Genomic DNA, 72,089 nt, shown 5'->3' with positions numbered 1-72,089 from the left:
GGTATCCTATGACTCCTTGGGGGTCTTCCCCTTTTCAGTTTGGCTACCTAAGAGTGTCTTGGACCCTATTAAAGACAGCTGGAAGGACGTCTGCAGTACTGGTCAAGAGGCCTTTCAAGGCCCCAGACACCTACAGATCCTGATACTGACCCGACCCCTTTTATCTTTCCTGTCACGTATCAGGAAAGAACCCAAAAGCAGACGGGTCAACCAGGTAAGGGAAGAATCAAGTCTTTATTGAAGTAACCGATCTCAGGGGTGGAGCAGGAGTCGACTCAGTGGCAGGTAGGCAGGCAGGCAGAAGTCCATGAAAGGCAACGTTCCAGCCAAGACTGGACCACAGTGGAGGCTTTTTAAGGGTGATGATCACGTTGATGTCAAGGGAGAGTGGCTGACTGCTTTGATGGCCAGCTGGTGTCACTGGCGAACGCTTTGATGTCAAGGGCGAGAGGCTGATTGCTTTGAAGTCAAGGGAGAGAGGCTGTGACGGGGGGGGGGGGTCAGCAGGTGTCAGGGGCGAACGCTTTGATGTCAAGGGCAAGTCAAGGGAGAAAGAGGCTGTGACAGGGGGGTCAGCAGGTGTCAGGGGCAAACGCTTTGATGTCAAGGGCGAGAGGCTGTGACAGTACCCCCCCTCCGAGGGGCACCACCGGGCGACCTACCAGACCCGTCAGGGTGCGTCCTGTGGAAGTCCCGGATGAGGTTCGCGTCCAGGACCAGGCGACGAGGGACCCAACACCTCTCCTCCGGGCCATATCCCTCCCAGTCCACGAGATACTGCAGGCCACGACCGCGGCGACGAGAGTCCAGGAGACGACGAACGGTGTAAGCCGGATGATCGTTGATCATACGAGGAGGTGGGGGCGGGGGGACCGGAGGAACTAGAGGGCTGGTAGAGACAGGTTTGAGGCAGGACACATGGAAGGAAGGGTGAACCCGGAGAGCGCGGGGCAGCTTCAGACGGACCACAGAGGGGTTAATGACTTTGACAATGGGAAAGGGACCAATATAACTGGGGGACAGTTTCTTAGCGTCCGATTTCAAGGGTAGATCCTTGGTAGAGAGCCATACCTGGTCACCGGGGGAGTAGTCCGGAGCAGGGGTGCGATGACGATCTGCCAAGCGCTGGTAATGGCCGGAGGTTCTGAGCAGTGCAGCACGGGCTCGCCGCCAGGTCCGACAGCACCGACGGACATGGGCCTGGACAGATGGAACCGGAATGTCTACCTCTTGAGAAGGAAAAAGGGGGGGCTGATAGCCATAAAGGCATTGAAAAGGGGACATCCCAGTAGCAGACGATGGCAAGGTGTTATGGGCATATTCTACCCAGGGAAGTTGTGAGGACCAAGAGGATGGGTTGGCAGACACCAGACAGCGGAGGACAGTCTCCAATGCCTGGTTGGCCCTCTCGGCCTGGCCGTTGGTCTGAGGATGGAACCCCGATGACAGGCTGACGGTGGCACCGATGGCAGAGCAGAAAGCCTTCCAGACAGCAGAAGTGAACTGGGGGCCACGGTCAGACACTATATCACGGGGAAGACTGTGGACCCGGAAAACCTCCCTGACCAGCAGATCCGCAGTCTCTCGGGCCGAAGGCAGTTTAGACAAGGGCAAAAAGTGAGCGAATTTACTGAAGCAATCAACAACAGTCAGTACAACGGTGTTACCGTCGGAGGCGGGCAGACCAGAGACAAAATCCAAGGACAGATGCGACCAGGGACGGTGTGGAACAGGCAGGGGGCGCAGCAGACCAGCACTGGCCCGAGTGGAGGGCTTATTCTGAGCACAAACAGGACAGGCAGAAACAAAAGACCCAGTATCCTCCGTCATGGAAGGCCACCAGAACCGCCTGCGGAGGAAGTACGGGTCACTCCAGGATGGCAGGTAAGTTTGGAAGAGTGAGCCCACTGCAACACGCTAGATCTAACAGCGTCTGGAACAAACAAGCGCCCGGGGGGACCGTTACCTGGGTCAGGCTGAGTCTGTTGTGCTGCCATGACCTCCCTTTCAATGTTCCAGGTGACAGCCGCAGCCGCAACCACACAGGTAGAGGGAACGATGGTGTCAGGTTGGAGCTTGGACTCAGACTCCTTCCCATGCACACGAGACAGAGCATCGGGCTTGGCATTCCTGGAGCCAGGGCTTGACACCCGACAGGGGACAGACTGAGGCAGAGCAGACTGGAGGCATAAGGCATGACAGACGGGACTCCAACTTAAAATTCTGGCTGATGACCAATCAATATGGGGACTATGCTTAACCAACCAAGGATGACCAAGTAGAATGGGAGCAAATGGAGAATTGATAACAAAAAAATCTAACTCCTCTTGATGGTTTCCCGACAACAGGAGGCGCACAGGCTCGGTCTTAGAGGTTATCCGGGCCAGGAGACGTCCATCCAGGGCATTAGCTTCAAGAGGCTGGTCCAGACTCACAGTGGCAAGACCTAACTGCTTCACAACACTTGCATCCAAAAAGCTTTCATCAGCTCCAGAGTCAATTAAAGCCAAAAGTTTAGTGGACTGACCTTTAAAACTGATGGTAGCTTGCAACTGGGTACGTGGACGAGGAGACAGAGGGCAGACAGTTGGGCTCACGAGGATCCTCCCCCTCCCTCGTGAGCCTGCTAGTTTGACGGAACGGTGAGGGCAGGAGGTGAGAAAGTGACCAGGCTGACCACAATACAAGCAGCTGTTCTGGGTTGAGCTGGAAGCGGCCGAGTTGCATCGGCTCCGAAGTTGGGGAAGAGTCACGCCTCGGGCTTTCTCGGAGGACGTCAGCCTCAGGCGAGCGAGCTCGGCCCCCAGAGTCTAGAGGTGTGGCCCGTGGTAAGTGGTTGTGACCAGGAAAGCGGCGCGTCCTCTCTCGCCTCCGCTCCCGGAGACGGTTGTCCACACGAATGGCCAGGGTAACCAATTCCTCCAACCCTCCAGGCTCGGGGTAGGAAACCAATTCGTCCTTTATGGATTCGCTGAGACCGTTGGAAAAGCCGGCCTGGAGGGACTCGTTGTTCCATCCGCTCTACGCTGATAGCGTACGGAACTCAACTGAGTAGTCAGCGACGCTGCGGGAACCCTGGCGGAGAGAGATCAGTCTTTTTGACGCATCCTTTCCCCGCACGGGATGATCAAAAACCTGGCGAAAAGCAGTGGTGAACTCAGCGTAGGATGAGGAAGTGGAGGCCCGCATCTCCCACACCGCTGTAGCCCAATCCAGGGCGCTTCCCCGGAGAAGACCCATGATGTAAGCGACTTTGGCTCCATCCGTGGAATATGACTAGGGCTGCTGGTTAAACACAATCTCACACTGCATCAAAAAAGGGCGACAAAGTCCAAAATCTCCATCATACTTATCGGGCGGGGCAACCCATGGTTCCTTAGCCGAAGTTGATGGCGCTGGGGGTGGCGGAGCTGGAGGGGCGGGTCCCGGGCTAGCAGAGGCACCAAGTTGGGTCTGGATTCCGGAGATCTTTGAGCCAAGCTCACGGAGGGCGTCAGCCATCTCCTGTAGCACCTGGCTGTGCTGGCCGAGGACCGATTCCTGGTTGGCTACAGCCTGGCAAACCGTGGCCAGGTCTGTGGTGGAATGGTTTGCTGGGTCCATAGGGGCTGGAACGTACTGTCACGTATCAGGAAAGAACCCAAAAGCAGACGGGACAACCAGGTAAGGGAAGAATCAAGTCTTTATTGAAGTAACCGATCTCAGGGGTGGAGCAGGAGTCGGCTCAGTGGCAGGTAGGCAGGCAGGCAGGCAGAAGTCCATGAAAGGCGACGTTCCAGCCAAGACTGGACCACAGTGGAGGCTTTTTAAGGGTGATGATCGCGTTGATGTCAAGGGAGAGCGGCTGACTGCTTTGATGGCCAGCTGGTGTCAGGGACGAACGCTTTGATGTCAAGGGCGAGAGGCTGATTGCTTTGAAGTCAAGGGAGAGAGGCTGTGACAGGGGGGGGGGGTCAGCAGGTGTCAGGGTCGAACGCTTTTATGTCAAGGGCGAGAGGCTGTGACATTTCCTGCTGTGCGGTCTGTATATGGACACTGCACACAAAATCTGCACTACCCTCTAAATAATTCGTATTCTGTAAATAACATCTTAAAATTCTTATTTATTTATTTTTTGTAACTACAGCTCCTGCCACCCAGTGCTGGACATCAGGGGGGCAGAAGCTGTATTTACATGAGACCATGTGGTCTCATGTTCAACTCTGAACTGACCTTATTGTACCTTACTTTTATTTTATTTTATCTTGTATATATATATATATATATATAATTATTATTATTATTATCATTGTTATTATTGTTGTTGTTTTTAACCTTTATGTTCACTATTTACTTGTTAACTTTTCCCTCTTACACCAACATACCAAGACAAACTCCTTGTATGTTCTTGTACTTGACAATATATGACTCTGATTCTGATTCCGATTTTGATTCCGATTCTGATTCCAATTCAATTCAATTCAGTTTATTGTCATTAAAAACAATGTGCAGGCACATGTTAAAAATGAAATGAGGGCTGTGGCTTCACCAAACAGTGCAAGACAGACACAGACAAACACAGCAAACACAGTATAAGATATACACACAAAAGCTAAAAATAAGTTAAAAAAGAGCAAAATATTTAAAAATATCTACAGACATTCAGTGGGTAGCCAGATTCAGGTGAGTAACAGCTTTAGAAAAGAAGCTGTTTTTGAGCCTGGTAGTGCGGGCTCTGAGGCTCCTGTAGCACCTCCCAGAGCGCAGGGGGGAGAACAGTCTATGGTTGGGGTGGGTGGGATCTCTGCTGATGCCGAGACCCCTTCGAAGGCAGCATTTGTGATAAATGTCTTTTATGGGTTGGAGCTGGGTACCGGTGATATACTGAGCTGCCTTGACGACCCGCTGCAGAGCTTTCTGGTCTACTGAGGTGCAGTTGCCGTATCACACTGAGATGCAGCTGGTCAGGATGCTCTCTATGGTGCAGTGGTAGAAATTGGTGAGAATTTTGGGGGATAGACGGGCACTCCTCAGCCTCCTCAGGAAATGCAGGCGTTGTTGGGCCTTTTTCACAAGGGTCTGGGTGTTTAATGACCAGGAAAGTTCCTCACTGATGTGGATTCCAAGGAAGTTAAAGCTGGAAACACGCTCCACTTCCACCCCATTGATGTGTATGAGGGAGTGGCTGCAGCTTCTAGACCTCCTGAAGTCCACAATCAGCTTCTTCGTCTTCTGCACATTTAGGACAAGATTGTTGGTAGTACACCATGATGTGAGGTGTTGAATCTCGTCCCTGTAGGCCGTCTCGTCATTGTTGGTGATACGGCCAATGACCGTGCCATCATCTGCAAACTTAACTATTAACATTTGAAGGGTGAGTTGGCAGGGAGTCGAGGGTAAAGAGGGAGAAAAAGAGGGGGCTCAGAACACAGCCTTGAGGGGCATCTGTGCTGAGGGTCAGGGTGGAGGAGGTGTGGTCACCTAACCTAACAGACTGAGGTTTGTTGGTCAGGAAGTCCAGGGTCCAGTTACAGAGGGAGGGGTTGAGGCCAAGGGAGAGGAGTTTGATGGTTAGTTTGGTGGGGATGATAGTGTTGAAGGCAGAGCTATAATCTATAAACAGCATCCAGTATGTGTTGTTAAGTTCAAGGTGGGTCAGAGCAAAGTGCAGGTCAGTGTCAACGGCATCCTCAGTAGACCTTTTGGGACGGTAGACAAATTGATATGGGTCGAATATGGGGGGGGGTAATGTTTTTGATGTGAGCCAGAACCAGTCTCTCAAAGCACTTCATCGCAACGGGGGTGAGTGCTATGGGTCGGTAATCATTCAGACGTGTAGATGTTGGTTTCTTGGAATGATAGAGGTGTTCTTAAAGCATGCCGGGACTATGGATTGGGACAGTGAGAGGTTAAATATAGTTGTGAAGACCTCAGCCAGCTGGTTGGTTCATTCGCGGAGGACCCGACCCGGTATGCCGTCCAGTCCGGCAGCCTTCCGTGTGTTCACTCTGTGCAGTGATTCTCTGACCTCTGCAATTGATAGAGTGAGCAACTGGTTTTCTGGGTGGCTGGGGATTTTTGTGGCTGGGTCAGTATTGTCCTTGTCTGATTCTGAGATAGGGGTGCAGGAAGTTAAAATGAAAGGATTTCCTGAATCTGCAAACCAAACTCTTTGCTGAGTTGGATTGCACTTAAGAATTTGCTCCAGGCACAGGTATGTCAGAAATGCCTTTTTAATAAAGACAACCAGCTCAGGCAGTTTTAAGCGATACACAGAGTGCTTATATTACTACCCACTTCCAGCTGCAAAGGAGATTTAGGTGAAGTTGTAGCTATAGTAGTAGTTAGGATCTCAGTTGTAGTCTTTGTAGTCTTAGTAATTATCTTTTTTTTTTGCTTTTGCTGTTGTCTACTGATTTGCAAAATGACAAATATTGAACAGAAATAGTGAGTTTATCATATGTGTAAAACTAATTTTCTGCCTGATGTTGGTTTATGACTTTCTTTTACAACATTGCCGCAAGAAAACATTTGTATATTCAGTGGTAAGAGGTACACAACGTGAACTCATGTGAATACTCACATATATTCTGCATAGTTTAATAACAAGAATATTATTTTCTCCAGGGCAAAGCCATTTTAGGAGCAATTTAATTTACAGCTCCATAAATAGCCAATAACGTCATCAAGGGAATATTTTCCTATCATTGAATCATTGCAACATCTCTGAGTATATCTCAGAGATTTACATTTACAAAGCTCTGCAACCCTGCAGATGTTGAGCTAACCAAAGGGAAACCACGTTTTAGAAAAGAGGAATTAGCTCCTCTCCTCTTTGGCTTTGAAGACAAATGTCAAGCCAGTCCGTGCATTCTACAATGTGCATGGGAAAAATAACGAAAATGTTTTTATACGTTCCTCAGAATAAAACCTCAATTGTAATTATTTTAGTTCTGTTTTACTGACAAGAAATAATGTATTTTATCTTAATACATAATGATTAGCTGGGAAAGACCATTTTGTGATTCTAAACTAAAAAGGCAACCAACCAGCTAATGCATTCATTTCAATTCAAATTTAGATAATTATTCTCCAAACATTTTGACTCTTTTTTTAGGGGGGGGTATTGTATTTAGAAATCATGTCAGGACACAGCGCTGTTGCTCGACACAATCTCTACGTTGCATTCTTTATTTAGACTCACGCAGCATCACAGGCAGACCCGATCAAACAACCCAGAGCCTGCAGGCATCACCAATTGATCCCAGCACAATATAACAGCACCAAATCAAACGCCGCACTGTCAATGTGTGCAGACATAACATCCCCCGCCCCCCCCCCCGGCAGGATTTCAAACATGAAAGGTTGACACAAAGTCCTCTAGGTGGCCAGGGCGTAAACATGTGTGAACAGGTCGCGAGGTGGCCTGAGGCTGGGCAGGCCGAGGTAGGGAGGGGGAAGGCAGGGGAAGCTGAGGCCCAGGAATGTCTGGGGCCCATGTATTTGCTGCATGAAGCCCCGGGGTGTCTCGCCATGCTGAGGGAATGGCTAAGGTTGTGTCACCAGCTGTGTGTGGCGGAGCTGACACCTTCCGTAGACGACTGGAGTGCCACCGAGTGCCATCGCTGAGGAGGTAGGTGGCTGGGCCCAGCTGACGGGTGACTTGGAGAGGAGAGGACCAGTATGAAGCCATTTTATGGCCCCTGTGGGGCCTGCGGACCCTGACCCAGTCTGACACATTGATGTCTGGCACCCTGGTTCGTTTTGACTGGTCAAACCGTTGCTTCATCCGCGTCTACTGACGAGTGACTGAGGCTCTGACCCCAGAGGGAGGTGCCTGGGGTGTGGAGGGGCGGAGCCTGTCAAGGGGCATGCACAGTTCCCGGCCTAGCATGAGAGAGGCTGGGGAGACGCCTGTGGTCGAGTGCTGTGTGGCCCGATAGTGCAGCAGAGTGTGACGGATGGCCTGCGTGAAAGAGCACCCTTGGGCCATGTGTGCTCTGAGGCCGTTCTTCAGTGACTGGTGAAAACGTTCAACGCCGCTATTGGCCTGGGGGTGGTAGTACGCAGTGCGTATATGACGGATGCCCTTGTTTTTGAGATAAGCAGTGAACTCAGCAGAGACCAGCTGAGGGCCGTTGTCAGTGGTGATGGTCTTTGGGAGGCCCCAGCGAGAGAAGAGAGTCCAGGAAGTCGAAGATGATCTGTGAGGTCACAGTGCCAGAAGTGGTGAGTTCAGGCCATTTTGAGTGTAGATCATAGGCGACCACCATGAAGCGTTGGTGGTGGGGAACTCCATGGATCTCACCACAAATGTCCAACTGCAGGTGTTCCCAGGGCTGAGAGGGCCAGGTGAGAGGTTGCAGGGGTGGGGGAGCCTGGTGGCCAGTCTTGCCACTCACAAGGCAGGCAGAATAGTCCTTCACCAGAGCCTCAATATCTCTGTCTATCCCCGGCCACCACACCAGGTCTCGGCAGCGCTGTTTCAGTTTCACAATGCCCAGGTGGCCTTCATGCGCCATATTCAAAACACGCGCACGAAGAGCAGCTGGGACCACTGTGCAAAACCCACGCGCCACGCAGGTGTCGTTCCAACAGGAGAGCTCCTGTGTGACTCGGGCGAATGCAGCCAGCTCCTCTGGGACCTTGTGAGGCCAGCCGTTCTGGATGTAGGTGCGGAGCTGGGAGAGGACAGGGTCCTGTTCGGAGGCTGCCCTCAGCTCCTGCAGAGAGACAGTGGCCTGAAGGGGTGTGTGTAGCATTTGGACAATGTCCTTTTCCACACAGTCAGTGTCCGTCTGGAGCTGGGGTGGAGACAGAGCGAGAGAGCAGGTTGGCGACAACATTGTCTCTGCCTGGGGTGAACTGCAGGCGGAAGTTGTACTGGCGGAGGCGGTCGGACCAGCGGTGCAGCCTCAGGGGTTTGTGGCCTGTCCCAGATGTGGACAGCAGCGCTGTCAGGGCCTGGTGATCTGTCCTGAGGGTGAAGGAGCGGCCATAGAGGTAGAGGTGCCACCTTTCACAAGCCCAGATACAGGCTAACGCCTCACGCTCACCCACGGAGTACCGCTGCTCGGTCAGGTTGAGGGCACGGGAGGCGAAGGCAATGGGCTTCTCCACACCGTTCTGGGTTTGAGACAGCACAGCCCCTATCGCCGTGGCTGACGCGTCACAGGTCACAAAGGTGGAGCTGGAAATGTCGAAGTGAGCCAACACTGGCGGTGAAGTCAGTTGAGTCTTGAGATCACGCACAGCATCACTGCATACCTTTGACCACACCCATGGCTCATCCTTACGCAGCAGCTGGCACAGGGGGGCTGTGGTCGCAGAGTACTGGGGAAACCTCAGGTAGTAACTTGTCATACCCAGGAAGGAGGCGACCTGGGCGGCCGAGCTGGGCTCAGGGATGGCCTGAATGGCGTCCACGTTGGATTGTAGTGGAGTTACACCGCTCGCTGACAGCCGGAACCCCACGAACTCGATAGCTGGCACAGAGAGGACACATTTCTCAGCATTGAGAGTTAGCTTGTGCTTGGACAGGGCTGCGAAGACCATGTTGAGGCGCTTGTCGTGGATTTCACTGGTGGGCCCGTGTACCACTATATCGTCCAGATAAATGGCCACGCCCAGTATGCCAGCCAGCACGGAGACCATGATTTTCTGGAAGCAGCTAGGGGCGGAGCTGAGACCGAAAGGCATCCTGGTGTAGCGAAACACCCCTGCGTGTGTCACAAAGGCTGTGAGGTTTCGGCTGCTGGGGTGGAGGGGCACCTGTAAGTACCCCTGTCTGAGGTCGAGCTTGGAGAACACCTCAGAGCCATAGAACTGAGCAGTGAGTTCTTTTGAGGTGGGCAGTGGATACTTATCAGGGACCACTGCCTTATTTACTGCACGTAGATCGACGCAGACACGCAGGCCCCCCGACTTCTTCTTAGCCACCACGAGGTTTGAGACCCAAGGTGACACGTCCACCGGTTCAATGATGCCAGCTTCCAGCAGTTGTTGCAGCTCGGCGGAGACCCCATCACGGAGAGCCAACGGGATGCGGCGCAGTGGTTGGATGACAGATTTCACAGCAGGGTTGAGGAGAGGTTGATGGGCGAAGGCGGAGAGGCAGCCCAGCCCCATAAACAGCGATGGCCACGTCTGCTGCCAAGGCGTGGCAACAGTCAGGATTGCTGCCCCCCTTGTGTCTAAGAGGGAGAACCCCAGAGCGGAGAACAGGTCCAGGCCCACCAGGTTGGCCCCACGGCATGCCACATGAAAAACTGCATTGGGCACCAGCTTGGTTCCATAGCGGACAGTCACTTGGAGAGAGCCAACCAGATCGATTTTGGAGTCACCATACCCACAGAGGACAGCTGAGGGTGCGGACAGTGGCAGTGAACCAAAAAATTGACTGTAGGTATCAACATTCAGGAGAGACACACCTGCACCGGTGTCCAACAGTAGGGGGATGCACACATCATTAATGTTGACTGTGCATGATTTGAATGACACTGGCCCAGAGCTCACCTTGTGAATGATGGCGGTTGAAGACTGGGGGGTGTGGCCCTCTGACCCAGCCGGGGAAGATCGACAGACGTTGGCAAAGTGATTTTGCTTACCGCAGCTACGGCATGTCAGGCCACGGGCAAGGCAGTTCTGAGCCCTTGAAACATGAGACCGAGATCCACAGTTACCACAGGACTGTTGAGGGCGGGGCCGAGAACGCCGTCGTTGCAGTTGCAAGACGTCCTCAGTGGAGTCGGCGCCCGCCTCGCTCTGGCTGGGTTGCGTCCCGAGGGGCAGCCGTGAGTAGAGGGAGGAGTCGTTGGCAGCTTGACTGGAGGTGGCCACTTGCTGTGTATTTAGCATAGCAGCACACTCAGCTGCTCCCTCAACCTGTAGTGCGATGGTAATTGCTCTGGACAGCAGCAGATCGTCTTTTTCCAGCAGGAGAGTCTCACGCACCTTTGCGTTGTTGGTGTGTTCGATAAGCTGGTCGCGAACCATCTCGTCCTAAAGCGCGCCAAAATTGCATGAGCTAGCTAGCCCTCGCAAATTAGCTACATACTGCTGCACAGACTCACCAGGCAGTTGGTGTCGCTGACGGAATATAAATCGCCGAAGGAGGGCACTCTGTGGAGCAGCGAAATGGGTGTTCATAAGTCCCACAGCTTCGTCAAAGCTTGTGACGTTCCCCAGAATCCCGAGCACACGATGACCCTCTACTCCCAAGCAGTGTAGCAACAGAGCCGTCTTCCTAGCCTGGCTCACGTCGTCGAGCCCTGAGGTGATGATGTAATTTTCAAAACTATGTAGCCAGCGAGTCCATGGTACCGGAGGCTCGCCAGGTAATGCCAGGAAGGGGGCAGGTGGTGGGAGAGAGATATCAGCCATCCTCGTCGCCAATATTGTATTTAGAAATCACGTCAGGACACAGCGCTGTCGCTCGACACAACCGCTAAGTTGCATTCTTTATTTAGACTCACGCAGCATCACAGGCAGACCCGATCAAACAACCCAGAGCCTGCAGGCATCACCAATCAATCCCAGCACAATATAACGGCACCAAGTCAAATGCCGCACTGTCGATGTGTGCAGACATAACAGGGGGGGTATAATCTCTGAACATGTTAGTCATCATGTTTTCCTCTGCAGGATTTGCTACACAACAGAAATAATTACTTTACTGAACAAACACTAACTAACTCATAACCAAATATAATTTTCCTAATAACATTATTATAATCCCAATACACTACCTGTTGTATGATTAGAGGAGTTTGTATGTGTATTTTTCATGACATTATTCTACTATTTTTTTTAATGTTTCAAGAATCATTTTTTCTAGAAATATGCTGCACGCTCTGTACTGGGGATCCTCGCCTTTTTGCTAAGACAAAAAGGAGAGGAACCTTGGATCCAAAAGGTCCTTTTGGGGGCCCTTTGGTGTCCCCAACCCCCAGAGCTATCAGCCACAAAACGCCTGATTAATGTAATGGAAAATTCCCATTTTATTCGGTGAGCAGAAGGGTATATGAGAAAAATAAAGATGACGTCCACACAGCCATATCAGTTGTCTGCTCTTCATGCACTCCAGGATTTCCCATTTCCACAAGAATGGGATCAAATGTTGTCTGGCAGTCACTTTAAATGTACCAGATGATAAACCATTCAAGATTTCCAGACTGAACTGGATTTCCTTTTTTTTTCTTTCTCAAGAGCAGACATTAAGCAATGGGCTTAATGTATATGTGGAAAACTTGCACTGTGTGAAAGTTTCACAGTGTCTTGGCAGCACCGTAAAGTCCCGTCTGTGAAATCCTGACTAACTCATAATCAATCTTTAAATGATACAAAAGTTACTCCTGGTGTTTAATTTCATGCTAGAAATGCTTGTGTCTTTTTTTCTTCTATTCTGTGGAATGAAAGCACAATCCTAAATGCACTCAGTGCTGCCATCAGTGACTTTGCTCCCCAATGGCCTTTTAAACATGTCTGGCAAATTGATGACATTCTTTATTTTCTGTGTTGAATGACATTTCATTTTTTTTAAACTGCATTTATATAGCACTTTTCTAGTCTACCGACCACTCAAAGTGCTTTATTGTGTATGCCTCACATTCACCCGTTCACAGTACACTGATGGCGGAGGCTGCCATGCAAAGCACCAACATGCTCATCAGGAGCAGTTAAGGGTTCCGTGTCCTGCTCAAGGACACTTCGACACGTTCTTTGGAGGATCCAAGGATTGAACCAGCAACCTTCTGATTACCTCCCTACCTCCTGAGCCATGCCGCCCACTATTTCTCTTGAGCTTTGTGTCTTTGTTGGGCTGTTACATCAAGGGGCTGTGAGGGTGTCAAAGGTCCAGATGCTGTTAGACACTACATGATGGCTTTTCATTATACTGAAAATAATGTGTAATATCTGCTGTTCACGGACATCTTACCTACCATCAGTTATCAAGTCATTTTCTGTCTTTGTAATACATTCCATAATATATACTACCTTTCACTTTTTTTAAGTTATTTGTCCCATGCCATTGTCCCATGACTGTTTTCATTTGACTTCATTTTATTAATGATTAGCATGCAGCATGCATGTAAGTAAAGGGAACTAATTATGATGAATAATCAGTATTATGTATCCTGTCTCTACCTTATGCGTGACCTACAGAAAGTACTGTTTCAAGGGTGCTAAAAGGTGTTTCAACAAAGAAAGCATAAGAATGCAGAGTAACACAAAGCCAGTGAAGATAAAATGACATGAGAGTTATCGCAGTTGCTTCAATAGTTGTTTAATGAAGAAAGAAAAAAAAGGTTTTGAACATAAACTCTGCACTCCTGTTGCAAAGTCGGGGCAAGAATCCACTGAATGATACAAGAGAAGCCGAACTGAGATTTAAGTTTTATTTTCATGTTATGTCAAAGAGGGAGGTATAACCAACATAAGATTAGACGCTTTAATGCTACAAGAATATGCTACAAAAATAAAAATGAAGAAGCCAAGAATGACCAGCCCACTCCCCGTCTGTGTCCACACCCTGGCAGCCCCAGTACACACCCACAAACCTATAACCACAATACACAGGTTTAATGTAGCATCCATTTACATTTGTTAACAAACTGATGAGTTTGCCCATAAGTAATTAGTATTAACCATTGGCAAAAACAAATTAAGTTACGTTTCTTAATAAGTGCAATGGCAACACAATTTTCACTCAGACAGCATCACGTGACAGCGAGCTGCCATGACGGAAAGTGCTTTTGGGAAATAGTTTCTGATGTGACAGTTTGACCACTAGATGGCGGTACATCGTCAAACAGGACAACTAGTAAAGCAAAAAGGAAACGTAAGGTTGATATCAATTAGTAAGAGTATAAATAGTCCTCTATAAAGATGTGCCCTCTGAAAGGAGAGAAATGACCACCTACAGCTTCTAACAATGCAATGAACACGCCTTTGGTGGTTTTGAAGCGCATGTAAATACGCACGAGAAAAGGAAAAGCTGAGGTGAGGTGAACATTAAAAGTGTGTATACTTTTGCTCAGTTTGAAGGTAGCTTCTCATGATGAGAGTCTCCCAGTCACGGCTTTCGGCTGAATGTTAGGTCAACACTTATCTTGTAAACAAACGACACAGAAAATTGCAGTCATTCTTTCAGAGACTGTTTTGACATGCCTCTGCGTTGTGCTGGTGTGTTTACATAGACGTGGTCTGACCCATTTTCTTCGTTGTTAGACAGACAGAGAGCTGAACGAGTTTCGTCTGCCTTCAGTATGTTTGGTAGTCACCCCAGCACACATGTGCGAGCGCGAGCACGCACACACGTGTCCACAACATCCAACAGCAACATAACTGAAAGGTGGGAGACTGACTAAAGACTTACGTTATTGGCTCACTACACACAGCACAGACTCCAACAGAAGAACATATTCTTGTAGCGTGTGATATGTATCGTGCAAGTCAAAAAAGTGATTTATAAATTGTATATCATAAATACAATATTTGGCATTCTGGGCCATGATTACCCCACCACAAATACATTTTCAAGTAACAGCACAACAATGAACCTATTTGGACTGTTTTTTGTTTTGTTTTTTTTAGCTAAATCTTAGTTTTAGCTTGACAACATACTGGGAGGGAGTTTGATGTTGATTATAGTATTCAAGTGTGTTAAAACTTACTCCCTTTCATGTCCAGTACTGACAAATCACGACAAACAAGCATACTTGGTCAAAATAATATTACAACGGAAAATAGGAGAACGATACAGTTAAACATACAGTTGTGCTCTTGAGAAACACTATACATGCAGTCCCCTTGCTTTCTTAATTGTAAATCTGAGACACAGTTGTGAGAAAGACAAACAATGGAAAAGTTTAAATCAAAAATGCCTGACACCAAGAAGAACAGAGAAGAACAAACCGCTTTTCTTTCACAATGCAAAGCGGTTCACAGAAAAGCAGATTTTTTTTCACATGAAGATATCGTACATGAGAATGCTACACAAGGTCAGAAGACATCAGATGAATGATATGACTCAATACCTCTCACAAAAGCACTGTATATACAGTAAGTACCATAACAGGGTTACCATTTAGTGCAAGTCTATCAATTTACACCATCTGATCACTTTAGGTGATTGGACTCAATATTTGCAGTTGTGTGCAGGATCAATAACATACAATTTTTTTTTATGTACATACAATATTTGTGTGTGCATCAATATGTGTGAATCTCTGTTTGTGTGTGTTTGTGTGTATTTCCTGGTCCCTTTTCAACCTTTTATACTTTTTTCATCAGCCTGAAGTCTGTTCTACTTTCATTTATATATTCATTTTATATTGTGTCATTTAATTATGACACAATATAAATTATCCCAACAAAGGCAAGGACGATGAACAAAAGTCATTACGTTAGTATTTGAAAATGACATATTTCAGCACAAAAATGCACCGTAACTTGAAACCCATCAACGGTGTGAAGCTACAGCACACTTACAAAACAGACAAAGGGTTTAATACTGTCAAAAATTCTCACTACCCATGACAGTAATTAGAATATCACGAGTGCTAATTAATAACTTAGAGGAAATCATTAATCATTTACCAATAATAAACAAACAAACAAACAAACAAAGCATCACTGTGTTGGTCACCTCCTTTGAAACTCTGGTCATAGCTTCTGTGACTGTCGAATCATATCATTAAGCCTGATGTCAATCAGACTGAAATACTGTTCTGTGAGAGGTCTCCTTGATGAGTCAAATCAGTCTCAAGTGGGGGCATCCAGGTAGCTTAGCGGTCTATTCTGGTGCCTACCAACACGAGGATCACTGGTTCAAATCCCTGTGTTACCTCCGGCTTGATCGGGCGCCCCTACAGACACAATCAGCCGTGTCTGCGGGTGGGAAGCCGGATGTGGGTATGTGTCCTAGTCGCTGCACTAGCGCCTCCTCTGGTCAGTTGGGGCGCCTGTTCAGGAGGAAGGGGGAACTACAGGGGGGAATAGCGTGATCATCCCACGTGCTACGTCTCCCTGGTGATACTCCTCACTGTCTGGTAAAAAAAAAGCAGCTGGTGACTCCACATGTATCGAAGGAGGCATGTGGTAGTCTGCAGCCCTCGCCAGATCGGCAGAGGGGGTGGAGCAGCGACCAGGATGGCTTGAAAGAGTGGGGTAATTGGTGGGATACAATTGACAACTGGGGAGAAAAAGGGGAAAAAAATAAATAAAAATCAGTCTCAAGTGTTGTTTTCTGAGTGAACCCTTCATTTATGAAGTTAATTGCCTTTCACCATTTCTCCTTAGTCTCATCATGTTCGATCACCTTCCGTATCCACGAGCTGAAGATGGAGACTTTTGTATATACGCCGGGCGACTGCTGTGTCCGACACGCGTGACCCCAGGATGTGACCCCGTACACCACCCAACCCCCGCCCGGGCGTTCACAAACCAGTGGCCCCCCGCTGTCGCCACGGCAGCTGTCAACACGCTGATCCAATTGGACACTACCTGCGCAGAGCATGCGGCTCGTGAAGGCTCCATGGTAACGCTGTTGGCAGTGGCGACGGGGAAGTAAGGAGAGGAAGGCCTGCTGAAGGGTCTTGGAGTATGAACGACCTGAGAGAGTAAGAAAGGGGATGTAAATCTGGATGGATTTAGATGCAAATAGTGTATGAAAAGACTTTTAAAATTGCAAGTTAAGGTGACTGACTCACTAATTTACACAGGACTCAGCGAAACTGCCTTGTTCATGGTTTCCAATAGCGAATGGGAGGCTGTATCATATCATTAAGAGTGTTCTCGTCACACACCCTCAAAAACCCATGAGCCAACCTCTCTGTCTTTCTCTATTGCTTCTGTCTCTTTCCATCACCATCTGTCATGCATGACTCTACTGGGAGATTAGGCTAGTATGCATGTGTTAAATCTTGTGTGTGTGTGTGCGTGTGTGTGTGTGTGTCTGTGTGTGTCTGTGTGCGCGCGCGCACGCACGCGTGTGTACACATGTGCATGGGGATGTGTGTTGTGTCAGAATGGCAGTCAGCCAATATGTCCAAACAGCTGTGCAATGCAGACAAGTCATTAGCCCTCAGGTTGCCTCGAAATCATGCCCCCTGAATATGTAAACTCAAACCATGAACTATGGAGGACACATAAATTCATATGCATGCCCTAACAGTAATCAGTAATTTATGCACATGGCCTAGCGGTAAAGAAAAAAAATACAGTTGTGAATTATCATAATCTACATATGGATGTGTTTTGTGCCATACCTTCATACCTCCTCTGAGTGACTGTTTCAAAATTGCTGCGGTTAATAAATGTGAAGATGTGAGTCGTTTATGATACTCACCATCTGTGCGCATGCATTTTTCATTTTAATTCCTTAATAATATTAGTTATTGTCACCATTAGTTTAGAGCATTATCAATTGCATGAAGCCTTCCATAGCTTATAATGCAAGATTATGTCAAAACAACACACTCTTATCTATACTTATGAAACACCCTACAACATACTTTTGGAAAGGTCATATACATATTGAAACATTCTCATTCATACCATTGAAGTGTGTGTGCACCCCTGAACTTTTGAGATATTCTTCTTGCACAGATAATTTAAAAACTACAACTCACGTATGACTACTGACCATACTCCAGTAGGTTTTCAGGAATCAGGGACACTTTGTCATTTTATTTCATGTACTTGCCTATATGAAATGGAACTAAATATTTTTCTCCACGGTAGTGCAACACAAAGACAAAAACACATATCCAAAAACTACAAGAACACATGTATCAAACTAGAATACATATATCCAAACTAAGAATATATATATCCAAACTAAGAACACATTTAACCAAACTAAGAACACATTTAACCAAACTAAGAACACATTTAACCAAACTAAGAATACATATCCAAACTAAGAACACATTTTCACAGGTGCTCATCCAGGCTCTGGTCATCTCCCGGCTGGACTACGGCAATTCCCTCCTTGCTGGCGCCCCGCCGTCAGCCATCAGACCTCTGGAGCTTGTTCAGAAAGCTGCAGCTCGTCTGGTGTTCAACCGCCCTAAGTTCTCCCACACAACTCCCCTTCTAATGTCCCTACACTGGCTCCCAGTAGCTGCTCGCATCCAGTTTAAGACTCTGGCGCTAGCCTACAGGGCAGTGAAAGGAACAGCTCCTTCCTATCTCCAGGCCATGGTCAAGCCCTACACCCCTGCCTGACCACTTTGCTCTGTTGCTTCGGGACGCCTGGTTGCCCCGTCGCTCAGAGGCCCTTGCCGCCGATCGACCTGGTCACGGCTCTTTTCTGTCCTGGCCCCACAGTGGTGGAATGAACTCCCCACTGATGTCAGGACAGCGGAGTCGCTGCCCATCTTTCGGCGCAGGTTGAAAACTCACCTCTTCAAGTACTACTACCCCGTTACTTGTTCTTAGCACTTATTGTATTCACTCATTAAAAAAAAAAACTCTTTCTTGCGCTTTTACTTTAGTATTGGTTTTGCTCTTAGATGCTTGTTTAGAGAGAAGATGCACTTATGACCTCTGATGACTAGTAGTTCTCCGGATTTCCTACGTTAAATGCACTTATTGTAAGTCACTTTGGATAAAACCGTCGGCTAAATGACTGTAATGTAGTGTAATGTAATTTAACTAAACTAAGAACACATTTAACCAAACTAAGAACACATATATCCCAACTAAGCAATGATGGTGTCTTTAAATTTGAAATCATGCTTGCACATTTGTAGACTGGAGCTCTTGGTCCATTTTACAAAGAGTTCTAAGTATGCAGACACTCATTTTCATGTTACTTTGAAAAAAAAATCATTTTGGGTGCAAAGTTAGATACCTTCCCACGTCGAGTCTTTGCAAAATTCTCTTTGAGATAATAATGGTCATCTGTGCCCATTCCCAAAATTGATAATAAATGGATTTTGACCCACTCCAAATTAGTTTGGTTCAGACTGGAAATGATGAAAATACCATCTACAAGTGAGAGTTTCGACTGCTTGAAAAAAATCAACGCCATCAGTTCAGAGACACAGACTCAAAAGGAGCCTGGAAAAATGGCCCTATTTAAAAGGACTTTGAACACACACGCAACGATGATTGCTTCGTTGCTCTGCAATTCCTTTTAAACACCATACACTGGACACAGTTCACAATCAATTTGCAGGTGAACTCCTTTTTAAAAGGATCTTAATGGAAAGTGGTGTTCGCTTTCTTGCGTGGATCATTAATCTACAGCTTGTGGGCAACTGTCCTCTGTTGTTCAGCGCTCCCTCTACATTGTGGATCTTTCTGACTGATCAAACGCAGATCTTCTGCTTGTTATTGCAAAACTCTTGCATCATTAAATGCAGACTAATCTTAGATTTTGAAAGGACTGTCTAGTACCAAAAAACATGGCAACTCTATTATCCATCCATCTATTATCCAAACCACTTAACCTACTCAGGGCCGAGGGGATGCTCGAGCCTATCCCAGCAGTCATTGGGCGGCAGGCGGGGAGTCACCCTGGACAGGCCGCCAGTCCATCACAGGGCCCCCCACACACACACACACACCCACACACACACGTTCACACCTAGGGACAATTCAGGACGGCCAGTTCACTTAGCCTACATGTCTTTAGACAGTGGGAGGAAACCGGAGCACCCAGAGGAAACCCACGCAGACACGGGGAGAACGTGCAAACACCCCACAGAGGACGACCTGGGATGACCCCCAAGACTACCCCGGGGCTCAAACCCAGGACCTTCTTGCTGTGAGGTGACCACACTAACCACTGTGCCACCATGCCACCTGCACCTGTATTATGACAGGCTGAATGTTGGCTCTGTTAAAGCTATCCTCTCTGTCCGCTGACCAGGGGGGTCAATCTGGCATACAGTACAATTGAGCAGTATGGATTTGTCCATGCTTTCCTCAGGCTATTCATCAATCTCTCCATGTGCTCTCTCTCTGTCTGTGATGAGTATGATGTGTGGTGTGATTTGGATGTGCCTGCTGTGTATATGAAGGCTGCAGTCTTTTCCCAGGACACTGTCAGTTGGTGATATTTCCTGGGACAATCCTGCTCTGCCACAATGTTTTGAGAGGATGAAAAGGAAAGCTGCTTTATTTGACATTGTGTTCTTACAACGAATTGTATTCTTACAATGAAATTTGTTCTCTGCATTTAACCCATCCTATTGCATAGGAGTAGTGGGCAGCTGCACCGCCTGGGGACCAACTCCAGTTCTTTCCATTGCCTTGGTCAGGGGCACAGACAGGCGTATTAACCCTAACAGGCATGTCTTTTTGATGATGGGAGGAAACCGGAGCACCTGGAGGAAACCCATGCAGACATGGGAAGAACATGCAAACTCAACACAGAAAGGACCTGGGACGGCCTGGGGTTCGAACCCAGGACCCTCTTGCTGTGAGGAAACAGTGCCAACCACTCGGCCACTGTGCCACAAATAAATGATGCTCCTCATGCTTCAGCAACTTGACTTCACTTCATATATCATTGTTCCATTGAAACAAAGGCTTGGCTTTTAGGCATCAAAATTACAAAGATTTGAATAAAATAAAACGTTTTTTTAAAAGAAAAACAGAAATTTATATTTTTAGATAATCTATTCTAACAATGTAATCTTTTAAATCAGCTTCTTTAGCCTACAGCAAAGAGCAACTCAATTGTTCCTGTACCTTTCTCTGACACACAAACATTGAATGGTAAACTGGCCACAACTTTCCAGCTGGTAGGACATAAGTTGAGAGACTAATTACGACAACTGTCACAGATTCTAATTTCAGCAAACCAAAAATTCCTCTGGACTCATTTCTGCCTCTGAAGCTGAGCCAGACTCAAGGTACACATAAAATGTGCACCAGCCTTCAAATTTATCTGGACATTTTTCGACAAAAACACCTTTACATCGCCCACGCAGAGCCTCCGTTTCAGTGAGCAATTCGGCGAGACAGAGAGGCCTAGTGTCAGCAGTAGTGAATGGTGGAGAGTTAGATTTCTGCCTCAGTCAGGCGGCACCTTCATCAGCCCGATGCTGCCTGGCATGCCTGCACTGACAAAATAAAGACAGCGGTAGCTGTGGCAGCACCACAACCACCTACGTGTCTGGCAGCCTACAGCCTCTCTTTCTGCTGTGCAGGTGAATTGATGAGGCTGTTGGATAGACTATGAATTAAAATATGGCTCGACTGAGATTCCCTCTGGGTCATTCTGATGTTCTGCTACCTGCCACTGCTAAAACAGTGGCTGCCTCATTTTTGCTCGCAGATCGGCGACATTTGAGAATAAGCCAACTGAATGTTCATTTCTCATTGAAGACTTTCATATTTCATGAAAAATATTTTACCAAGCAATAGCAATAGTTTTAATTTCAAGTAAAATGCTCACATGGCTCAAGAGGTCTCCCCAACCCAACGGTAAAATCCACATAGCAGAGCAGTTTTTTTTGTTTCTTTTTTTAAGTTTTGCTCAATAGTGTATGAGAGGGTGTTTTAGTAGTGTGTGAGGTTTCTATGATGTGTGAATATTAAATAAACTTATATAGTATGTGAGCCTATGAGAGAGGTCAAAGCTGCATACATGAATAGTTGAGTGTGAAATGCCTTCTATGGGATGCCACATAACATAGAGTGCATGCATAGGTGGTGCTAGGGCATCAGGTATGGGGAAGCTAAATTTACTAGAATTTTCACAAGACAAAATTAACTTAACCCAACAGCTAGACTGGCACTTACAAATAAGAAAGTCCTCATCTTGCTAAAATACAACTCCATGAACCTTATTCAACTGTGAGCATTTGACTAAAAATTACAATCAAATTCCCTGTTATATCTATATGTTATTATCCCTGGTGTGATCAAAGTAAGATGGTGCAGCAGGATAATTCCATTCATTCTTCACATTATTCATTTATCCTGAGGTCAATTTGCCTTTACCAGTCAGAGGTGTCTGTTTTGTTATTGTTTAAGAGGATCAGAGTCACACATCTCAGAGTAAAAAGTGTGTCTGCATGTGCCTATAAGCTGTGGCTGGTAGACAGAGGATCTCAAACCTGTATTTATTATAACCTTTTTTCCCATGGTGCCGCAAAACCGCCGCCATGGGCTATGGGTCGCAAATTGTGGTCACTCACTCACTCACTCACTCACTCACTCACTCACTCACTCACTCACTCACTCACTCACTCACTCACTCACTCACTCACTCTTTCACTCTCACTCACTCGCTTTCTCATTCACTCACTCTCTCACTCACTCTCGCTCACTCACTCACTCTCATTCAATCAAGCATTGCCCCACAGGGATTAATAAAGTATCTCAAATCAAAATCAAATCAATCACTCACCCACTCACTCACTAATTCACTAACTTGCTCACTCACGGATGACCTGAGAGGGATGTTTAGTAGGACATGCTTGCAACTCGCATCAGGTGCGCCGTGAGTAATAATCATAGCTTTTTCCACCTCAACGACTAAGGTATTACAAGTATCTAGCAGTACACCAGATTGCATCAGATACGAAACAAAACAAACATGAAATGAACAGCTATGAGAGTGTAAGTGTGTATTATTGTACGCTAAGATAGTCTACCTTGGTTGGTATTGAAATAGAATGAGCAATAATAAAATTCATAACAAAAATTTTAAAACATTGTGAATTTTGAAAAAGACGACATGACAATCTTATGGGACATGCCAGTACAGACAGAATGTGAGATAAAGGCCAACTGACCAGACATCGTCATCAAGAACAAAAAAGAAAAAAGCTGCCTACTCATCGACATGTCCATCCCGACTGAAAGGAGCACCTCAGTAAAAGTAACTGAAGAACTGTCGAAATATAAAGACCTTGAAATCGAGACTGAACGAATGTGGGGAATGAAAACCACAACAATACCAGTAGTGATAGGAGCCCTGAGTCTTGTAATAAAAGGGATGGAGAAATACACCCAATGGATCGCGGTCAACATCGGAATACAAGAACTACAGAAGATTGCACTACTTGCAACATCTCATATCCTAAGAAAGGCACTATCCATCAAATAAGACTTCTACCTCATTCTAACCCTCGGCCCAAAGAATGGGCCCGGTTATTATGCTGTATTATGGCATGAAGTTAAAGGAAATTTGTATTATAATAATAATAATAATAACAACAACAATAATATCCCTGCTTCTGGAACTCCATCCTGCGTCTTTCCCTGATATAAGTTGGGTTAGTAGTAGTGAGTTTTAATGTTTGACAGTAGTTACTGCCCCAAAAAAAATCATGATTTTGTTGAAGGTTCCTTTTTTTTCAGAGATATTTTGGGGGAAGCTAAACTTCTAGCCTCCTAACAGTGCTGGCTATGAGTGCACACATACGTAAACACATCCACACACACACATCCTTACCTGTGTCGCCCCAGCCAGTGATGTGACAGTTGCTGGCCTGTTTGAGCACTCTTTCTTTCCTCAGAGGCAGACAGGCGGGAAGAACATGGCGGCTGAATGACACACATTCTCCCCGCTTCTGGCCAATTGCCCCCGGTGCCAGACGAACTAAGGCCAGGTCAAAATCATTGCTATGGGTGAGGTAGCTCGGATGGAGGACAATTTGTTCGATGCCATACTCCTCTTCATGTTCCTCAGGGACCAGGGAGTGATAGTCACCCACCCGAACTTTATACTGCTTAGTGCTGTTGCCATACCTGGATGGAAGACAAAGGGAAGAATGAAAGAGTGGCCTTTAGACAAAAAGGGACACACAGGTATTGTGTGGTATGTATGTACGGCTACATACTACGGCTAAAACATAGTCGTGACTCTGAGGAAGATTACAATGGAAATTAAGTGTGTGTGATGTTAGTCTGAGCACTTCGCAGTCATGCCTGTGGCATTTTAAATGCTCGAACAAACACAGTCCCAGTCATCAACAGCTAATTAATCAACTATAAAACAGTTATCAATCATCCCTCTCTCTTTCCTCCTTCCAGCCCCACTTTCATATCTTAGAGGCTTTACTTCTCAGGTCATGACAACACATGACTGTCTTGACTGTGTGGTTGCAGTGCCTATACTGAGATCCGAAGGAGTTGAATCAAGTGCAACTGGACTTGGTATATATCCGTGAAGACGTTTCGCCTCTCATCCAAGCGGCTTCCTCAGTTCGTGCCTTTCTGACTAGACCAAGCTAGTCTGACTGGCTAGTGATGAGACTCAGAATTTATCCTCTTTGGAGTCGTTGTCAGAGCTATAGATGTACATGGCTCTTTGTGTTCCGATGTTTAGATGTTTACCAACAGAGCCATAGATAGTTAGCGACGGGCGTTGCTTAACATCTAAACATCGGAACACAAAGAGCCATGGACATCAATAGCTCTGACAACGACTCCAAAGAGGATAAATTCTGAGTCTCATCACCAGCCAGTCAGACTAGCTTGGTCTAGTCAGAAAGGCACGAACTGAAGAAGCCTCTTGGATGAGAGGCGAAACGTCTTCACGGATATATACCAAGTCCAGTTGCACTTGATTCAACTCCTTTGGATAACCATGACCTGGATGAATGAGAATATTCACAGATATACTGAGATCATTTCATATATTTTACACACACAAAGGTACAGAATTTGGAAAGAATAACAAACAATGCCAATAACACAGTGTCAAAATGAGTTGTATTGTTGTAATAATTATCTGTTATCATGTGTCAATTTAAATGTGTCTGGCTCAAATAGAAGTGGAGTGGAGCAAGGCCAAGACAGAGCGAGAGAGAGAGAGAGAGAGAGAGAGAGAGAGAGAGAGAGAGAGAGAGAGAGAGAGAGAGAGAGAGAGAGGGGAGGAAGAGAAGATGAAGAAGGAGGGAGAGGGTGGGAAGGAGAGAGGAGAGAAAGAGAGAGGCCTTTTGGTTGAGCCAAGCCATCGTGTCTGGTTACAACCAAAAGGGTGTTTCCGGAAAGCGATTCCCGACTTGGAAAAGCTGCTGATTTCCTGGAGGGTGGGAGACACACGAAGACGCTGCTGACCAACCAATCATATGCACACACACTCTCACACATTCACACACTCACACATGCGCGTGCGCGCACACACACACACACACACACACACACACACACACACACACACACACACACACACACACATTCACACACTGGCACACACACACACACACACAAACACGGACACACTGGCACACAATCGCATGCACACGCACACACACACATTCACAGATTCACACAATTGCATGCACACACACACAAACAGAATCACACGTACACAAACACACATTCACACAATTGCAAGCATGCACACACACTCTCACACATTCACACACTTGCACACACACATTCACACACACAAACACACACACAAACACACACACACATCTCCTACTCACTCACTCTGGGCAGCAATGATTATGTGAAATGTTGACAGAGCAAAGTGGATCAAAGACAAACATGTGTGACCCAGAGACTGAAGGCATTAGCTCACGATTAGAATAGATCTTGACTGTGATTATCCAAATTGACTTTCACACATTGTTGTTGCTAAAAGCAGTTGAAAACTTGCCGGAGTGTTATATTACAGTTGGCAACCAACCACCTGCCCCCCAACTCCTACCCCACCTGGGCTGTACAGCCACTTGGTATAAATAGGATTAATAGGTTGTCTGTAACAGCTGAGCCAGGGTTGAGAACTATGCATTTTACTAATGGTTTGGTTAGGGATGAGATAATATGGTAGTAGATTAGGCCGGGTCGTCAGGTCTTTAGGGTTACAGATAAAATGTGTGTGTTTGTGTGTAAATATTTCACAGTTGGGCCGAGCGGAATAACCCGCCGTTCTTGCAACTCGCTCGTCATGTGGCTGGGAGGTTCATATCCCAAACTCGCCGTAACCGGTCACGGTCAGAGCGTTCACGGGGTAAGGCATTCATTAGGCCACCATTACCCGAGGCATAGTGGGTGTAGATCAGTGTAGTGTTCGGGGACACGAGAGAGTTCAGCCGACACGAGTTTCAAGGAACCTGGTGTTACGACTATCTCTCCTTCCTGTGGAAACGTGAGCCAAGGGAGTTATTCAACAAGAGTTCCGGCCATATGCCATTGGGTTAATCGGGTGGGATAAGGGGGAAAAACTAGAAATAAATTTATAAAAAAAAATATATATATTTCGCATTCTATTTTTCAACCCTTTTTGAATGATAGGCTTTGAATCATACAACTTCCGTTTGACAGGCAACAAAAACTAGTTGAGCCTAGCACAATCCGCTATTACATATCAGGAGACTTCTCTGCTTCTTTGATACCAAACTTCTACAAAATTCTGAAAATATATTTCTATTTCGGGGTGTCCGGGTAGCCTAGCGGTCTATTCTGTTGCCTAGCAACATGGGGATCGCCAGTTCGAAACCCCTTGTTACCTCCAGCTTGGTCAGGCATTTCTACAGACATTATTGTGACTTGCCAGGTACAATTGGGGAGAAAGGGGGGAGTGTGTGTGTGTATATATATATTTCTTTTTTTCCCCTTCAATTTTTATATACTTTTAAATTTGAAAGTGTATGCATAGCAGTGGATGTGTGTCATTTCAGAGAAGAGAATGGCATTTCAACAATGCACTTCAGGGCTTTCTTCAGCAGTACAGTACAACAGTAGGAGGGCTAGCACTGAATATTTTACAACCTGACATTGGGGAGGATTCTGAAATTTATCTCTCCACTGTGGAAATACCATTACTGTTGACAGGTTAAACTAATGAACATTTACCGGTCCGACACCTGAGATTGTGTGTGTGTGTGTGTGTGTGTGTGGGTGCATTTGTGCATGTCTGTGTGTGAATGCATAGTCTTTATTCAAGTGCTATTGGCAGAAATGTGTGTGTGTGTGTGTGTGTGTGTGTGTGTGTGTGTGTGTGTGTGTGTGTGTGTGTGTGTGTGTGTAATGTGATCTATACACAGGACTTTAAATGGCTTATTTTTAATGCAAACCTTGAAACACCAGGTAACAAAACCCATATACGTATATATTCATCATACATGTAAACCACATAGTTGTTGGTCTTACAATCATTGGCTTTTCTTAAACCCCTGTCACCACCCCCCAACACACATCTCCATCTCGGATTTCTGACATATTCCTGTCTTCAACACAGTTTATATGGGGTGAAGAATGTGGGTTTAGCGGCGCCACAATGGCAGCGCCTGCGGACAGAAGTAGACGGCTGAGATTAAACAGTTGTGGCTGTCTGCTGTTCACACACCACCTGCACAGTGATCACAGCCAAGCCTGCAATTACTGCTGACATTATTGACGTTACCTGGCCAATATCAGCATGATGAGTGAGAGTTTTGTGGCTGTTGGGGGAGGGGGGAGGATGCATTTAATGAGGTTTCAGGTACAGAAAGGATTATTGGTGCTCTGTGCTAAAGCTTTTCATTCTTAAGTGGGAACATGTCACTTGCACATCATACACATGTTCATCTTACAATTTAAAAGCGGGGCATAAAATGTGATGCAAAAGCAAAAAAAAACAAAAAACCCACATATGCACAGGTGTAAAAGCTTAATGTCGGGGTGTCCGGGTAGCGTAGCGGTCTATTCCATTGCCTACCAACACGGGGATCACCAGTTCAAATCCCCGTGCTACCTCTGGCTTGGTCGGGCGTCCCTACAGACACAATTGGCCATTTCTGCGGGTGGGAAGCAAGATGTGGGTATGTGTCCTGGTCGCTGCACTAGCGGCTCCTCTGGTCGGTCGGGGTGCCTGTTCATGGGGGAGGGGGAACTGGGGGGAATAGCGTGATCCTCCCACACGCTACGTCCCCCTGGCGAAATTCCTCACTGTCAGGTGAAAGGAAGCAGCTGGAGACTCCATATGTATCGGAGGAGGCATGTGGTCGTCTGCAGCCCTCCCCGGATCGGCAGAGGGGGTGGAGCAGCGACCAGGATGGCTCGGAAGAGTGGGGTAATTAGCCAAATACAATTGGGGAAAGAAAGGGGGACACCCCTCCCCCCCAAAAAAAAGCTTAGCGTAAAGCAGTCAGATTTTTCTGCATGTCATACCTTTTGAAACAATGTGCAGAAGTGAGGACCCAGCAGGTATGGATGAGTGTGGCTCCACACACCAACCGTCCGTCTCCACGAGAGCCCCGCAAACGAATGGCAGCTTGCCAGGGCCAACCTCCCCTACGTCAACGAACCAAAAATAAGACAAACACATCCACAAATTCAAACACAGAATGCAAACCGTATACACAACAGCGTGTAAACAGTCCAGGCAAGAAAGATGGCATCCGGAGAAGACATAAACATACACAGCCACAGGGATGGGTTCTGTTCTCTATCTGGTGCTCAAGACATAGCATATATGGCAGTGTTGAAAACTAGTAATAACTGCTAATGTTAAAGTCATTTTGCTATACAAGGAGGAAACATGCTGTCATCTGAAGGACACACACCAATCACACATGTACAAAACCCCAAGCACAAATTAATAAGGATGATATAAAATAAAGAACAAAGAGTGTAGATCCCCCCCCCTTTGTCTCCCCAATTGTATCTGTCCAATTACCCCACTCTTCTGAGCCATCCTGGTCGCTGCTCCACCCCCTCTGCCAATGCGATGAGGGCTGCAGACTACCGCGTCTCCTCCGATACAACTTCTTTTCACCTGACAGTGAGGAGTTTCATCAGGGGGACATAGCGCATGGGAGGATCACACTATTCACCCCAGTCCCCCCCCCTCGAACAGGCACCCTGACTGACCAGAGGAGGCACTAGTGCAGCGACCAGGACACATACCCACATCCGGCTTCCCTCCCGCAGACACAGCCAATTGTGTCTGTAGGGACACCCAACCAAGCCGGAGGTAACACGGGGATTCGAACTGGGAATCCCTGTGATGGTAGGCAATGGAATAGACTCCCAAGCTACCTGGATGTCACAATGAGTGTAGATTTTATCATACAAATAACCACATTGACCTCTTTCACCCTCACATTTTTCCCCTTCCTCATTTTTTCTCATTCCTGAGAAAAACCCAAGTCTGTCTGCCTGTACTGGCAGAGTATTACTTTTTCTCTCTATATAAATTATTTAAGATGATAGTGAACTCTCAAATCCATGCAGACACATATGCTGGAACTTATACTGCTTCCCAAAATGTTGGTGCCAGAGACTATTTTTCAGTTGTTCTCTGATTTACCGATGTGACTCATCTGTGCATTCTTGTTTTTCCTTCATCCTCCCTCTACAAGTCATTCCTTCTCCCTCCGCAGCCCCTTCTACCCCTACCTCCGTGAGTTCTCCCCTCCAATGATTCTGCGCTGGCGAGTGTGTAGGAGCCGCACACCGCAAACCGAGTCCACAGGATCTGACGGAGACGAGAGAGAGCCGGTGATGTGTCTGTGTGTGTGAGAGTCTGTGTTGCGGGGGAGGTCGCTGATAGCAAAACCATACGTTTTGGCTCATATTTAGGTATCACTACATGATCAGGCTGATTGAAATAATAAATGAAAGCTCACTCTCACAGGGCATTGTGTGATGTTATCCACTCAGTCAAACACACTCCTACACGGGTGCGACATATGGCTGGCTGCTCTGCTATACTATGACAAGGAGGAGTAACAGAAGACTGAAGGTATATAGGTGCTCACAGGAAGTGCAAAATGTGTGTGACTCTAATATCTGCCCAGCTGTGCAATAGACAGGGTGAAGCCATAACACAGTTCTTTTCCATCTGGACACATCTGATCGTCCTCCTCCTTTCTTCTCACAGAACTACAAAGCTCCTCACCTCCCGTCTTTTCTGCGGCCATTCGTTTCTCATTAGCCATCAAGTATGTATGACACAATGGATGCGTTTGTTGAAAACGCTGCAGTTCCACACACACACACACACACACACACACACACACACACACACACACACACACACACACACACACACGTGCGCACAGACATGCACACACGCACACACACACGCACTCACGCACACACACACACACATGCACGCACACACACAAAAGTGATAATGAATGAGGTTGTTTATGGTGTGTTTGTTCTTAATGGAACTGACGCCATTCTTCAAAGCCCAGTTGGATAGAGAAGCTAGTTTCATTTTTTCTTTCTTTCTTTCTTTTTTTTTTTTGATTTTCCCTCCTTTTTCTCCTCAATTGTACCTGGCTAATCACCCTGCTCTCTGGGCCGTCCCAGTCGCTGCTCCACCCCCTCTGCCGATCCGGGGAGGGCTGCAGACTACCACATGCCTCCTCCGATACATGTGGAGTCTCCAACCGCTTCTTTTCACCTGACAGTGAGGAGTTTCATCAGGGGGACGTAGCATGTGGGAGGATAACGCAATTCCCCCCAGTTCCCCCCCGCCCCAAACAGGCACCCCGACCAACCAGAGAAGCCGCTAGTGCGGTGACCAGGACACACACCCACATCCGGCTTCCCACCCGCAGACACGGCCAATTGTGTCTGTAGGGACGCCCGACCAAGCTGGAAGTAAGCGGAATAGACTGCTACGCTACCCGGATGCCTGTGAGAAGCTAGTTTTTTAGGGTATTTATTTTAAGGCGATTAGTCTAGTCTGGCATTGGTTAACGTTATGTTACTTAAATTGAGTCCTCGTTTCAGATGAATGTTTTTAAACTGAGTATGCTAAACACTGAAAACTTAGCATGGAAACCCAGTTAGAAACAATTGCCAATTTAATGCATGTTGAAGTATACGTTTGTATGACTGACCTTTGATTTCTTTGGAGCTAAGCTGTGGTTGGCCATAGTCACAGATGACCCCTGCGTCCTCACTGTGTCGACAGTTGTGTGACCCGGGTGGCTGTTTGATACAGTCGGCTAATGAACGCTCCTCTCCGCTGCACTTCACGTTGTCCACATGGATGGGCCCTGTCCCTTCCCCAAAGTACGCCATGACTCGGGCCTTGGCCTCTCCGCTGCAGAGCACAGACGAAGACAAACAGGTCTTTAGCATTACTGAATTTCGGGGACCTCCTCTTTCACTGACATACAGCTAGAATACAAAATGGTTAAAAATGTGAAAAATGCACTTCAAACTAAGATTTATCTTTGGCAGCATTGTTGACATACCGATGTTTGAACTGTAGCATTGTTGCAGAAATATTTGTGTGCCGTAAAATATTTGCTCATGATTTGAAAGAAGAAAAAGAAAAGAAGAAAGCCACTCTATTTTGTCATTGTATTCTTACATTGAATTTGTTCTCTGCATTTAAGCCATCCTATTGTATAGGAGCAGTAGGCAACTGCAGCACCCGGGGACCAACTCCAGTTCTTCTTTCCATTGCCTTGCTCAGGGGCACAGGCAGGAGTATTAACCCTAACATGCATGTCTTTTTGATGGTGGGAGGAAACCAGAGCACCCAGAGGAAACCCACGCAGACACGGTGAGAACATGCAAACTCCACACAAAAGGACCTGGGATGGCCTGGGGTTCGAACCCAGGACCTTTTTGCTGTGAGGCACCAATGTGTACCGTGCCGCCCCAAAAAACACGTTTGGTCTCATTACATGTTCATTAGTGGTGGTTGCATTGCTTTGGGGACGAATACTGAAATAGAAATTGATTGATAGTTTAGAAATTATATTTAGTGTACAGAAATAGCCTTTCATTTGTTTCAATGTATTGCAGCTGGAGACAGACAAATAGCTGTTGTAGCTTTGTGTGTGTGTGTGTGTGTCTACATATGTATATAGTGACAATTTGTGAGTGGACATGTTAAGGATTAACATTCTCCGGCCATGACACAAGCTGGGACAAACCTTTTCCCATCTGATAACAAAGTATCTGTGACACCGTCATACCAGCCCCTCTGACTCAGATTAGCAACCCACTACCACAGGCCTGTGTGTGTGTGTGTGTGTGTGTGTGTGTGTGTTTTAAATGGCCGTTGCTCTCATTTCTCATTTTAATAGGAATAATAAAAATTTGCCTGAGACGATCTCATATTGTGTCTCCAGGGTATAGTGGGTGGCAGCGCTTATATTCCTCCTGTCTCCACTGGGAGTCTCTTGTCTCTTATTGAGACAACTAGCATTGTCTCTTAAGTCTCCAATAGCTCCCCATGCAGTGCTTGGTGCGCCAAAGGTGAATCTCCAAGGGCCAAATTCAGAAGTGCAACCGCCCACGCTGGGGCATAGGGAGTCATTTGAAACGAGTGTAGGGAGTATCATCAAGCCTGCCTGGGGTGCATCTGTCAAAAAATGACAACATGGGCTATTCGTTCAATGCATAACTGCTCAGGTCAGCAGAGAAAGCCATTTCCTTGGTTTCTCAAAATGATCACTTCTTGTACTGACATTACATCTTTATTTAACAGGAATGGATATTCCATGCAAAGGATTTCCCTTCATTTGAAAGCACATGAATGGTAATACAGTATCTTAACGTTACCCAAGGTATTTGTCAAAATCAGGCTCAACACAGGACATCAGTGAGAAATTATTATCTGTTTTTCTAAAATGTTCTTAGAGGTGGGTGTGTCCAGGTGGTGTGGCGGTCTATTCTGTTTCCTACCAACACGGGGATTGCCGGTTCGAATCCCCGTGTTACCTCCAGCTTGGTTGGGCATCCCTACAGACACAATTGGCCGTATCTGCGGGTGGGAAGCCGGATGTGGCTATTTGTCTTGTTCACTGCACTAGCGCCCCCTCTCGTTGGTCGGGTGCCTGTTCGGGGGGGAAGAGGGAACTGGGGGGGATAGCGTGATCCTCCCATGCGCTACATCCCACTGGCAAAACTTCTCACTGTTAGGTGAAAAGAAGCGGCTGATGACTCCAAGTGTGGTAGTCTGGAGCCCTCCCCAGCTCAGCAGAGGGGGTAGAGCGCTGACCGGGACGGCTCGGAAGAGTGGGGTAATTGGCCGAGTGCAATTGGGGAGAAAAGGGGAGGAAAAATCCAAAAAAAAAAGTTCTTTGAGGTGTTAGTGATCATGCAGTTAACCTCTGCTGCAGAGGAGAGCGAGACAAAAAAGTGAAGTCCTCAAGAAGCTTCAGGCCTCATGTGGTCTACTGCTGCATTAAGCTCCATGTTGGCCATGTTACGCTATTCAGCCCATCAAACACTTCCTGTACTCCTGCCTACGTGCATGTAAGCATGTCTGTGTGTGTGTTTGCATTTGTGTCTTTGTGTCAACTGGTGCTTGTGTTCTCGTGTTGTGATTGTGGTCTTGCTTCAGAATGATTACTGCCATGGATCCAGTCGTTAAAAAAGCTTCAACTATGCTACTTTATTGGGTTTCACGGGGTTCCCTTCCCCTCATTAACTCAGAACTTCTTTTATTGCCATGTGTATTACATGCACTAGGAACTTAGCTTGGCAGTAGTACTAGGTAATAGTAGTAGACTGTTGTTGCAGAGAATAAAATAAAATTGAATAAACTCTGGGCCAATCCAACAACTTTGATTTCCCACAAATCACGGCAAGACATGACTCCTCCTGGATCTGTCTACTACTACATTCAATGGTAAGAGACCCAAGGAAATTTCCCACCGACTTTAAAAAGAAACATTTCATAATTTGAGCGTATCAGAATGTTAATGTACTTGTATGAGTGTGTACACATGTCCCTCTTTCAGCAAGTCTTTCTGTTCTTGTGGATGATGCATATGTGTAGATGTGTGTGCATGTGTTATGCATGTGTGTTTTATCACCACCAGCGCAACCTCTAACCCTCAGCTTTCCACAATGTGTGTAATGGTGTTTCACCGCACCCTGCAGGAGATAAGAGTGATGACCCCTACACGGCTGTAACATGTGTCCAACACACTCTCTCTCACGCTTATGCTCTCCAGATGTGATTTTCGTTGGCAGACAGATATACCAGAGAGAAAATGGGATGAGGAGGGGTTGAGTAACTCTTGCAGAGAGCTGGCAGGGGGTGAAAGGGGAAAGAAAAAAAAAAACAACTGAACTTTCCCTTGCTGCTTCAATCAAATTACACTGGAAATATATGCTTTTATCTACGTCGATTTCACCAGACTTGAGCAGCCCTCGGCGGTGTTAGTTGGTGTCGAGTCTTCTGCAGTGTTATGTTACATCGCACCTTTTACATCCATGTAAAGTTCATTCACAGCGGCACTACACTGCGCTGCTGGTGGACAGTTATGACAGGGTGCATCTATGTTGTAATTGATGCACGATGATGTTCTCCATTTTATTGTGTATTTTATGCTTCCTCATTCAGCTTGCTTTCAGCAGCACTCAATACATTTTGTTCAGGTCACATAATTCCCATTGTTTGATCTACACTAGCTTCCTTGTCCAATGTCGAATTACTAACACAGTTCCCGGACTGCAAGTCGCACCGGAGTACAAGTCGCACTCAGCAAAAAAAACAAAAAAACAAAAAACAAAAACGTGTTGTTGCAAAGGGGAAAAAAACCCATATATAAGTCGCTTTGGTGTACAAATTGCATTTATATGGTGGTACAGTAGTGATGTGTGGGTCAGGGTTTTTTAATACTTGTATCCTCCCAACCCATTATGAGAGCCAATCTGCACCGCCCGATCCGCTAAAATATGCGTTAATTAACCACCCGAACCTGACCCAACCCTGCAAACCTCCAAATTTAGCCTAGGCTACAACAAAGTGGGCAGTGTTGCACTATTTCATTTTTTGGGCTGTTTGCCCAGCATAATACACTAACTGCAGGCATAGCCTATTGCATCGAAGCCTAACAGCGTCTGGGTCTAGGCTGCTAAAAAAACAGACACATTTTTCTAAACAGTGTTCTTTATTGTTGAATAGCAGCAAAACAAGTTACCCTTCATTCAAGACATGAACTTTGTATCTCTCTTTCTCTTCTGTTCACACACGCACGCATGCGCACACACACACGCAAGCAGATTTGGTCAGAAAGAAAAGGTGTGTGTGTGTGTGTTTCTAAATTTATTTCTGATTTTTCCCTTTTTCTCCCAATTTGGTGGCCAATTGATCCCCATTTTAGTTCAAACATCCACCCTCGTACTGCATTGTGTTCGCCAACTGCATCTCTCCGGCCGGCAGTCTCGAAGGAGACACCTCGCCACTTCCGTGACAAGGCGAATCCAAGCCGAACCACTGCTTTTTCCCACACACAGAGACGCAGTCATGTGATATGTCTGTGAATGCTCTCATTCATCCAGGTCATGGTTATCCAAAGGAGTTGAATCAAGTGCAACTGAACTTGGTATATATCCGTGAAGACGTTTCGCCTCTCATCCAAGAGGCTTCCTCAGTTCGTGCCTTTCTGACTAGACCATCTATAGCTCTGAAAACGACTCCAAAGAGGATAAATTTTGAGTCTCATCACCAGCCAGTCAGACTAGCTTGGTCTAGTCAGAAAGGCATGAAATGAGGAAGCCTCTTGGATGAGAGGCGAAACGTCTTCACGGATATATACCAAGTCCAGCTGCACTTGATTCAACTCCTTTGGACATTCATGTGACGAAGACAAGCCGACTTCGCCTCCCTCCCGAAGACAGCGTTGCCAATTATTGCTGCTTTATCGAGTCCGGCCATAGTCGGATCTGACGAGACCGAGGCGCAAACCCCGGTCCCCAGTGGGCAACTGCATCAACATAAAGCCAATGCTTAGACCGCTACACCACCGCGGACAGGGTGTGTGTGTGTGTGTGTGTGTGTGTGTGTGTGTGTGTTTGAGAGAAAACGAGCGTAACAGAGAGGGGAAGAGAAGGTGGACTAGTAAAGCACAGGCTAGCCTATTGCACACAGTGTTTCTGTTACTCTGAACACTGCTTTGTCACTTTTTGACCCGCCCGCCCGAACCCCTGATATTTTCTAGTAAGCTTATCCGAACCCACCCGACCCGCGCATCACTATTGTACGGTAGTTTAAATTGAGTCACAAGACTAAACAGTGCCATCTACTGGCCTTATTTGAAATGCAGCGTATTCTTCCAACAAAATTACATTGTATAAATTGCTTTGGACTATAAGTCGTAGGACCAACCAGATGAGTGAAAAAACAGTGATTTATAGTCCAGGAAATACGGTATTTGTAATATATGCTGAATTGCTAAACGTGCGGTCACCACACACATAAGACATCTATCTGTCTTATTGTCTGTCATCCTTTGCCATGAGATTAAAAATTATTTGTCCATCCCTCTATTATCCAAGCCGCTTATCCTACTTAGGGCCAAGGGATGCTGCGGCCTACCCCAGTAGTCATTGGGCAGCAGGTGGGGAGACACCCTGGGCAGGCCACCAGTCCATTACAGGGCGCGCGCACACACACACACACACACACACACACACACACACACACACACACACACACACACACACACACACACACACACACACATACATACACATACACACATAGGGACAATTTAGTCTGGCCAATTCACCTGACCTACATGTCTTTGGACTGTGGGAGGAAACCGGAACACCCAGAGGCAACCCACGCAGACACGGGGAGAACATGCAAACTCCACACAGATAACGACCTGGGATGACCCAAGGTTGGACAACCCCAGGGTTCGAACCCAGGACCTTCTTGCTGTGAGGGCACCACACTAACCACTGCGCCACCTGCCACCCAAAATGATTTGTATAAATGTCCCATCCCATTAGCCAAATTGCTTATCCTGCTCTCAGGGTCGTGGAAATGCTGGAGCCTATCCCAGCAGTCACTGGGCGGCAGGCGGCACCCTGGATAGGCCGCCAGGTCATCTCAGGGCAATAAATGTTATTGCCCTGAGATGGCCTGACGTTGTACATTTAACATTGTATAAATGTTAAATGAACAATGTTAAATGTAAATGAAATGTAATATTTCATTTCACATTCAGTTTGCACTTAAATGATCTTGCCAACAGGCTGGTCCTTTTCATTTTTAAAGTGCATTTTATTTACTGTTCATTATGATTGGATACAAGTGAACTTTGTTCATGACAAAACATATTAAAAAAAATCAAAACTAAAAAAAAACTTTTTTTTCCCTTGATTATGGAGGCTTGCTATCACGTGAATTGAGTTTTGTTTTACTTTTGACACTTACATTATTGTATTTGTTTGTTCAGGTCTTGCTTGAGTTTTTTTTTCATTTTGTGCCACAACGTGTACTTGGTTGGCTTATAGTTGTTTTCCATGAAAGCATGGACCAAAAGAAAGACTAGTGACTACCCTTTAGAAACTAAAAGGAATAATGAATAAAGGATGAAGAATAAAGATTAACTCTGAGGATATTTACAAATGAAATGTTGCCATGAGCAGAAGACATTTATCCTTTTTATTTGTCTATCCCAGAATAATGAGAAAAGCAAACCTTGTCTTTGTCATCTGCTCTCGGCATATGGAGAAGGGTTACACCTGTCCAGTCCGTTACCAGAGTTTTGGAGTTATGGACATTGTATCAGAGGGTGGGGATAGCAGATGACAAAGAGGATGAAATTAGGTTCAATTATCTTTGTCCGTTTACGTGCTTGCCTGTCCATTTGTGTGATTAGCTTGCCCTGTGACTGACTGTTTATCTTGGCTCTGAGAAGAGCCGCATTAAATACTGGTAATGAAAAAGGGCTGGCAGCATGCCAAGGACTCATGTTGCACATTTACAGAAAACACTGGGGATAGTTTCCAAATATATATATATATATATATATATATATATATATATATATATATATATATATATATGCACTGATTTTTTTTTTAGGTGATTGAAAAAAATGCTATCATCTTTGTCAAAATTTTGATTTCCAGTGTGAAAGAATACAGCACACCAAGCTATGCACACAGATATGTGCAAAGCTCAGTATAAATATGTGCATAGCTTGGTGCTTAGTGTGTTGCAGTTCCTGGTGTCAAGGGATTCAATAAAGTTGTGATGAGGTGTAAACTGGAAACAGAGGAAAGAAAAAGTACACAGGTTGGAGAGATGCCAAAAACAAAGTGCTGACAGACCTCCTTAACAGAGTAGGCAATCTGGAGTCACTCAGAGTGAGTGTAAAGTATAGAGTCATCACATTGTAATGTCATCACTGAGTCTTCTCTCCACCAACAGTGTTGCTTACATTTCTCCTTTAAAATCCTGACCGAGACCAAATATGAATGATACCATGGATCCATGAGGGAGAGTATGGTATGGTCGGGGTTATGGATAATGTGTCAGGGTAAAAAACAGCGGTGATGACTTACGGTGTCCTCACCTACAAACAAATACAATTTGTAAGCACACACAAATAAACACGAACCTGTATCCAAGCTGTCGACACACCACCTCAGCATCACGATCAGTCCAGCCATCATCACACACCGTGCCCCACTGACCTGAAAGATAGATCTCTACCCGGCCCTCCTTGGGGTTCTCCCCTCCCACCAGCCTCAATCGCATACCTGGGACACACAAGCACACAGAAATTATTTTTGACAAAAAAAAAAAAAAACGAATATTTTAGATGAAAGAGAACTGGCACATTTATGGAACTGTGTTTATTTGTATGCCCACTGCCTGCTAACACACACACACACACACACACACACACACACACACACGCACACACAAGCACAAATACACTTAATATTTCAGGCAACACCATATAGCATGCAGCGCATGTGCGTTCGTGTTTCACGAAAAGGAAGTAGCTCAACCACCTGTCTCTTCTCATACACATAACCAGATCACCAACTCAGGGTCTTTGTGTGTGTGTGTGTGTGTGTGTGTGTGTGTGTGTGTGTGTGTGTGTGTGTGTGTGTGTGTGTGTGTGTGTGTGTGTGTGAGACTCCCTGCAGGGGAAACACTTTCACTCCTGTCACTCATCGGATGATCATTCATCTTCATCATCTGCTTCTCACTGCCCTTCTCTTTTTTCCTTTCCTCTGCCTGTGCTGCTATTCAATACAGAGACTGCTAATTAAATCAGTCTGAAAGTTAAGTTTGAACAATCCATCACTGTTGGTCTCGCACGCGCGCGCACACACACACACGCCATTCTCTGGTTAACTAATATATTTTCCATATGTTAATTTTCTCTGCTGGCCCTTATTGAGTATTTTCACATGCTGATGAATTTGAACTTGCTTTAACTTAAACCAACAAAAACATTTAACGCTGCTTGAGGGGATGTTTTTATGGCAAAACATTACCTTTTATTGATGTGTGTTGAAAACTTCCTTCCAAGCCCCCTGAAAAATAAAAAAATTAAAAAAACTGCCCATTGTTGATTACTGAGCGCATCTCGTGCTTTCCCGTTAAATCTTTTGCTCGCGCACGGGAAGTGACGTATTTCACGTCTTGGTGGTGGACAGGCTTTTTATCTAACGTGTAGGACACATTTTAAACGATTTAGAATTAAATTGAGAAGCCGTGCGGAAGGCTTTACAATGGTTTTCTCAGGTCATGACATTCCTCACGTCGGCCACATGAAACAGACTTTGGGGAAAAGGTTAGTAGTAAAATAAAGCAGCGTGCATTTTTTTGTTTGTTTGTTTTTGTTTTTTATTCTTCGTCTACCACCATGGGGTGGACATTGTGACGTTTGTGAGTATCCAAAAACAACAGATATCTTTAAAAAGTCTCATTTTGAACAATTACAGCAGCTACGTATGGGCAAACTGCTACGTGATGCTTGTAGCTCACATTTCCCAAATACCTTCTGTCATTTTAATCAAAAACTCGTGTTTTGTTTTGTTTCTGTTTTTTTTTTTTTTTTTTTTTTTTTTACCTGCTTGCTGTTGTGGTTTGACCTGAATTCACTGTTTGTTTGTTTGGGTATGTAATTGACATGAGCATGGAACAAGAGGGGATGTACAGGGAGGAGGGGTATTTGAATGTGGGAAAGTTTATTTCATGTTTGCCCTTCAGGAAATAGCTACTGTAGTTCCCTTGTGTGGAAACACAAACACAAATTTCTCCCGCTTATCAAACACACAGAACACAGAGATACAATTACACACCCCTACTCTCAAACCCCTCCAACTGGAGGTCTCTCACAGGTACCCTGTCTGCAAACAGAGAGGATGTTATTGAGAGAGGGAGAGACAGAGACAGACAGACAGCGAGAGAGAGAGAGACAGAGAGAAAGAGAGAGAGAGAAAGCTTGAACGCACTGTGGTTTATCTGCTTTTCTAAAAGCAATGTAAAATAGTCTCCCTGCAATCCATCCAATGGAGAGATACACACACACACACACACGTAGAGGGTATAAGGTGAGAGTCGGTCAGCCAGACAAGCAAACCCAAGTCATCTAATGACATAGCTATTTCATTCTAGCTTATGAGCTCCCTTGACGAAGTGGCAGGGGAGTCCTACTCTTCCACATCCTCAAGTCATTATCCGTTTGTCAAGATTAAAAACCATGACATCCTTTTTCGTGATTCTCTTATATGACTTATCTTTTTCAAAGGTGATATTCTTATAGACACTCATGCATTGTGCTCAGGTCATTCTTTTCAGCACAGGAAATAAAGGAAGTTGAGGGTATTGAATTTATATTTAATAGGTAAGATGGGTTGTGAATCCACTGCTGAGTCCTATCCAATCCAATAGTGTTACCAGCCCTCTTACCAGCCCCCACCCACCAGAACTCTTCCCTGTGAATCTCATCATAGGTAACTGGTGCAGTTTTACTGCTGAAGTGATCTTTTGTTCTGTTGTGGCATGGCGTCGAGCCCAGTGCTTGGGACTTTAACGACGCTGAGAAAGAGTGGTTTGTTGAGGCATGCTTCAGCAATAGGTTTTTTTTTCTTTTACTGGCTGTATAGTTATTAATGCAGGAGAAGATGGTTGGCAGCTGTGTCTGTTAAAGCTAGCATGAATTACATCACTCACCTCTTATCTGTCTCTCTGGGATCATTGGCTTTCATTTGCCGAGAGAAATCAGATCTGATTGACTGCAGGTTGAGTTTGTCCCAGATTTGTAGACAGACATGAATCTAATTTCAGTTGTATTACCTGATCGTGACTACTGGAAGAAGAACTGGCTATTCTTATTGCTCATTGCTTTTCTCACAGAGTTTTTTTTAACTGTTTGCCTATGCATCCTCTGTGGCAAAAACAGCTGGAGCAGCTCTTTTCAGGCTAAAGGCTTAGGAGGTTTTGTGTCTTTTTCATTACTATTCCTAGCACAGAGAGCATTGGACCGTGGCAAACTTTTTAAGCTTCTGGTGTGTATCTGTGCATGTGCAGGTGTCTGCGGTCTAACCCCCCCATCACCAAACACCCCTGCACAAACACATGGACAGCAAGCACACTTCTAGGGTTGCTGCTATAACAACCCACCCTTGAAGCAGTACATGTCTGAGCCTTACTTTATGCACATGCACACACACACACACACACACACACACACACACACACACACACACACACACACAATATCTTCAACCTTAATAGGAACTTCCCTGACCTGTCAGTACTGTCAGAAAAAAAGGGGAGCGTGTGCATTAACAAAAGGTGCAATAGTATATCCTTTTCCTAAGAGCGTGTCAATGTAATACATATTGTTGTTTCCACACATTTACACCCAGATGCTCTCTGACTCACTGGAGAGGAGACCCTGTCCAGTGCGGTGGGGGCTGCAGGCAATATTGATGTCTTCATGGTGCGTACAGTCGTGCCGGAGCCATTCTCCCCTGTTGCAGAGAGATAAGCTAGGCTCTTTCCCTGTGCAGCTCACGTCGTCCAATAGGATGGGACCTGAGCCCACACCGAACCGTGGGAGTGGGGTGATGTCTAGCCCCTCTGAAACCAGAGTCTCACCTGACCTGAAGAATAAGGGTAAGTGTTGACAGTTGAAGAGCCAAATACAAATGGACATACATACTTACAATTCTTAACTCATACGCAAATAATGTGTGACAATGTGCTTGTTTCTGAATATTTGTTTTTCTTGCTCTGCATTACCTGTAGCCAAGTTGCCGGCACACAACTTGTGTGTTGGAGTCCGTCCAACTATCATCGCACACTGTCCCCCACTGATCATGGTAGAAGACCTCTAAACGACCCTCATAGCTCCCTACACCCCCCGCCAACCTGACTGTACCATCTAAGAAGAGCGACAGAGAGAGAGAGAGAGAGAGAGAGAGAGTGAGAGAGAAACTACACTCTTTGTACTAGCTAGCTGATATTCATGTGACAATGTGCACATTTAATTGCCCCTACAACTAGAGGTAAATCTGTGTATTTATGTGATTGTGTTGCTGAAACATCAGGTTAAGTCTGTGTTATTTATATAGTACATTTAAAAAAAAAGTAGATATAATGCACTATGCACTTCATAATATATATTCCATTTCCATTCCATTATTCAAACCACTTATCCTGCTCTACACACACACACACATACATACACACACAAACACATGTGTGTGTATGTATGTATGTGTGTGTGTATATATACACTCACTGGCCACTTTATTAGGTACACCTTGCTAGTACCGGGTTGGACCCCCTTTTGCCTTCAGAACTGCCTTAATCCTTCGTGGCATAGATTCAACAAGGTCCTGGAAACATTCCTCAGAGAGTTTGGTCCATATTGACATGATAGCATCACGCAGTTGCTGCAGATTTGTCGGCTGCACATCCATGATGCGACTCTCCCGGTCCACCACATCCCAAAGGTGCTCTATTGGATTGAGATCTGGTGACTGTGGAGGCCATTTGAGTACAGTGAACTCATTGTCATGTTCAAGAAACCAGTCTGAGATGATTCGAGCTTTATGACATGGCGCGTTATCCTGCTGGAAGTAGCCATCAGAAGATGGGAACACTGTGGTCATAAAGGGATGGACATGGTCAGCAACAATACTCAGGTAGGCTGTGGCGTTGACACGATGCTCAATTGGTACTAAGGGGCCCAAAGTGTGCCAAGAAAATATCCCCCACACCATTACACCACCACCACCAGCCTGAACCGTTGATACAAGGCAGGTTGGATCCATGCTTTCATGTTGTTGATGCCAAATTCTGACCCTACCATCCGAATGTCGCAGCAGAAATCGAGACTCATCAGACCAGGCAACGTTTTTCCAATCTTCTATTGTCCAATTTTGGTGAGCCTGTGCGAATTGTAGCCTCAGTTTCCTGTTCATAGCTGACAGGAGTGGCACCCGGTGTGGTCTTCTGCTGCTGTAGCCCATCTGCCTCAAGGTTCGACGTGTTGTGCGTTCAGAGATGCTCTTCTGCATACCTCGATGGTAATGAGTGGTTATTTGAGTTAATGTTGCCTTTCTATCAGCTCGAACCAGTCTGGCCATTCTCCTCTGACCTCTGGCATCAACAAGGCATTTTCGCTCACAGAACTGCCGCTCACTGGATATTTTCTCTTTTTCGGACCATTCTCTGTAAACCCTAGAGATTGTTGTGCGTGAAAATCCCAGTAGATCAGCAGTTTCTGAAATACTCAAACCAGCCCGTCTGGCACCAACAACTATGCCACGTTCAAAGTCACTTAAATCACTTTTCTTCCCCATTCTGATGCTCGGTTTGAACTGCAGCAGATCGTCTTGACCATGGCTGCATGCCTAAATGCATTGAGTTGGTGCCATGTGATTGGCTGATTAGAAATTTGCGTTAACGAGCAGTTGGACAGGTGTGCCTAATAAAGTGGCCGGTGAGTGTATATAACTATGTATGTGTATATAACTTTGTTAAAAGAAACACTCAATGGTAGGGGAAGTGCTCAACAAATAAGGAGCAAAATAAGCCAGTGAGTCAAATAAAGTACAAGCCTGTTTCATGCCATAAGCAATCATCAGCTGTCAATAAAATTTATTGACAGCTGATGATTCTGATGATTTTTTTCCTGCATCTGTATTGATATTCCTCTCCTCATTAGTTGAGCACTTACGTATAACAACACCATTGATGGGTTTGGGGGAAAAAAAACGCTCTCTCTCTCTCGCTATATACAAACCCCAAGTCCAATGAAGTTGGGACATTATGTAAAATGTAAATAAAAACAGAATACAATGATTTGTAAATCCTTTTCGACCTATATTCAATTGAATACACTAAAAAGACAAGATATTTAATGTTCAAACTGATAAACTTCATTGTTTTCTTGCAAATATTCACTCATCTTGAATTTGATGCCTGCAACACGTTCCAAAAAAGCTGGGACAGGGGCATGTTCACCACTGTGTTACATCACCTTTCCTTTTAACAACACTCAATAAGCGTTTGGAAACTGAGGACACTAATTGTTGAAGCTTTGTAGGTGGAATTATTTCCCATTCTTGCTTGATGTACGACTTCAGTTGCTCAACAGTCCGGGGTCTCTGTTGTCGTATTTTGCGCTACATAATGCGCCACACATTTTCAATGGGAGACAGGTCTGGACTGCAGGCAGGCCAGTCTAGTACCCGCACGCTTTTACTTCGAAGCCACGCTGTTGTAACACGTGCAGAATGTGGCTTGGTATTGTCTTGCTAAAATAAGCAGGGACGTCCCTGAAAAAGACGCCGTTTGGATGGCAGCATATGTTGCTCCAAAATCTGTATGTACCTTTCAGCATTAATGGTGCCTTCATGGATGTGCAAGTTACCCATGCCATGGGCACTAACACGTCCCCATACCATCACAGATGCTGGCTTTTGAACTTTGCGCTGATAACAATCTGGATGGTCCTTTTCCTCTTTAGCCCGGAGGACATGACATCCATGATTTCCAAAAACAATTTGAAATGTGGACTCGTCAGACCAGAGCACACTTTTCCACTTTGCGTCAGTCCATCTCAGATGAGCTCGGGCCAGAGAAGCCGGCGGCGTTTGTGGGTGTTGTTGATATATGACTTTCGCTTTGCATGGGAGAGTTTTAACTTGCACTTGTAGATGTAGCGACGAACTGTGTTAACTGACAATGGTTTTCCGAAGTGTTCCTGAGCCCACGTGGTAATATCCTTTACAGAATGATGTCGGTTTTTAATGGTGCCGCCTGAGGGGTCGAAGGTCATGGACATTCAATGTTGGTTTTCGGCCTTGCCGCTTACATGCAGAGATTTCTCTGGATTCTCTGAATCTTGTGATGATATTATGGACTTTAGATGATGAAATCCCTAAATTCCTTGCAACTGTACGTTGAGAAACATTGTTCTTAAACTGTTGGACTATTTACTCATGCAGCTGTTCACAAAGTGGTGAACCTCGCCCATCCTTGCTTGTGAATGACTGAGCCTTTCGGGGATGCTCCTTTTATACCCAATCATGACACTCATCTGTTTCCAATTAACCTGTTCACCTGTGGAATGTTCAAAACAGGTGTTTTTTGAGCATTCCTCAACTTTCCCAGTCTTTTGTTGCCCCTGTCCCAGCTTCTTTGGAACTTGTTGCAGGCATCAAATTCAAAATGAGTGAATATTTGCAAAAAAAAATAAAGTTTACCAGTTTGAATATTAAATATCTTGTCGTTGTAGTGTATTTAATAGAATATAGGTCGAAAAGGATTTGCAAATCATTGTATTCTGTTTTTATTCACGTTTTACACAACGTCCCAACTTCACTGGAATTGGGGTTTGTGTATATAGTATATAAATATATATACACACACACACATATATACATACATACTACATACATACATACATACATATACATATATGCATACACACACACACACACACACACACACACACACACACACACACACACACACACACACATATATATACGTGCAAATGTGCAAAAACATTTAACTTCCCATTAATCATCTCCCCACCTGTCCAAGCACACAAGTACACACAGACAACAACAAAGTGCACAACCACATATGCACATGCACCCAGACACTTACAAACACACACACACACACACACACGCACACACAGGTTTTGTAATAACTAAAGAAAGCCGATAGAAGATGACATTTTTGACCCTACTATGGTGAGATTAGGGGTACACCTCAGTTCATCTGACGGGTTGTGTCACAGTCTGGGAGAATAGTGACTAAAAGCAATCATTTTACTCTTGGAACAATTAAAATTCTTTTTCCAGATGATCTGAGAGGTCTAGTCGGCTGATAACCAGACACCAGATGTGTGTGTGCTTACCTGTGAGTGGGTTGCAGGACACCCCTGCGTCTTCGGAGTGCAGACAGTTGTGCTCTCCCCAGCTGTTTTTAGGACATTGCTCCAGAGAAAGCTCATTACCTGTGCACCGCACCTCATCCAGCCACACATGGCCTGAGCCCTCGCCAAAATAAGCCTGGCCCCAAGCCCTTGCAACCCCACTACCAAAACAACATTGGAGAAAGAAAAGGGGACATGGCTTATTCATGTGACCAAAATTGAGTGTGGTAGTTAGTTTAAATAAATTTTTTTTAAAAAAAACTTGTGTGCGACATTTGTTAGCTGTATGATGGAAAATCTTGGCCTCAGAGTTTCAAATGTGGAATGTTAGAAATGCAATGAAACATGAATGAAACTGCCAAAGTTTTTGACAAAAGAAAAACTGTCCCTCTATGTGAGCCCTGCACACACACACACGCACACGATTGTCTACAGAGGGTGTGATGTTATGCATAGCTCTGTGGCACTATAGTCCATCCAGAGACAATGAGCCTGATTCACTGGATGACCCCCCAGATGTTCTTTACTGCTCACTCTTCCCTCTCGGTGTTTCCGTATGGAAAGAATACTTCACATACTTTGAGAGAGAGAGAGAGAGAGAGAGAGAGAGAGAGAGAGAGAGAGAGAGAGAGAGAGAGAGAGAGAGAAAGAGAGAGAGAGAGGTGGGGGCTGGACACCCACATCGATTCATCACAGATTTGTCTTCTATTAACTTTCCGTCATGTCACGCTTTCTCTTTTTCTCGCTTTTTTTCTCTTATTCACAAAATGTTTTGCTTCTATGCTAATCATTGGTCAGAATTAATATGAACACTAATGTGTGTTTATCAGTGAGTGTGTGTGTATATATATTCTGGTTCAGCTATATTTGTGAGGACCAATTTTTAAAGACAAAAAGTGAGTAAATTTTTCTAAAATGAGGACATTTTGGCCCGTCCTCACTTCTTCAAGGGGCTATTTTGGGGTTGGGACTTGGGTTACCATAAAGGTTAGAATGAGGATTAGGTTAATGCTAGGGTAAGGGTCAAGGTTAGGCACATAGTTCAGATGGTTAAGATTAAAGTCAGGGGCTGGGAAATGACTATAGTCAATGAGGGTCCTCACAAGTAAAGAAAAAAAAAACATGTGCATGTGCTGGTATGTTACCAGGTATGTGACCATCACCTTAGCCCCAGCTGTCTGCAGACCACCTCTGCGTCACTGTCGTCCCACTGGTCATCACATACAGAACCCCACTGCCCTCCGTGGAAGACCTCAACTCTGCCCTCTGACCTTGACTGCCCTCCCACCAGCCGTAGAGGGAGTGCCACTACTGCTGCATCTCACACACACACGCACACGCACACACACACACACACACACACACACACACATACATACACACACACACACACAAATAAACAGAAAGTCTGTGACTAATCCATACAGATGTATCTAGTGTATCTAAAAGTATACCTAATTGGCCCATACCACCACAAATGCTCAGTAAGTTCAGGAAAGAAAAAGCCGACATCAAGAGAAAGTCGTCAAGCAGAAAGTCAGCTACCATGAAGAAACTGTTTGTAACTCTTTTCCCATTACTTTATCCATTATTTATGAATGCAATGTAATTAATAATAATAATGGATTACATTTATATAGCACTTCATCCATGGTTCACGTCCCTTTATGCTCATATACAAACCCTCCGCCACCAGCCACACATAAGACATGTACACTGTAGTGTCTAATGAGGCAGGCCTACCTGGCTGCTGAGTACAGGTGACGGCTGCAGCCAGGGGACAAGCCCCTCCATTCCAGGTAGTCCTGGGGCACAGCAGCAGCTCTGACTCATCCCCCTTGCAGTGGACTGCCCTCCAGTGAAACTTGGACATGCCTTGACGAGACACAGGGTACACACGTGCACGACCTGAAGACCTGGTAGAGGGAGAGTGATGGACAGAAATGCAGCTTACTCAGTTAAGACCAGTGAGTCACAAGGTTGCTGTGTAAGCAGACAGCTTACATTACTCTATGAGAGCAGAAGCGCCCTTAAAGGTGCATCTCACATCTGTTTGTATACTTACTGAGACAGATCTATGACAGTAGAGCTTAAAATGAAATGCACATGGGCGTCCGGGTAGTGTAGCGGCCTATTTTGTTGCCTACCAACATGGGGATCTCTGGTTCAAATCCCCATGTTGCCTCCAGCTTGGTCGGGCGTCCCTACAGACACAACTGGCTGTGTCTGCAGATGGGAAGCCGGATGTGGGTATGTGTCCTGGTCGCTGAACTAGCGCCTCCTCTGCTCGGTCAGGGTGCCTGTTCAGGGGGATGGGTAACTGGGGGGAATAGCGTGATCCTCCCACGCGCTATGTCCCCCTGGTGAAACTCCTGATTGTCAGGTGAAAATAAGCGGCTGGGGACTCCACATGTATCGGAGGAGGCATGTGGTAGTCTGCAGCCCTCCCCGGATTGGCAGAGGGGGCGGAGCAGTGACCGGGACAGCTCGGAAGACTGGGGTAATTGGCCAAGTACAATTGGGGAGAAAAGGGGATAAAAATCCAAAAGAAAAAAAAGAAAAAAGAAATGCGCACATATGTCAATAATCTCCCTTTCTGGGGCTGATGTGGTCAGGGTTTCCCAGCCAATAGGTGTCAAATAACTTTGCAATTTGAAATTCAATACCGCCATGCAAAGGTACAAGTGGTGAACATCTGCCCTCTCTTTCTTCTTCACTGTGCACGTTTGCTGACTTTTGTTTAAATGTGTATGTGGGCAAGTGTGTCCATGTCAGCATGCAGTGTCACAGCATGCACAACGTTTCCGTCCTCAAAGGAAATCACTGGCTTCCTCTGTTGACTGCACACCAGCTGAGAAGCACCATCTTCCCGTGAGATCTATCGCTAGCCCTCCATTACCCGAGGGATCCAGGGAATCCATGCCTCTGCTGGCATAACGTCATCTCCAGGTCAAGATTGTTTGGTGTGTGTGTGTGTGTGTGTGTATGTGTGTGTGTGTGTGTAGAGAGAGAGAGAAAGAGAGAAAGAGAGAGAGAGGTAAATAGCTGAGCGCTGAAGGTATTTGAATACCTCTGGGGAGTTAGGGGTGGGGAATGTGAGGGTCACACTAAAGTAGACGACAATGGCTTTTTGTGATGAAAGGGGGGAGGAAGAGAGGACTTGAGACAGCAGGGCAAACAAACTGAAGAGAGGAAAGAAAATTGTATTTGCATCTCTTTGAGTTTATGTATGCATCTATGTATATATATATATATATATATATATATATATACTGTTTGTATGTGTGTCTGTGCGTTTTCACATCTCTATGAATTTATAAGTTTGTGGGTGTATTCACGAATGCATGCATGCATGTGTGTGTGTGTGCGTGGGTGTGTGTTTGTGTGTGTGTGTACGTGGTCTCTCACCTGTTGGCCAGCTGTCTGCACACCACTGTAGCATCTTCATCTCCCCAGTCATTGCTGCACATAGACCCCCAAATTCCCCCCAAATAGACTTCCACCCTACCGTCCAGCTTAGTCCGGCCTCCCTGAAGACGCACTGAGCCTGGAAAGAGATGAAGATGGGGGTGGAATCTTCTGGAGTCATAGATGTACAATAATCTAACCTTTTGAAAGAGAGAGATTGGAAAGTATAGAAGACTGATAGACCAAAGTTCTGTATATTATAACCACATGAAAAATGGAGAAAGTGAACCAGAGACAGCCAGCAGGAGAAGGGGGGGGGGTTATTAAGAAGTAAGGCAGAAGAGAGGGAAGAGTTAAAAATGAGAAAGCAGTAGTCAGAGAGACAAAAGGGTGTAGGTAGAGAAGCAGACGGATGGAAATCTTGACTACTATTGTAAAGAAAACACACACACACGTACACGTTTTACTGAAGAATGCATTTATGAAGATGTCAACAGGGTAAAGGAATGACTGAAATCTGTGTGCCTGCGAGAGATAGCCTAGCTACCATGTGTGTTACCTTAGGGAGCTATATCACAGGAGTAACCTGGTCGCTTTGAGCTTTTTATTTGAAATCTTATGGTGGAGACATAAATTCTTTCTCCATCCAGTGGCCTCACAGGACAGTGATAAAGCTCTTTGGCTCATAAGGGCATCTGACACTGCCAAGATGGTAGAACCCCCACACAAAGGCATACAAACAAACAGGTGCACAAACACACACCTCTTAATGTACAGTGGTGCTTGAAAGTTTGTGAACCTTTTAGAATGTTCTATATTTCTGCATAAATATGATCTAAACCATCATCAGTTTTTACACAAGTCCTAAGAGTAGATAAAGAGAACCCAATTAAACAAATGAGACAAACATATCATACTCGGTCATTTATTTATTGAGGAAAATGATCCAATATTACATATCTGTGTGGCAAAAGTATGTGAACTTTTACTTTCAGTATCTGGTGTGACCCCCTCCCCCCTTGTGCAGCAATAACTGCAACTACACGTTTCTGGTAACTGTTGATCAGTCCTGCACATCGGCTTGGAGGAATTTTAGCCCATTCCTCCGAACAGAACAGCTTCAACTCTGGGATGTTGGTGGATTTCCTCACATGAACTGCTCGCTTCAGGTCCTTCCACAACATTTCGATTGGATTAAGGTCAGGACTTTGACTTGGCCATTCCAAAACATTAACTTTATTCTTCTTTAACCATTCTTTGGTAGAACAACTTTTGTGCTTAGGGTCGTTGTCTTGCTGCATGACCCACATTCTCTTGAGATTCAGTTCACGGACAGATGTCCTGAGATTTTCCTTAAGAATTCATTAGTATAATTCAGAATTAATAGTTCCATCAATGATGGCAAGCTGTCCTGGCCCAGATGCAGCAAAATGGGCCGAAACCATGATATTACCACCACGTTTCACAGATGGGATAAGGTTCTTATGCTGGAATGCAGTGTTTTCCTATCAACATAACACTTCTCATTTACAAGTTCTATTTTGGTCTCATCCATCCCCAAAACATTTGTCCAATAGCCTTCTGGCTTGTCCACATGAACTTTAGCAAACTGCAGATGGGCAACAATGTTCTTTTTGGAGCAGTGGCTTTCTCCTTGAAACCCTGCCATGCACACCACTGTTGTTCAGTGTTCTCCTGATGGTGGACTCATGAACAATAACATTAGCCAACGTGAGAGAGGCCTTTAGTTGCTTAGAAGTTACCCTGGGTGTCTTTGTGACCTGGCCGACTATTACACGCCTTGCTCTTGGAGTGATCTTTGATGGTCGACCACCCCTGGGGAGCGTAACAATGGTCTTGAATTTCCTCCACTTGTACACAGTCTGTCTGACTATGGATTGGTGGAGTCTAAACTCTTTATAGCGATGGTTTTGTAACCTTTTCCAGCCTGATGAGCATCAACGTTTTTTCTGAAATCTCCTTTGTTCTTGCCCTGATACACTTCCACAAACATGTGTTGTGAAGATCAGACTTTGACAGATCCCTGTTCTTTGAATAAAACAGGGCGCCTACTCATGCCGGATTGTCATCCCATTCATTGATTGAAAACACCTGACTCTAATTTCACCTGCAAATTAACTGCCAAGCCTAGAGGTTCACATACTTTTGCTACTCACACATATGTAATATTGGATAATTTTCCTCAATAAATAAATGACCAAGTGTAATATTTTTGTCTCATTTGTTTAATTGGGTTCTCTTTATCTACTTTTACGACTTGTGTGAAAATCTGATGATGTTTTAGGTCATATTTCTGCATAAATATAGAAAATTCTAAAGGGTTCACAAACTTTCAAGCACCACTGTAGTCAGCATATCTGCATTTGATCCGGAGAGAATGACTGATAGTGCTTTCTTCAACATAGACAAATAAACCTAGACATACCTGCACACACGCACACACACGCACGCACACGTGGACTCACTAGGGGAGAAGGTTTTAATAACACACCCACCTCAGAGTGTAATTACGCAGATGTCTGAAATAATTTATCCATCGTGTGTTTAAAACACCTTAAGAAGCCAGTTAATCCCGATTGTGTGTGCCCACACCAATGCTAAAAATACCACGGGCGAGCTGTTCTGAGCCAAGTGGAAACCACATACACCATTCCTTTCATCCCTCTCTCCGCTCTCTTTATCACCCCATGGCAGGAGCAGAGCACACTTTATTCAATTTAGGAGCCTTGGGGTGATGTATGTAGTGGTGTAGTGGAGGGTAAACACACGTAAATACAATTTACCCACTATTTTATTTGCAAACTTTTATTTAACCATTTTTGTGAGGCTGACAAATCTTCATTACATAAATTCATGTAAATAGTAAACAGATGTAAGTTACAATAAATAGTGTATGTCAAGCGGGAAAATACATGAAATAATGTTTTTTTCTGAAAATATTGCCTTTAATGGCACTTGGTTGCCTAATGAAGACAACTGACTGAAGATCATAGTATACCCACCTTTTTGTTTCCCGTTACATCACTGGATGGATGCATGTAAGTTATCGTATTAGTCAACCATATTCTATCTTCTTAACCTTAGAACTGACATGTTCTCATACACATGCAACGAACCTGTTAAACACACAATAGGCAAATACCTTTGAACGGATTGTGGCACAAATGTGCTTGGACTTGCCATCTACATACACAACTCACACCTGTGGGACAAAGTCTGCAAGTCTGAACTACTTTTTGACTATCTGAGCACATCCGAGTCCTACAATGGCGTTAATAAACATAAACGCGCACAAATACACAACGTCAGAGAGTACTTGATTTAGCCATAGTTGGCAATGCAGTGCCTACCTTGTTTGCAGTCGCAGTACCCCCAGTCCACCCTGCCTCTGCTGTTTCGGAAAAAGCACCAGGGTCGGATCCTGCCGTCCGGATTGCGGCACTGATTGTGGTCTCCTATCCCTTTATCCGGGTAACGCTCCTGAAAACCGGCCACCTCGTTCCAATACATACACCGGGCACCGGACTCTGTGACATCTATTGCCCCCCTGTATAATCCCTCTTTCCCACGGCTCCGGACGCAGCTAGTGAACGGGAGGACAAATGAATCAACGTCGCTACAGTGACAAACAGTTTTAGCCAAAAGCGCAGCAGCTAAAACCAGAAATGTCCCTTCCATTTTCCGTCTTTAGGACTGGCTCTTCATTTTTTCTGCGCCGGGGTCTTGTTCGCAGGATCAGGTGAGGACGGGGTTCACCCTCATAGTGGCGTGTTTTCAGAGAGGCTCCTTGCTCTCCGTGGGGTTCACTCAAACGGGGCTGGGTGTGAACAGTTTAATCGAAGACACAAAAAAAAACTCACACGGATGAATTAAACTCTTTATGTTGTTTGGGCCCCATGCAAGCGTGCAGACAGCAGCATTTATCACATGTTGGGTTCCTGTACTTTGGGATATAATCATTAGGAGATCTGGGGAGCTGGACGAAACGTGGGCAGTCTTTTTTTTAACAACTTATGATTTAAACATTGTCACACCAGTTTCTGTGAGATGGATATGTCACTGATTAGAAAACAATTCAATATGTGTTCTACGTTACTCACCAGCCTTCATTCACCCTCACTCTTTGTGTTATAGTGGTAAGTCATGTGCGTCTACCCTCAAAGCAGCTGGAGAAGCTAAACGGCGCCCCCAGTGTCTGCAAAGGACCGCACGGAACAAACGCGTCGCCTTGTGATGACGCCATCCAAATGCGCGGGGCTCAATCACGGTTACTACCGGCCCATACCTTTTGTTTTTGAACGTCACTTTAACCGGAATTTTTGAATTTAACAGCGCAAAATTACTGCAGAAATCCACTAGAGATCAATACGAGTTAAGAATGAACAGTCGACTGCAAGAGATCCGTGAACGGCAGAAGCTCAGACGGCAGCTCTTGGCACAACAGGTAAAATGTATTGGATCTGCGGCTCGTTATTAGCGCCAGTTTGCCAGTGTGTGATGGGATGTGCATAACAAATGGCAAATTTGATGCGTGGAAATATTATAAATACCATTTTACATTCCAAAAAAATGTATAGTGTTCTGATTCAGAAACCAGATTAACAATTACACCAAACACTGCTTAGCCCATTATCATTGTCCACAGTTGGGAGCAGAAAGCGCAGACAGTATCGGCGCCGTACTAAACAGCAAGGATGAGTTGAAGGAAATAGAGGAGAATCGAGAAATCTGCAGGCGAGTTTTTGAAACGTTTGTGCGCACGATTTTCTTGATTTTCAATAAAGAAGCTAAGAGTGGATTCTTTGAACGAGGACGTTTAATTAATTGGAGCCAGTTTTGCTTTGCAGGGCTTCGTTTGACCCTTCAATTTCTTCGTCCAAACGGAAGGCTCAGACGGAAGGAGAGGATCTGGAGGAAGATGTGGAAGAACAAAAGGTGGAGTTGGTTTTACATTAGCACACACACACATTTGTGCCATTCACTTTAATTGACACACACCGTGACCTAAACGCCGAGACAACGTTGACAAACTGTACAGCGGCGTCCAAAATGTGCTTGACGAACTGCACAAGACAGCGATACAAACATCGTGTTGCTGTCTTGTGCTGTCTCAAATGGCTTTGAGAAATGGAAGCTGTCTGTTTCGATGTTGCTCAAGTGTGCCTCCGAACTTGAGTACTCCTGGTTAAAGAATCAGTTTTCTTTACGATGTTAAGTTCTCTCATCTCTGATTCTAACGTTTTGTGTGGTTAAGCAGAACAGCAATTGTGCAGCAGAAAATTTCTGACAAAGTCATTGAATGTGTATGTGCATGCATGTTGGGGTATATAGGATGAAGTAGAGGTGCAGCAGCCTGAGGAAAGCAATCCATATGAAGAGGTGTACAAGGACTCAAGTACTTTCCTCAAGGCAAGTAATCCCCCTCATCACACACCCTTCGACAGTTTGGGTCCTCAAAGACACTGAATGAAACATAAGCAATCCTCTCGGCACAGATATCGTCATGCCTTGCTGATATTGCCGCATGGATGAAAGAACGACACTTCCAGCTTAACCTATCTAAGACTGAGCACCTTGTCATCCCAGCCAGTTCATTCTTACAACAACAGATCAATATCCAGCTCGGATCAACCCAACTCATGCCCACAAAGTTTGCCCGAAACCTGGGTGTCATGATTGATGACCAACTAAGCTTTAAGGTTCACGTGGCCTCAATTGTGCAGTCGTGCCGATTTGCCCTGTACAACATCAGGAAAATTAGACCCTACCTATCTGAGCATGCAGCACAACTCCTGGTACAGGCTCTTGTTATATCATGCATTGACTACTGCAACTCCTTACTGGCAGGTCTCACTGCATGCACTTTCAAAACTCTGCAAATGATCCAGAACGTGGCGGCACATCTGGTCTTCAACCAACCCAAAACACCACATGTTACCCCGCTGTTCATATCCCTCCACTGGATCCCAGTTGTTGCCCGCATCAAATTCAAAACCTTAATGCTTGCTTACAAAACAGCAACTAAAATGGCTCCCGCCTACCTGAACTCCCTCATTTAGGTCTACAGTCAGTCCTGCTCACTACACTCTGCTAATGAAAGGTGCCTGGCACTTCTGCCACAATGGGACCCTAAGTCTCTAGCCAGACTCTTCTGTAGTTCTCCGGTGGTGAAACAAGTTACCAAACTCCATTCGATCCACTGAATCCCTCTCCATCTTTAAGAAGACCCTTAAGACCCAGCTTTTTCTCAAACACCTCCACACCTGATGGTATTCATAGTATTAAAAAAAAAAAGAAATTGCTTCTATGCACCCTATGCATTGCCTTTGTGCACTGCCGGTTGACACCTATGTCCTGTCGGACATTAACCTAGTTTTTTGGCACTTACTTGCATTGATGCTTCCTGACTAGATCCTTGCTTGTGTCGTATTAACTCAGATGTACGTCACTTTGGATAAAAGCATCTGCTAAATGAAATTGTAATTGTAAATTAAGATATAATTATTAAAGATGATATTGTGCCTGTGCATGTCTATGTGAGTATGAATGCTTGTGTGCGTGCGTGCACAGACAGGCACACATATTGCATGTCCACACACTTGATTACCTTCTCCCACCTCTTTATAGTATTTCTCAGTACAGATAAATGTCACATTCTCACCTCCCTGTTTTCTTCCCCTCTGCTTACCTCTTTCACTACACTAGTCCAGTGATACTCAACCATGTGCCATAGAGGGCTGAGAGTGCAAAGGGTTTAATTCTAAGTGGACCCCGTAACAGGTCATTTCTCTGTTTAGTCCTCCTCTTTGGTTAAAGGTGTGCTAACCAGTGAATTCAGCTACTACAAGTCCAGTTGGAATGAAAACCTGCCTACTCTTGGGTCCTCCGTGGCACATGGTTGAGTACAACTGCCTTAGTTTCTCACCATTTATAGTTGTACATTATATTTAAGATTTTTAAACTGTTATTTATGTCTTTCTTTTTTTTCCTTGATTTCAGGGCACCCAGAGTCTGAACCCCCACAATGACTATTGCCAGCACTTTGTGGATACAGGACACAGACCACAAAACTTCATCAGGGATGTTGGTGGGTGTATATGAAAGCACGTGTGTGTTTATTTGGGTTGAATTCTAACTATAGTCATAAACGATTAACTGAAGGTTGATTTCATTGCCACTGAGGAAAAACATAAGCATAAACTGAATGTTTAAGTCATAAGCTGTATTTAGCTGTTTTGTTAAAAATTTATTATTATTACCTGTGAACACTGGCAACTATTGAGCAAGATTATTCCTTACAATTTGCATTCCTAATACTAATACTTATGTGTTCTGTGGTTCAGGTCTAGCTGACAGATTTGAGGAATATCCAAAGCTGAGAGAGCTTATCAGGCTTAAGGATGAACTCATCTCCACCACCAACACCCCTCCCATGTACGTTAACACATACTGTTGTTGGCTTTTTACTCGCGAAGCGTTTACTGCGCTTACGGTAACATAACTAGTGTAAGTTGTTGTAAACTCTCCAACTCTCCACAGCTGTCTGTCTCTCCTCCGCTCCACTGAGCTCCATGTGGAGAGGCTGAGCCCTGCTCACGGTGAAACAGAGAGCAGAGGAGACGAGAAACTAACATGACCATAAACAACAGCAAAACACGATAGACTGTTTATTTATGTTATTTGCCTAATCTATGTGCACTTTTTTAATTTCAGCTCGGTATGGGAATTTCGACTGCGTTTTCGGCGGGGCTGCTTGGGAGTGGGGGGCACGGACTAGAAACTATTCACTGAATTTACAGAAAATGTGCTATACCGTGATATGTATATTTGTCAGGATATGCAATAACCTACACTACCGTTCAAAAGTTTGGGATCACCCAAACAATTTTGTGTTTTCCATGAAAAGTCACACTTATTCACCACCATATGTTGTGAAATGAATAGAAAATAGAGTCAAGACATTGACAAGGTTAGAAATAATGATTTGTATTTGAAATAAGATTTTTTTTTACATCAAACTTTGCTTTCGTCAAAGAATCCTCCATTTGCAGCAATTACAACATTGCAGACCTTTGGCATTCTAGCTGTTAATTTGTTGAGGTAATCTGGAGAAATTGCACCCCACGCTTCCAGAAGCAGCTCCCACAAGTTGGATTGGTTGGATGGGCACTTCTTGCGTACCATACGGTCAAGCTGCTCCCACAACAGCTCAATGGGGTTCAGATCTGGTGACTGCGCTGGCCACTCCATTACCGATAGAATACCAGCTGCCTGCTTCTGCTCTAAATAGTTCTTGCACAATTTGGAGGTGTGTTTAGGGTCATTGTCCTGTTGTAGGATGAAATTGGCTCCAATCAAGCGCTGTCCACTGGGTATGGCATGGCGTTGCAAAATGGAGTGATAGCCTTCCTTATTCAGAATCCCTTTTACCCTGTACAAATCTCCCACCTTACCAGCACCAAAGCAACCCCAGACCATCACATTACCTCCACCATGCTTAACAGATGGCGTCAGGCATTCTTCCAGCATCTTTTCATTTGTTCTGCGTCTCACAAACGTTCTTCTTTGTGATCCAAACACCTCAAACTTGGATTCATCCGTCCACAACACTTTTTTCCAGTCTTCCTCTGTCCAATGTCTGTGTTCGTTTGCCCATCTTAATCTTTTTCTTTTATTGGTCAGTCTCAGATATGGCTTTTTCTTTGCCACTCTGCCCTGAAGCCCAGAATCCCGCAGCCGCCTCTTCACTGTAGATGTTGACACTGGTGTTTTGCGGGTACTATTTAATGAAGATGCCAGTTGGGGACCTGTGAGGCGTCTGTTTCTCAAACTAGAGACTCTAATGTACTTATCTTCTTGCTCAGTTGTGCAACGCGGCCTCCCACTTCTTTTTCTACTCTGGTTAGAGCCTGTTTGTGCTGTCCTCTGAAGGGAGTAGTACACACCGGTGTAGGAAATCTTCAATTTCTTAGCAATTTCTCGCATGGAATAGCCTTCATTTCTAAGAACAAGAATAGACTGTCGAGTTTCAGATGAAAGTTCTCTTTTTCTGGCCATTTTGAGCGTTTAATTGACCCCACAAATGTGATGCTCCAGAAACTCAATCTGCTCAAAGGAAGGTCAGTTTTGTAGCTTCTGTAACGAGCTAAACTGTTTTCAGATGTGTGAACATGATTGCACAAGGGTTTTCTAATCATCAATTAGCCTTCTGAGCCAATGAGCAAACACATTGTACCATTAGAACACTGGAGTGATAGTTGCTTGAAATGGGCCTCTATACACCTATGTAGATATTGCACCAAAAACCAGACATTTGCAGCTAGAATAGTCATTTACCACATTAGCAATGTATAGAGTGTATTTCTTTAAAGTTAAGACTAGTTTAAAGTTATCTTCATTGAACAGTACAGTGCTTTTCCTTCAAAAATATGGACATTTCAATGTGATCCCAAACTTTTGAACGGTAGTGTATATGGGGATATGAGATTTTGGTCATATCGCACAGCCCTAATGGCATGGTATACTCACCACAACCTCTTATTTGGCCAGTTTGCAGATAATTTAGGCATGAAGATAGTGACTCCATTTGAGATTTACTTTATTTTTAAGAGTCAAGTATTATTGCTTCTTTGATTTCTTTGTGTTTCCAGGTACCTCCAGGCTGACCCAATGCACTTTGACTTACGGGATTTAAAGTGCAAGTTTGATGTGATTCTGCTTGAGCCTCCTCTCGAAGAGTACTACAGGGAATCAGGCATTAGCCATACTGAACGCTTCTGGACCTGGGATGATGTGTGTTATTAATTTGGCATATAATTTGTTGTTGATGTACACTTATGTGTGTGAATTTGTAAGAGAAAGGAGGAATGGGACAGTTAACATAAATTATTTTTTGTATCATGTCAATTCACAGCTTACTTCCATCGTAAGATGATTGGTATATTCACTATGCTAGTATTGTATTTTTCAATATGTTAATTGACAGCTAACTTCCATATTCTGCTCTGCATAATTTTCAGATCATGAAGCTGGAGATTGAGGAGATATCAGCTCTGCGTTCCTTTGTCTTTCTCTGGTGTGGTTCTGGTGAAGGCCTGGACCTTGGCAGGATGGTAGGCCAACACTCAAAGATGAAAAAAAGACTGTTCTGTTGTTGCAGTGATGATTCCCAAATATCAGTGATTTTTTTTCTTTCTTAATCAGTCTGTGTGACTTTAAAGTGGCCTCTTATTTCTCTTCCTGCCTGTTAGCCACTCACACACACTTCTTGATCAGAATGTTGAGGCATTGCCATCCGGTGTTGTTTTGCACTGTTCTGCCTCATTCATTCTGTGATGTGATTACAGTAAGCCAGGATGTTATCATCTAGGTTTGAAGTGCCTCTGATATGAGATAATGAAAAATAATTACACTCATCCTTAACTCTTCCCAGGTTGACCGCCAAACCCCCCCATAGCCCTGGCTGGAATAATTTTAAGTGACCAATCTAGCACATGAAAGATCTCCATCCCATACATAAACGGCTTCATGTGGTTTTGTCCATGTCTTGTCCCAGAGAGCTTAATTGAATAGCTAACAATAATACTATTGTCAGTCGGTCATCTTTCACCAAACTACATGTGGCCTATCTGTTTATGTTTGAATCCTTAAAAATTTTGATAATGACCAAATTTACTTAGTTTAATCAGGTTTTAGCATGGATGCTTTTGTCAGAACTGCCAATGTTATTGTTCACACTGCACTACTAGCTCGTTAGTTACTGTTCCGACTGCTCAGTTTGCTTACCAACTATATACCCATTTCAGTGTTTGAGGAAGTGGGGTTTCAGAAGGTGTGAGGATATATGTTGGATCAAGACCAACAAGAATAACCCAGGCAAGACTAAGGCCTTGGACCCTAAAGCAGTATTCCAAAGGACCAAGGTGCCACCTACACAACCACCCATATGGCCACTCGTACACTCACTCCTTTTTAAAATGTAATTGATTACAGATTGCATGGTTCAAGGTGTTCAATATAATTAACTACTTCAGTACATAACATAACCAGATTTTTTTTCATGTTAAAAATTAATAGATGTGAAGTTGTACCATTTGCTCCAATATACATTGTGTATGCATGGTTAACCAACACAACCATCGGCACCTCTGACAGGAGCACTGTCTGATGGGAATCAAAGGGACAGTCCGTAGGAGTACCGATGGGGATTTCATACATGCCAACGTGGACATTGACCTAATTATAACAGAGGAGCCAGAGATAGGAAATGTAGAGAAGCCAGTGGAGATCTTCCATATCATCGAACACTTCTGTTTGGGCCGGAGGAGGCTGCACCTGTTTGGACGAGACTCCACCATCAGACCAGGTGACGTGTGGGATAGGATGGGGGAACACATCTTTAGATGGACATGAATACCCTTTGAATGCTAAATGCTAAGACCTCATTCTTCGTCTATGAAATCACAGACAAAGCATCATATAGGTAAAGATCATACCGGTGAAAATACCGTATATAATGTCCTGTAATCTTGAGTTGACCATATTCATATGCAGGCCATTTTGTTGTCACATTACACTCAGGGTCTGAAACTAAAGTGAACCGCTATGTCTTACTGCTGTGTGCCAGGTTATAAGTCATCATATAAACAAGCTCTCCTTGTTTGATGTCTAGGCTGGCTTACTGTCGGGCCCACTCTGACTAACAGTAACTTCAACTCGGAGGCGTACGCTTCCCATTTCGCCATCCCCAATTCCCACCTCTCCGGTTGCACAGAGGAAATTGAGAGGCTGAGACCCAAATCTCCCCCAGCCAAGCTGAAGTCCGATCGTGGTGGTGGAGCATCTAGAGGCGGACGTGGTGGGCCAAATGCAGGAAGAGGGGGAGACAGAGGCAGGGAAAGGAACAGACCAAATTTTCGTGGGGAGAGAGGAGGGTTCAGGGGAAGAGGAGTGCCGCACAGGGGGTTTCCACCTCGATAGAGCACAGAACTCATAAACACCATAAACTGATAAAAAAATTTAAGAAAAAAAAAATCTTAATTTTTTTACTATTTTTTTCCACACAGATGTTGATACTTGCCATGTGACTTGGAGTAAGTAGATGTGATTAAAATCTGTTCATTTTGGCTGTTGTATGTATGTGGCATACTCAAATGGGGACTGTCACAATAAACATGTTTTTTTCAAATTGGGTTCTGTTAATGTTATTTCCTTAGCACACAACAGTTTAATGGGGTTAAACAAGGAGGATTTTTCACAAGCTCTGTACAATAATAAATAAATTCAACAAAAAAAGATAGCATCACACAGCCACACTGAGTGAGAAAATCTGAGCTTCCTCTTCTGGGGTAAAATGCACATTAAGATCAACCTCAATTGATAAATTTGTCTGCATCATCAAGGTATTGATACTTCATATAGTGTGGCAGACACATGAGGGTACCAGAGCTTCAGACAAAGTAAGAAGTGAGAAGGGCCACATGCTGGCATTAGCCAACTAAACTGGGTTTGCTTTGTTGTGTTTATACCAAAGCACTGCTACTTTCAGCCCCCGTCATTCTCACCTTACTGGTGTGGGTGGAAATGGGCTAAAATGAGTGTTTGCTTACCCTTTAAAGTTCTTAGAAAATAAATTCAATTGACTTTGAGAATTCAAATGAAAATCCACATGTAGGGCTGGACAATATGTTATATCGATGTCGTGGTTTAAGACTAGATGTGGTCTGGGATTCTAGATGTCATAATATCGGGATGTGACATAAGTGTTGGTTTTCCTGGCAACACTGTGGCCCGGTGGTTAGCACTGTTCCCTCACAGCAAGAAGGTTCTGGGTTCAAACCCCAGGCCGTCTCAGATCCTTTCGTGTTCTCCCCATGTCTGCGTGGGTTTCCTCCCACCATCAAAAAGACATGCATGTTAGGGTTAATACTCCTGTCTGGCAATGGAAAGAAGAACTGGAGTTGGTCTGCGGGTGCTGCAGCTGCCCACTGCTCCTATACACTAGGATGGGTTAAATGCATAGAACACATTTCATTGTAAGAATACAATGTCAAAATAAAGTGGCTTCTTTCTTCTTAAAGGCTGCATTACAGTTACTACTACTACTTTCGGCTGTTCCCGTTAGGGGTCGCCACAGCGGATCATCCGTTTCCATTTCTTCCTGTCTTCTGCGTCTTCCTCTGTTACACCAGCCACCTGCATGTCTTCCCTCACCACATCCATAAACCTCCTCTTTGGCCTTCCTCTTCTCTTCTTCCCTGGCAGCTCCATATTCAGCATCCTTCTCCCAATATACTCAGCATCTCTCCTCCACACATGTCCAAACCATCTCAATCTTGCCTCTCTTGCTTTGTCTCCAAACCGTCCAACCTGAGCGGTCCCTCTAATATAATCATTCCTAATCCTGTCCTTCTTCATTACTCCCAGTGAAAATCTTAGCATCTTCAACTCTGCCACCTCCAGCTCCGCCTCCTGTCTTTTCGTCAGTGTCACTGTCTCCAAACCATATAACATAGCTGGTCTCACAACCATCTTGTAAACTTTCCCTTTAACTCTTGCTGGTACCCTTCTGTCGCAAATCACTGCTGACACTCTTCTCCACCCACTCCACCCTGCCTGCACTCTCTTTTTCACCTCTCTACTGCACTCCCCGTTACTTTGGACAGTTGACCCCAAGTATTTAAACTCAAATGCCTTTGTCACCTCCACTCTTTGCATCCTGACCATTCCACTGTCCTCTCTCTCATTCATGTATAGGTATTCCGTCTTGCTCCTACTGACTTTCATTCCTCTTCTCTCCAGTGCATACCTCCACCTCTCCAGGCTCTCCTCAACCTGCACCCTACTCTCACTACAGATCACAATGTCATCCGCGAACATCATCGTCCATGGAGACTCCTGCCTGATCTTGTCCGTCAACCTGTCCATCACCATTGCAAACAAGAAAGGGCTCAGAGCCGATCCTTGATGTAATCCGACCTCCACCTTGAACCCATCTGTGATTCCAACCGCACACCTCACCATTGTCACACTTCCCTCATACATATCCTGCACCACTCCTACATACTTCTCTGCAACTCCTGACTTCCTCATACAATACCATACCTCCTCTCTCGGCACTCTGTCATAAGCTTTCTCTAAATCTACAAAGACACAATGCAACTCTTTCTGGCCTTCTCTATACTTCTCAAACAACATTCTCAAAGCAAACATCGCATCTGTGGTGCTCTTTCGTGGCATGAAACCATACTGCTGCTCGCTGATCATCACCTCTCCTCTTAACCTAGCTTCTTTTACTCTTTCCCAAATCTTCATGCTGTGGCTGATCAACTTTATACCTCTGTAGTTGTTACAGTTCTGCACATCGCCCTTGTTCTTGAAAATCGGTACCAGTATGCTTCTTCTCCACTCCTCAGGCATCCTCTCACTTTCCAGGATTGTGTTAAACAATCTAGTTAAAAACTCCACTGCCATCTCTCCTAAACATCTCCATGCCTCCACAGGTATGTCATCAGGACCAACTGCCTTTCCACTCTTCATCCTCTTCATAGCTGCTCTCACTTCCTCCTTGTTAATCCACTGAACTTCCTGATTCATTATCCCTACATCATCCAACCTTCTCTCTCTCTCATTTTCTTCATTCATCAGCCCCTAAAAGTACTCCTTCCACCTTCTTAGCACACTCTCCTCGCTTGTCAGCACATTTCCATCTCTATCCTTGATCGCCCTAACTTGCTGCACATCCTTTGCAGCTTGGTCCCTCTGTCTAGCCAATCGGTACAAGTCCTTTTCTCCTTCCTTAGTGTCTAACCTGTCATACAACTCACCATACGCCTTTTCCTTTGCCTTTGCCACCTCTCTCTTTGCTTTACGCTGCATCTCCTTGTACTCCCGTCTACTTTCTTCATCTCTCTTACTATCCCACTTCTTCTTTGCCAACCTTTTCCTCTGTATAATTTGCTGTACTTCCTCATTCCACCACCAAGTCTCCTTGTCTTCCTTCCTCTGTCCCGATGATACACCAAGTACCTTCCTAGCTGTCTCCCTCACTATTTCTGCAGTGGTTGTCCAGCCATCTGGCAACTCTTCACTACCACCCAGTGCCTGTCTTAACTCCTGCCTGAACTCCACACAACAGTCTTCCTTCTTCAACTTCCACCATTTGATCTTCGGCTGTGTCTTCACTCGCTTCCTCTTCTTGGTCTCCAAAGTCATCCTACAGACCACCATCCGATGCTGCCTAGCTACGTTCTCCCCTGTCACCACCTTGCAGTCTCCAATCCCTTTTAGATGGCGCCTTCTACATAAGATATAGTCCACCTGTGTGCACTTTCCTCCACTCTTGTACGTCACCCTGTGTTCCTCCCTCTACTTGAAATATGTATTCACCACAGCCATTTCCATCCTTTTCGCAAAATCGACCACCATCTGTCCTTCCACATTTCTCTTCTTGACTCCATACCTTCCCATCACCTCCTCATCACCTCTGTTCCCTTCACCAACATGTCCATTGAAGTCCGCTCCAATCACCACTCTCTCCTCCTCGGGTACCCTCTCCACCATGTCGTCCAACTCACTCCAGAATTCTTCTTTTTCATCCATCTCACACCCAACTTGCGGGGCATATGCACTGATAACATTCAGCAATAAACCTTCAATTTCCAGCTTCATACTCATCACTCTGTCTGACACTCTCTTCACCTCCAGCACGCTCTTGACATACTCTTCCTTCAGAATGACCCCTACCCCATTACTCCTCCCATTCACACCATGGTAGAAGAGTTTGAACCCACCTCCGATACTCCTGGCCTTACTCCCCTTCCACCTGGTCTCTTGCACACACAGTATGCCTACCTTTCTTCTTTCCATCATTTCAGCCAGCTCTCTCCCTTTACCAGTCATAGTGCCAACATTCAAAGTTCCAACTCTCACCTCCACATGCCTACCCTTCCTCCTCTCTAGCTGCCTCTGGACATGCTTTCCCCCTCTCCTTCTCCTTCGCCCAACAGTAGCATAGTTTCCACCGACACCCTGCTGGTTAACAGTACCGGTGGCGGTCGTTGGTAACCCGGGCCTCGACCGATCTGGTATGTAAGTCTTATTTATGATCCGCATATTTGATTTGGCAAAGATTTTATGCCGGATGCCCTTCCTGACGCAACCCTCCCCATTTGTCCGGGCTTGGGACCGGCGCTAAGGATGCACTGGCTTATGCATCCTCAGTGGCTGAGTTATTACAGTAAAGTGATGTAATTTTATGAACTTACCAGACTGTTCTAAGTTTTCTATTAGTTATTATATAGGCATTACTGATGATTATTTATCAAAAAATTGATTGTGTAAATGTGAAAGCACCAATAGTCATCCCCACATCATCATCACAATATTGATATTGAGGTTTTTGGTCCAAAAATATCATGATATTTGATTTAGTCCATATCGCCCAGTCCTATCCACACTCAGCCAGTGGTGGGCAGGGATCCTTAACAGAAGAGACAACATTGATTTATAATAGTACTGTTTAATCATGTTAGCCTTGAGAGGTGAAGTAGCTGTTCTGTATTCACAAATCTGAATCCTGCATATCTTTTTGGTTTAAGTGAGTGGCGAACTTGATTATATGTGACAAAAATGTCATACTAATGACCTGTACTTTATGGAAATTTGCGAAAACAAATCAACGAGATGAAAATCACTGCATGAGTGAACACATGCAGTGATTTTCAAAGATTATGGCTGTTTTCTATTTTTTCAGGTAATTGGAAAGATTGAACTATCAAGGGGGGAAACACTGATTAAAAGGTTAGGATAGAAGGACCTGTTCTAGATTCATACACTGTGATCCCCACATCCATCAGGATTAATCTAAGCATTTATGTCAAGGGTAATGCGAAACACTGGCCTGAAGAGGGTTTGCTTTTCACCTAATGTGTGTAAACGTGTCATGTTTGAGGTGTTGGTCATGTTGAACGTTCACGGTGCAGCTGTACGTGCTGAAGCTCCACCACGACCAAAACCTGACCGCTAGTTTTGCAATGACGTGTCTGCAGAGGCCTTCTTTTTACTTTGGGTATAAAATGTATGAACCTTTAAATTTAGAGTCTTGTTGGTTTCACTGGGGGGGGGGGGGTTCTGAGCTCTAGTGGTCTTTTGTGTTAGTGATTCTGTAGTCTTTCCTGAAAAACTAGAGCACAAGACAGAAATGCTTCATGTTGCTGGATGTGAGAAACACAGAAAGGTCTGAATAGCTATAATATGGATCTCATGCCAGGAGAGAGTAAAGGAAAAAATAAGTGATTGTTCACCAAATCCAAGCTAGTGAATAACAAGCAAGTGAGCCAGTACTTGGAAGGTTGATTGTTTTAATTTGTGGAGCCTGGTGTAGAGGATTTGTATCCTGTGCCAGAAAAATTTTCATTAAATTTTATTAAATTAAATTTAAAGATTGTCAGTTCAAATCCAAGGACTTGCCTGGCTCATCATCCCTGTTCAGACAGGGGGGACTGCTGTTATGGTGACTGGTTGAGGATCCTACATGAGGCTGTTGTGAACTTCACCCCACCCACCCGGGGTGGTGCTGGTCTGCAGAGGACACTGCTACAGTCTGGGCAACACGCAGCAATACGACTCATTTCTGTTTGAAAATATGGACTTTGAACTGCATTTCAACTTGTCTCACTAATGGCATCGCCTTGCTCCTTTTGCAATGACGCCTGCCCCCAGGTTCTACAAGAGTCTCAATTTTCTTCTATCAAGCATGTAAATTCCAATTACAGAAAGATCACGTGTTGTTGCTGTCATGATTACATTCATTTCTAATTATTAGCCATTGGGTTTATAGAAAATTGATAAATAATCAAATTTACTGAATTGCCCAATATTGTGATCCACAGAAATAGAGGTTTCCAACTGATGAGCATGGCCGGATTAACCTACCAGGGGACCCTGGGGCATTGCCCCCCACCCCCACTCTGTCAGATAGGCTACACAAACAATACTAGACATTGTTAAATATAAATCTAATGCAAATATCCAACATGGTAGTCAATGCTATGCCAATCTGCATGGGATTCAGATGGTGACTACAAAGTACAACACAATTTTGAATCACAAAACAAACAGAGATGAGAATAGCAGCTCACAGCATCGCAAACATATTGCGAAGCCTTCATCCCACTTAGGCCCTGCATCGCAATGGAGGGTTGGAACAAACATCCCTTGTACGGTATGATTGGGGATCCCTACTATACGCGAACACAATACCCCTGACCTTTTGGGGCCTATGGGGGCTCGTCCGGGATGAACCACCTTCCTGATCATGGTATCCACTTCACAAGTGAGGACCTTCAAAAGGTTGAGGAAATGTTTGGGATCAAACACAAATATAGCTCAGTCTATCACCCTGCCTCCCAGGGACTGGTGGAAAGAGCAAATAGGACAATCAAGGAACAATTGGGAAAATTATGTAGCGAACTAAGCCTGAAATGGCTAGATGCCATACCATTGGTACTGTTCAACATGAGATCTCAACCAAATGCAGCACATGGGTTAACCCCTCATGAGGTGCTAACGGGTAGAAAAATGCCATGTCCATTCACCACTTGCCCTACCACAGACGGACACACTCTTATAGGACAAAGAGAAGAGATTGGTGATTATGTAACAATGCTTAACATAGCGGTGAAGTGTTTGTCCTCACAGGTACAGGAAGCCCTTCTGCATGATCCAGACGACGTCGTCCCACCACCGGTGGAAATAGGGGAATGGGTGTTGAGGAAACAACACTGAAGAAATTGGAGTGAACCACGTTGGCTCGGCCCATTCCAAGTGGCCCAAGCTACTGACTACTCCCTAAAAGTCTGGTTGCAAACAGACAGACTAAGCAACTGGTGGCACAAGACTCAGTGCTGCAAGACAGACGCTCCGACCGAGCGGACACTAACTGACATTAGAAAAACCTGAAGGACCCCGACAGTGACTATGACAACCCCGACGAGACCTAGACGTGACACAGGAAATCCATTTAGGCTACTCGGACGTGACAGACTCCAAGGACTGATCACCCTATGGTGTCTCTCACTGATGATAGCAGGACCACTGTTGTGGTGGAAAATAGCTCAGGCCTCACGAGAACGATCTAACCTAGAGTCAATTCATATTAAGAGACCTGGAACCCCACTAACTGATATCGCTAACGATACCAACCTGACCCAATTACACCACCACATAACTAAAAGAGCAGTCAACACAGCTCTAAGGGACAAATGTTTATCAATTTACGGGGGAATAGAACTAAATTATACTACAGGGAAAAGCTACACTTTCCAATTCGACCTAACACGGTGCCTGATGGCACACTTACCAGGGCATTGACAGGTCTAAAGATGCTCTCAGATGAGCTCCAGGAACATTCGGGAGTAAATGACCCATTTGGAAACTGGATGTCAAAATGGTTCGGCAAATGGGAAAATTGGCTGTCCTCTCTGGCCGGACCCATATTGGTCATAATATTAGTGTTGATTATTGGAGTTTGTTTCTGTATACCTATGTACAAGGCCTTATGCATTCGATGCAAGGACAAACACATGAAATCTAGTATAACATCCCTCCCCCTGCCCTACCAGATGAAAGAAGTAGAATTGCTCAGGCCTCTCAACCCAGACAGAGAGAGCCTGTTAAAAGGTGAGACAGGGACTTTTAGGGAGGATAACCACTCTCTCAACAGTTACCATTCTGGAATGCTCGGTATGGGCCGCCCCCCACGAGACGAAGGGGGCCTAGACGGACCGGACCTCAGCGAGTTGGATTTGGATGACCCAGACAGCCCGCTGGACAGCCCTGTCTGAAAGAGGATCCGTAAAGCATGCATTCTGCATTTATGTCTCTATGCTTGTAGAAACGGCCTAGCCTCCCTCAGTTAACTACACTTTGTATTACTTATATACATCTCTGCTGTGTGCAATGAAGAAACGCTTGCTGCTTGTATTTAGCACCGATGTACCCACACGCTACACATAAGCCTCGCAGGTCACTGAGGAAGCCACAGCGGTGCCTTGCAAGGATGCCTGGGGGACATCCCACCCTGGGGTGGAACCGATGACCGAATACTGATATAGATACCCACGCACCACACTTAAAATATTATATGAGGAGATAAATCACCTCAACAGGGGGACTAAAGGAGCTGGGGCCTGAGAGTAGGAACATTGTACGCCGGCCTGATAGAGACGGCCTTGGAGTAGAAACACTATGTGCACCCACCTCATTAGGACGGCCTTGGAGCAGGAATGTCATGCACATAAACCTGATTAGGACACGCACTACACCTGCAAGACATACAGGACGATGTACAAGAAGCGTCCACCTCTTCGGGTGGACTCGAAGGTTCACCGATCCTCCCCGAAGCCGACACTGTTAGCAGAAGTCAGGGTGAAATTGCTGGTAACCTCTCCCCTAGGTCATAGATGAACTAGCTGGACGATCACAATTCCCGGCCAGAAGTAGACGTAGACAGAGAACTGAGGGGCGGACGACTAGACAGACCAACATATTAACAGATAAAACAACGAATGACAGTCATGAAGACAAGGGGAACAAGGGTTATAATGGGGATAATGACTATGATGGTATGCCTTTGTTTAGGGTTGTGGGCCCTGGATCAGTCCCTTCTAAGAGCCAAAAGAGATGAAGTGAAAAGGGGGAAAGAGTTCAGGTGCGGTCAGAGACCAGGCGGGAAAAGGGGGTGGTACAACTCGTGGGTTAATTGGACCCATCCAGTAGGCACCACTGCCACATATCAGGTAAGGCTTTGTGACCTGTTCCCTTGTCCAGAAGGTCAGGAAGTTTATTGGAAAAAACAGCCAGTCTACATATGCCGGAAGGTGTTGTGGCCCAGCTGTTCTAAATGGTCTTATGTAGATGTGTACACAGGGGACATAGGGAGGCACCGCAAAGAAGATTACGGCAAATATATGAAAGTTCAATTAGAAGGAGATGGTAAGACCATTATGATCTCGATAGAAAAAACAGTTGACCGACAGAAAGGGATCGAGTTCGGATTGGCGGGACACACTGCCAGTACAGGGTATGACGAAGGGCCTGGCCTATTAGAAATGTGTCCGCGTAAAGGAGTCAATGACACCCTGTATACCATAGGCCTAGACCAAGCAGGGGTGGACACACAGAGTTTTTTCCGTGTCACATGGGTCGCTCCCCAGGACAGCCAAACACGCCAACATCACAGGTGAAGGGGCAGGGCCAGACCAATATGATGTAGTAAAAAGGGTCGACCCCGAAAAGATAGACCCGTCCGACATAGTCTACTACGCCACTGGGTACGCAGGTAAAAATATGTGGTTGGAATGGCTGGCGGCAACAGCGGCAGAGAGAGGGATGGAGGGTTGCGTGGCCTGCGTGGCCTGCGCTTCGGCCCGTCCTGTGTTGATTACGGTTCCCGCGCCAACTTATATCCATGATGCCATGGGTTTCTATTGTCTGATTGCCATAATGATGAATGCAGCCCCTGACTATTGTTCTAGCCTGAACCGTGTGTACCCGTTGGTCCAGGCGAAAGGCAATCAGGATGTCATACCACCCGCCTTTGTTCCGGTAAAAAATAACTTCACCTGTTTTCTAAATCACAATGACTCCGGCACTAATGTCGGCGAGATCCCGATAGACTGGTGTAAACACCTCATTAATATGACGGGATGGACCAATGTCACCAACATGCACTATCACCGGGCCGATTTGTTTTGGTATTGTGGAGGCACCGTGCTTAGGCCTCGACTCCCAGCCGATTGGGTTGGACGATGCGCCCTTGCCCGTCTCTCTCTACCTGTGACCCTGATTGGGCCGAGGCAGCAGAGGGGACGGTGGGGGAGGCGACGGAGGCAGGCAACGGCCCATAGTTTCGACTTATCAAAAGGGGGCCCCACGTATGTTGATGCAATAGACGTCCCCCAAGCAGTGCCGGATGAATATAAGCTAGCCAACCAAGTCGCTGCCGGATTTGAGAGTATGCCCATCATCAGTGCCCTCTTTCCCGTCACTCCTAATAAAAACGTTAACCGGATCAATTACATACATTACAATATACTCCGCCTGGCCAACTTGACGCGAGATGCTGTGGCCGGGTTGTCGGAACAATTGGCGACCACTTCTTTGATGACTATACAAAATAGAATGGCTTTAGATATGTTGCTGGCTGAAACCGGGGTTGTATGCTCAATGTTCGGAGATCAGTGTTGCACCTTTATCCCCAATAACACGGCCCCCGACGGTTCAGTGACCAGGGCTCTAGAGGGTTTACGTACCCTTTCAAAAACTATGCACGATCATTCAGGTATTAGCAATCCTTTTGAAAAATGGATGACTCACTTCTTTGGAAACTGGAAGGGACTGATCATGTCATTATTTGTATCCCTAGCCGTTTTTATGGGAATTTTGGTTACCTGTGGCTGTTGTTTCATACCATGCTTTAGATCTCTCATTAACTGACTAATAGTTACAGCAATTGAACTTCGAGAGGGGGATTTCTCCACCTCCCATGATGCCCCTTCTGGTACCGACACCTGTGGAAAGGGACCTAGATGAAGATATTAAACGTACTTGGTGATCTCCAGT

General features: G+C 45.2%; 2 protein-coding genes across 2 annotated transcripts; one reads left to right on the top strand and one right to left on the bottom strand.

Annotated features, from left to right (window-relative positions):
* Positions 1 to 16,264: 16,264 nt before the first annotated feature.
* Positions 16,265 to 53,144, bottom strand: prss12 (serine protease 12). The gene is made up of 13 exons (XM_056280499.1): positions 52,817 to 53,144; positions 49,446 to 49,584; positions 47,781 to 47,953; positions 47,201 to 47,351; positions 46,020 to 46,198; positions 41,879 to 42,020; positions 41,519 to 41,739; positions 38,229 to 38,370; positions 30,741 to 30,946; positions 29,284 to 29,362; positions 28,054 to 28,176; positions 23,402 to 23,697; positions 16,265 to 16,593 (listed from the first exon to the last, which is right to left on the bottom strand). The coding sequence occupies exons 1-13, from the start codon at positions 53,142 to 53,144 to the stop codon at positions 16,265 to 16,267; spliced, it is 2,508 nt and encodes an 835-aa protein (XP_056136474.1).
* Positions 53,145 to 53,610: 466 nt separating this feature from the next.
* mettl14 (methyltransferase 14, N6-adenosine-methyltransferase subunit) lies at positions 53,611 to 61,626 on the top strand. The gene is made up of 11 exons (XM_056280831.1): positions 53,611 to 53,910; positions 54,112 to 54,200; positions 54,314 to 54,401; positions 54,798 to 54,875; positions 56,466 to 56,553; positions 56,810 to 56,900; positions 59,117 to 59,258; positions 59,486 to 59,578; positions 60,272 to 60,388; positions 60,621 to 60,831; positions 61,138 to 61,626. The coding sequence occupies exons 1-11, from the start codon at positions 53,845 to 53,847 to the stop codon at positions 61,443 to 61,445; spliced, it is 1,371 nt and encodes a 456-aa protein (XP_056136806.1). The 5' UTR covers positions 53,611 to 53,844; the 3' UTR covers positions 61,446 to 61,626.
* Positions 61,627 to 72,089: the final 10,463 nt, after the last annotated feature.

The sequence above is a fragment of the Lampris incognitus genome, chromosome 5 (assembly GCF_029633865.1).
Source record: "Lampris incognitus isolate fLamInc1 chromosome 5, fLamInc1.hap2, whole genome shotgun sequence".
Lineage (NCBI taxonomy): Eukaryota > Metazoa > Chordata > Actinopteri > Lampriformes > Lampridae > Lampris > Lampris incognitus.
This window is presented reverse-complemented; position numbering and strand designations above follow the sequence as displayed.

Bases quoted from the DNA above. Each gene is read 5' to 3' on its own strand.
- prss12 (XM_056280499.1), bottom strand. From the start codon at position 53,144: ATGGAAGGGACATTTCTGGTTTTAGCTGCTGCGCTTTTGGCTAAAACT. The intron at 38,371-41,518 runs GTGAGTCAGAGA...TGTGTGTCCCAG, and splicing joins TGGACAGGGTCTCCTCTCCA to GTATGCGATTGAGGCTGGTG. The intron at 28,177-29,283 runs GTAGGGGTAGAA...TCGTTGACGTAG, and splicing joins GGAGGGGAGAACTCACGGAG to GGGAGGTTGGCCCTGGCAAG.
- mettl14 (XM_056280831.1), top strand. From the start codon at position 53,845: ATGAACAGTCGACTGCAAGAGATCCGTGAACGGCAGAAGCTCAGACGG. The intron at 54,402-54,797 runs GTGGAGTTGGTT...TGGGGTATATAG, and splicing joins AAGATGTGGAAGAACAAAAG to GATGAAGTAGAGGTGCAGCA. The intron at 56,901-59,116 runs GTACGTTAACAC...TTGTGTTTCCAG, and splicing joins ACCACCAACACCCCTCCCAT to GTACCTCCAGGCTGACCCAA.